Raw genomic sequence first — 72,089 nt, 5'->3', positions numbered from 1 at the left:
AATCGGCCACCTCTGGTCCGACACCACCGAAAGATTCTCCGACAAGGACGTCTCTGAGGCCATACAGGGGCTGGTCTCGAAGTTGGATCAGGCGCTGGAACAGCAGAGTTGGGATCTGCAGAGATTGGCGTTGGCAAATAAAGATTTGGAGAAGAAGATTAAAGTGAAGAAGACTACAGCGACGAATCAAGGTTTTGAGGAGAAGACAATGGCGGTGGCGGCGGGGACTGTGCATAAAGTGGGTAAGTTTAGTGGGAGTGAGATTCAATTGGGGTTGAGGCAGATTTTTGTGGGGTTGACGGGCTTTTGTGGGGACGCCATTACAGTTTACGAGGAGCTCTGTTGTTCAGCCATAGCCGGGGAGAACCAAGAACACAGTCAGAGCCAGCCAGGTCCTCCATAGCTGCTGCTACTTTTTTTTTTCTTTTTTTCTTTTCTTTTCTTTGTTATCACAGATTTTTTGTTTTTTCTTTTTTTGGGGATTCATTCAATTAATTCTTTATTTTTTTGAATTTGATTCAATCTGGTTTTGTGGTTAATTGGTATTAATTGATTGATTATAAATTTGGGTGAGTGGTGAATGGAGTAAGTAGTACGAGGAAATGGGGAGGATGGTGTTCATCGTTGGGTTGCTTGAATTTTGAACCAAACGGCTCTCTTTGTCTAAGCCATATGTTAGAAAGGCTAAGGTTGTTGTTGGTGGTTGTTCGTTAGTGATTAAAAGGCTCTGCCCCGGCTTTTCATTGGCTCCTCCCAACCAAATGGCTATTTTTTTTTATATCCTATGGATTCCGAAGATGAAGATGAGCCGATCGATTTAGCATCATTTATGAAGAGTCAGAACAATTTCTAGTCATATGTGTGGATCTAACTTCTGAATTGGACACAATATAAAAGATCTTTTAGGGACATTATGCCAAGGACGATTGGGGCACATAAAAGTCTTTTATGATACAATCAATAATTCCCTTCATTTTCAATTAGGCTTTGCTTTAGGAGTTATTACTTCCTTGATAGCTTAATATACGTACTCTTTTGCTTATGCGTTTATAGCACAAGATCTTACTATTTAAACTGCGTTATATACTCGTTATCAATACATTCCATTTTAACACAATACCCACACCCAAGTTTGATAGCTTTGAGTTTGCTATCTCAATCATGATTTTCCTACTTTAGAGGGAAAAGCCCTTCACCCTTTTGCTCGGTTGTGGACGAGGAGGGATTTGAACACCAACATTGTGGTTCATAGCCACATACTTTAATTCTCTAAACTACATGTCTCACCCCATCTCTACTGGATCTCTTCCGGATGTATTTTAAAAAAGGAACATTTTCTCTCCCCAACCATTTTTATTTCGAGTTAAAAAGATGTGAATGTGTCTCTCTCTATATATAAGAATATTGCGTTTAGAGGTGTGAAGTGAGAGAGAAAAGGGGGAGATAAGGGGTTTTGAATAAGACAACATTTTCATTTTACATTTTTTTTCATCTTGATATTAAATATAGAAAAATAATAAGAATTAGAGGTGTGTTAAGTTTTTTATCATCTTGGCGTCGAGTGATTTTTATGCAAACCTTCCCCTATGATATCATAACCTCAGTAAAGTTTATCCACCCAAGTTCAAGATGTATTGATGTGGTTCATCTACGCCTAAGACACCAAACTATCGAACTATAATAGAGAAAGGTATGAGAGAAAAACATATTAACTAGTGATTGTGAGGTTACAATTCTTAATTGTAGGGGTTAGACCACTCTTAAAAAATGAAAAGAAAGCAAACTCTCATAATTTGAAAAATAGAGAATTTCAAGGAAGATAGATTATTATTTATTCTTTTTAGATACATATTTGATAGTAAAGTTAGAATGGGATTCCAATTTAGAGAATTGTTCCAAATGTATTTTTTTTTCTTAGGGCAATGCTTAAAATGTATTTGATAATGTATTTAAAAAGTATTAAATATTAAGGATAGGTTTACCAATCTGTAATGAAAATTGGTGTAGTCATAATAAAATTTCATTGATAGATCAATTATAATAAGCTTGAGTCGCAAATGTAATTGGATCAATTTTGATCGCATTTACTTTAAATTATGAATTTTATCAAATTTATTGTTACCATTACCTCTACCTCTACATCTACCTCTAGGGATCAAGCAATAACAGTAACAGTAATAGTAAAGATGTCAAAATTGATAATTTTTCAGTTGTAACAATAATAATTATGGTAGCTTGTATTCGGGAGGATAGAACGCATTTGTTGAGAGATAATGTCTTCAACAACTTAGATGTCATTGATAGGAATAACATAGTTGCTTCTTTAGTAGTACGTAAATATGATGATGACTCAATGGTTAAGCTTGCCAACTTGTCTATCTTGGAATGTTTTCTTAACTGCAAACAAAAGTATAATAAGGTGGAATGGAAGAACGTAGAGATGATTGAGGATGATGACATTTTAAACACCTTTCCTTGGGGTAATTTAGCTTTTACTTTGACAGTAGAATTCTTTAGAATGGCTGCTCAAACCAAAAGTACAAATTGCACCTTACAAGGATTCCCTCAAGTCTTATTATGTTGGGCCTATGAAATAATCCAAAAAATTTCTGAGCAAGGTGATGGAGTTGTAACATAAGTGAATGAAGAATGCCCGAGAATGCTAAGATAGAGATCGACAAAGAAGTCTGATTGGAACCATCTCCAAGAGCGCATCTTCAAAGTGAGCGATGTAAGTTTATCAACCATTGTGATTTCATTATTATCTACTTTAATTTACTCTTTGTCTCATTCATTTGTTTTCATTTTATACAGTTTAAAGTTGTCCCTTTGAATTCATCTGAAGATGAATTACATTCAAACTATTTCCATTATTTTACAAATGAGCCACCGGAAGTAATTGAAGAAAGATGAAAATATAAGAGGTCAAACTGCTTGGATGATGAAGAAGTTTGGAATGAACAAGAGGTTCAAAGCTTAGATATAAATGGTTCTATTAGAGGGGACATTAGAAAAATAAAAGAGGAATTGGAATCTTTGAAGGAGGAAATTGTTAAGATTTCAAAAAATACAGCTACATTGTTTGAATTGTTCAACTCCATGAATGAAAATTAGCTACATAAAACATGGAGAAGCAAATCTCAAGACTCCTTCCATCCTAATAGACCTCTGACAGTAAGTCTTCAAAGAATTGAAGATGAGATGAATATCCAATGATTAGAAGATAAAGAGGTAAAATATTTATTATATTTGCTTACTAATACAATTTGATGTATATTAACTTACTGATAATGTTTCTTTGCTTACTGGGTAAGAAGAAGAAAAAGATGGGGAAAATGAAGGACAAAAGGAAGAAGATAATCGTGAAGAGATACAAGAAGACCAAGAAGATGAAGGAGAAGAAACGGAACGAGAAAAAGATGATGAGCAACAACAAGAAGTGCCTAAAAATGATGGAAAAGAACAACAAGAACGGGAAGAGTTGGAAGATCTTTTGGAATCAATTGATGAAATAGTCAACATCAACCAGGTGATTTCATTAAGTAGTTTCTGATTTTCATCTAATTGATATCTGATTTCCATCTTATTACATTTTGATTTCTATTCGATTACATCTCTATTTTTCAGTAGATAGTTAGCAGTTGATTTCCATCTAATTATCGTTTAGAAATCCATCTGATTGTTAATGTTAAAACAATCTCAGTTTTCTGATTTTGCATATAAAAGCTTGTCAAAGATATTGAAAAAGATTAAAAAAGAGAAGAAGAATAAAAACTAAGAGAAGAAGAAGAGAGAGAGAGATAAGAACAAAGAAAAAGAATGACAAAGGGAAAAAACAGGTAATAACATTCTCTTAATACTAAGTAGTCATCTGATACACTTTGATTAATACACTTGGAAATGTGTGTTCTGATAACAGGTTGAAGAAGATAAATCCAAAGAAGAACATGAAGATAAAAGGACAAAGAAGAAAAAACATGACAAAGAAAAGGAACCATTATTTTCTGATTACCATGTGATTGTTATCTGATTGCCCTTTGATTTCCATGTAATTGCTTTTCAATTACCTTCTTATTACTATCTTATACTTATTTCTAATTCATTCTCTATTTGTTTTAGATCGTTCAGAATAGAATGCAGACAAGAAAGTCTTCACAAGATAAGCCTACACCCAAGACTGTTGATTTGGAAATGGCGAAAAAACACAAATCTCCAAAGAAGATACGAAATACAACACTATTATTGAACCACCTTCTTTTGATTTGAACATTTCACAAACAAAATGAAAATGAATTTCTTTTGGTAACTTTTGTAAACTTTGGTGTTGATGTGAACTTCCTAGACTAGTTTTGTGTTAGTTTTTTGTTGATAATTTCTTCAACAATATTTTGTCACATAATGTTAAACAGTTAGAATATTTTGTTGATAATGACTTTGATATTAGCACATATGTTGATAGTGAAACAGATGTACTTATTATTTGGGAATGAAAAGTTCTTAATTACCTAAATTGTGTGTATTATATATATAGCATTGTTTTTCATTGTCAGATAGTGATATTGCTATTAAATTATTTTTTTATTTCTATCTGATTAACTTCTAATAGAAATATATTCAAGAGCAACATAACAATGTGGATTATGAATTTAAAGCTTGGAAAACAAGTTTAGGAATGGAGATTTCTGTGAAAGAAAACTTCCTATAAAGAAAAGGCAAAACGTTCTAATTGTCATATGATTGCGTTTTGATTGTATTATGATAGTTATTGATTATATTATGATTGCGTTTTGATTGCATTTTTTTTTTATTAATTCATCTCTATTCTAAATTGTAATAGTCCTTTGTCATATTGTCATCTAATTACCTTTTAATATGAATGCATTCAAGATTACCTGACTTGCATACATATAACTTTAATGTGGTGCAGAGAATTTAAGTTTCACTCAAAGGATAATAGCAACATCATTCATATACTAAAAAAAGATGCAAAGTAAATCCATTAATATAGTAAAAAACCACTAAAACAATACAATGTTATACAGTACCTATTAAAACAACAAATTATTCTTACTCAAGTGAGAAAAAATAAACTCAAATGAAAACAAATAATAAAGCTATCTTTGACGGCCACAATATGATCATTCAAATAGGTTGACTTGTACATGTTCTTTTATTATGACCACTACGCTTATAACACTTCTTGCGCTTTCCCAATTCACCAATTGAAAGGATTCTTTTCTTCTAGGGTCTTCCTACTGGATGTTTAACAATCGAAGGCAATATAGTGTCATTCACTACTACAATACTCCATTCATTTTGGTTACCGACAGGGCGAACAACACCATTATAAGTTGATGCCAATGTTCTAGCAATAATATTTTGAGACAAAAGACTAAGGATTTAAATTAAGAGTGTGAATAACAACAAAAGCATGATTGCATGGTATTTCTTCCAAATCCCAAACACGACAAGTCAACTATTATAATTCAACTTTACCAAAAATGTTTTACCTCCATCAAGTACTTGATATTCATAATCACCAATAGGATTAGCCTAAAAAAATTGTAAAATCAAAATAAGTATTATAAGTATGGCATATACAAGATAGTAACTCCTAAACTAATTCATAAAATTTAATATAATCAATATAATATGACAATCATATAACAATATGACAACAATCAATATAAGATAACGATGCAGCAATCAAACAAAATCAAATAGCAATTACATACAGTGGAACTCTGTGATTCATCGACTAGATTTTTCATCACTCCTTCAACCTAAGTAGTCAAAATACTCTTCAAAAAGTAAGTTGATTTACTTCTATCATAAAACTATTGTTGAAGTAACTCTCGGATTGCATCAAGTCTTGAAACGACAAGTAAATTTCTATCATTTTTCAACACTGAATTCAAACTCTTGAAACTATTAGTTTTCATCATTTAGTATCTTCTTTGCTTAGAGTAGACACATGCTCATCTCTTAAATCCAACATTCCTAAGATGTTCTTTAATAGATGGGTATATTGACTCCATCCATCTCATATACAACTCAAAATCATCTATTCTGTATGATTTTGCACACTAGAGAAAAACTTTTTCTATTGTAGAATCTTTGAATGAAAGCTTCAAGTTGTTCAAGAGATGTTCCATACAAACACAAAATTGAGTCAATGGAAATACATGAAATTAATAATACCATGCGAACATGCGTACAAAATCTCATAGTTCACAAAAGATAAAATCGTTTTTTCTGGATGCAGAAAATTTATTTATGTGATCACAAGATATCACCGCGAAAAAATTCCCGATGCCAATATTGGAAGTGAAAAACTGTAAAGTCTGAAGCGAAGCAGGATCGGTCCCAATTTTAGTTTTTCACATAATGTAAAATACAAAAAAATATATAATACATTTTAAAAGAAATTTAATTTTATAGTATGCTTTTCAAAATAATACAGTGAAAAGAATAATAGGGTTTTGAAAAACTAACCTCTTGAAGACGAGATTCTTCACAAATTCCTCCTGAAATAGCACGAACTCTTCGAATTCCTTGGACCTCGAATCCCAAAAGCAGTAATTTCCAAAAGCCAAACAAATATACACAACTACAAGAATTGCCAAAGTATTCTCCTTTAGGGGTGAGAATTCACAAGAGTGAGTGGGACTTTCTGTTAATTTTTAGGAAGAAGGATAGGATTATCTTTTTTAGAGGAGATTTTACCCAAGCAAATCGTTTTTTTCTTTTTGGAACTCACAATTCAGCGTGCAGGATGAGGAAGAAGACAATTTTTTTTCCAACTCCCCACAATCCACGATCAAAAAGAGAGATTTAGGGGAACAATTAACTCCCTCTCACTTTTACTTTAAATAAAATATAAAATTATATATTATGTATCAAAATATATATATATATATATATATATATATATATAATTAACTTTATGTTACATTAGATATAACATAAAGTTATTAATCTCTCATAAAATATATAGTGTTTAATATAAATCTAATTCATATTAAATTTTAACCTATAGTTTTTATATGAATCAAATTCATATAAATTTATATTTGAATCATATTCAAATATTTATTTCCTCTCAAAATAGACTAAATATTATAATGTATCAAATACATTATATTAATTATATCACATATAATTATTTTGAATTAATTATATAATTCCCTCAATTAATTTGAACAATTTAAATTAACCCAAAAATGATTTGATTCTCAATTATCTCAGTTGAACTACCAAGGGACTTTATAAACCTATAGATTGATGTTTCAATGGTACTTGAATAATTAATTAAACTCTTTTAATTAAATTACTCAACTTTCATTAACTATCGGTCATTTCACTAAAGACCGACAACTATACTCTTCGCACTATAGATATATTTAAGTGTCTATTGAATTAATCAATAGTATGATGACCTTTCACAAATTGTTCGTAAGTACAGCTGGACCAAAAATATTGTTTTTCCATTGTAGCTACATCTAACTCCTTAAGTACCACTGATTCCTCTAATGAACAATAAGTCATAGTCTAACTATGACCAAACCCTTCTCGAGTCAAGAGAGGGTGTGGCACCACATCGTTCATGTCCCGGAATCAGTCCTTAAAGAGAACAATTTATCTACTTATCCCGACAGTTGGGAAAGAGTGCATTTTTTCTTGTGTAGCTGTGTTTTCAGCTCCTTAATTAGACGAAACCCCAAAATTGTAAGCATATTGAGTCGACGAACTGACCACTCTCACTCATGCAAATTAAAGGACCACCTTCATAGGCAGGAGTTCACAACTCACTCAGGATTCAGGTCATATCACCTATAGTCATCTTGGTGAAATGTAAGTCTTTACTATTAATGATGTTATATAATGAGACTATTCATTTTGTGCTCTGGTCTTATACAAACACTTTTCATATTGAACACCTTTGATCACACGTCTCTACATGAATAATCAAGATCAGATCATTTATAGAGCTTTACTACAATTGTAATATCCACAAAATAGGTCGTATTCGTAGTGTCATCAGGATAAGGTACCCAGCCTTATCTATCAACTACAAACCATTTAGGTTATCACTTAAACACGATCCACATATATGTCTCCACATACATGTTTAAGCTACATAAGATAACCTTGAATGTTTGTTTATTAGTTTTGTGGGTTAATGCTACTAAATATCAAATAAAATACCTCAGGTTTTATAAATAAACTCTTTGTACCATACAATTACAAACTACAAGATCCACAGATTTAGGGTATCAACCTCAACACGATTTGCATAGATGGAAATGCATAGCCTGATGCAATAGAATGTGACATGACACATGGGTGATGTGTAAATGATAGAGAGAAGCGAAGACTAAACGATCGTTGTCAAAAGACTAAACAATCGTTGTCAAATATCTAAATGACAGAGGCAAGCGTCTACATGATAGAGGTGAGAGTGTAGACGATAGGCTAAGAGACTACACTATTGGGTTGAGCGTGTAAACGATAAAGGGAAGACGTTACACGATAGGGTCGAGAGTGTAAACGATGGAGAGTATACGATAGGATGTAAACGATAGAGACAATTGGCTACATGATAAGTAGAGAGAATAAATGATAGAAGAAATGTACTAAACGATCGGCCTTCAACGATTTTTATGGCCCGTCGTGTAGAGCTATTTATTAACATATAATTTGCCACATGGCTTAGTATCAATGGTCTAACATAACAACCATGAAAGAGAAAACACAAAATAACAACCAAATAGTGGAACCTGAAATGCTAAAGAAAAGAGCAGAAAAACGAAGGAAAAATTTGTTATAATTTCAACAGACGTGACACTCGTTTAACATCCCCCTGCAAGCGAATGAGGAGTTGCCGCGACTGTAAACTTGGTCTTCAAACTGAGAAATCGAGGACTTGGTAAGGCTTTTGTCATGTTGTCGGCCAGTTGATCCTCAGAGAGGAGGAATCTAACTGAAAGCTATTTGGAAGCAACCTTTTCTCTGAGGAAGTGAAGATCAATCTCAAGACGTTTTGTCCGGTTGTGAAGCACAGGATTGGCGGCTATGTATGTGGCACTGAGGTTGTCACAGAGCAGTAGAGGGGGTGGAGATGCGATTGACATCAATTTCAGTGAGAACTGATTGGATCCATAGTACCTCAGCGGCAACATTGGACAGACCACAATATTCGGATTCTGCACTGGATCGAGAGACTACCTTTTGCTTGGAGAAGCTCCATGAGATAAGGATGGAACCAAGAAAGACACAGAATCCATTCGTGCTTCGTCTGTCATTCTGGCAGCTGGCCCAATCGGCATCTGTGTAGTAAGTTAAGGCCAAAACAGGGGACTTGGTTAGAAGAATACCATGATTATTCGTGCCTTTGAGGTGTCGAATGAGACGTTTGGCTGCTTGAAGATGTGAAGTTGTTGGGGCGTGCATGAACTGACAAAGCTTATTGACACTGAAACTGATGTTTGGTCTGGTCAGCGTACAATATTGGAGGGCACCGACTAAGCTTCTGTATTCAGAGGGGTTGTCTAGTGATTGTCCATCGGTGAGGGACAACGAGGCGCCAACGGCCTTTGGAGAGTGAATTGGCTTGCAGTCATTGAGTTGTGCACGTTCAAGTAGGCTATGAATATACTTGGACTGAAACAAGTGTAAGTGATTTGATGAGCGAGCCACCTGAATGCCAAAGAAAAAGGATAGATCGCCTAGATCTTTAAGTGCAAAGTGAATGTTTAAGCAGATAATGAAGTGTTGAATGATTGCAGAACTATTTCCAGTTACAATAATGTCATCAACATAAATGAAAAAGGTAATTAAAGTATGTGAGTTGTGGAAAATGAACATAGATGTATCATATTTCGCATTAGAGAAGCCCCATGCATCAGACAGGTACTGAGCTTTGAAAACCATGCGCGAGGACTCTACTTGAGGCCATACAATGCCTTGTGCAGAAGTAACACATGATCAGGGTGTTTTGATCACTTATGAAACCAGGTGATTGCTTGATGTATACTTCCTCAGATAAGTCGCCATTGAGGAAGGCATTGTGTACGTCAAGTTGCCGAATGATCCAGTTATGAGACAGAGCAATGGATAGTACGAGTCGAATGGTTATAGGCTTGACAACTGGACTAAAGATCTCAAAATAATCGATGTTATAGTCTTGGTTGAAACTTTGAGCAACCAAACGAACCTTGAAACAAGAAATCTCACCTGATGGAGTTTGTTTGAGTCTGAACACCCATTTGCTGCCAATTACCTTGCGATCCTAGGGCAGAGGTGTGAGAGACCATGTATTATTTCTTATGAGGGCTTCATATTCCTCAAGCATTGCTTGCTTCCATATTGGATGAAGGATGGCTTCCTTGTAAGATCGTGGTTCTGTATCGTCCAAGTTAGTAACCTCAAACAGCCAAGCCTTTGGTTTAAAAATGCCCATTTTTTACCGTGTAATCAAGGGGTGGTTATTGGTTGTGAGAGGTAGGGATGGTGGTGGTTCTGAGGTGATGGGAAGGTTGGGGTGTGGGGAAGCAACAGGAGTCGGGAGAGCAGAGGTGGGTGGTGGTGAGGGAGAGGGAATAATGGAAGCTAGTGGATTGGTTGATGATTCAGGTGATTGAGGAAGATGAGGAGTGGGTTGATTGAGTGGTGTAGGGTCAAGTGTGGGTTGGAGGGATGGAAATGGGATGGAAGAAGGTAGGTAGGGGGGATCATGGTGATGAACACAGTTGCTTTGGGAATTGGCAGTGACCTGATATAAAAAGGAAGGACTGATGGGAATGGGAATGGGAATGGAAAGGATAGGAGAAGAAGAGTGTGAAGGAAAAGAGATTGATGGAGAGTTATCAAGGAAAGGGAACGCAGTTTCATTGAAAATGACATGCCTGGAGACATAAATGCAACCTGTTGTGCGATGGAGACAAAGATATCCTTTGTGCAAGGAAGAGTAGCCTAAAAATACGCACTGATGAGACCTGTATTAGAGTTTATTGTCATTGAACGGTTGAAGGAATGGAAAGCAGGTGCAACCGAATACTTTAAGAAGTTGGTAATCAGAAGGTTTAGAGTATAAGATTTCATAGCGGGATTTGTTTGCAAGGAGAGGTGTGGGTAGCCGGTTGATAAGGTAGAGAGCGGTGTGGAAGGCAAAAGGCCAGAAGGTATGTGGAACAGAGAAATGGGCAAGCATGGCTAAACCAACTTCAACGACATGCCTGTTCTTTCGTTTGACAGTGTCATTTTGTTGAGGTGTATAAGGACAAGATAAACGGTGGATTATGTCAAGTTTGTCTAGTATAGGTGAGAGAGCTTTGAACTCCCTTCCTCCATCAGTTTAGATTGATTTATTGGTGGTGGAAAACTGGTTTGAAATCATTGCTTGAAACTTAAGAAAACAGGGGAGAACTTCAGATTTTGCTTTCATTGTGTACATCCAAGTAAAACGCGAGAAAGCATTGATAAATAACAAGAAATATCTATCTCCATTTATTGAATTGATAAGGGAAGGACCCCATACATTGTCATATACTATATCAAAGGGAGAGGATGGATGAGAATTGGAAGATTGAAAAGGTAAACGATGGCTCTTGGCCATTTGACAGTGTTCACAAACTGGTACATTAGTATTATTTTTGTACTTCAATTTGCATTTTTACAAAACAGATTGAACTACTGGAGAGGAGGGGTGTCCTAAACGATGATGGCACAAAGAGAAGTCTGTGAGTGCTGAGATGAAGGCAGTTGGATGAGAGGAGGAATTGAATGATCATGTAGTAGATGGAGTGATAGAGAGCTTGTATAGGTCACGATCAAATGTGCCCCGAAGGAGTGGACTCTTAGTTTAAAGATCCTTCACAACAAAGAAGTCATGGAAAAACTCAACATAAGCATTATTATCATAACATAAACGACTGATGCTAATTAGATTTCGAGATATTGAGTGTGTGAAGAACAGAGCGAAGATAAATCGAAGTATTAGATGTAGATGAAAGAAAGGAGGAGGAACCAATGTGAGAGATGGGAAGGGACTTACCGTTTCCTATGACAACTTGTTCACCACCATAATAAGGGATAGGCTGTTGGATGTTGGACAGGTCAGGAGTCATGTGATGAGTATCTTCGGAATCCATATACCAGCCTTCATCGGGATGATTTGATTTTGGAGTAGGGGGATAGTGATATAGGATAATGGCTGAGTTGGGGTTGGTGTTGCTTGAGCAAAATAGGCTTGGGGATGTTAAATTGTTTTGTATTTAGGATTATCAATGTTGTAGCAGGATAATGTTGTATGGCCAAACTTATTGCAAATTTGACATTGTGGTCGATTGGAAGAGTGTGATGGTTGTTGGGTGGGTGGTCGTTGAGCACGGATAGGTGATCTATGAGATGTATAATCAGTGGCATTCACGGCAAAGAAAGCAGGGTTAGAAAGAATACCTGAAAGAGATAGAGGAGGTCGGAAGGATGACCTGGTAGTTTGAGGCTAGTAAGAACGTCAACATTGTAGGGATAGATGGGTGACATTGGCTTGTATTTGTTGGAGTTTCTCCATAGCAGACTGGGATTCTAGCCGAGAGTCATATGCGATGAGGAGGCTGCGGACATCAGCGATGGATGGGCGATCAGTTATGTTCTGAATGGAAGTCACAAAAGGATTGTATTCATTGCCGAGGCCTTCGAGAATGTATGCAAGATGATCACGGTAAGACAGGGATTCCTCAATAGCAGCAAACTTGTCGGCAATATCTTTGATCTTAGCAAGGTATTGAGAGACACTGATGCCATCCTTTCGTATCTTTTAAAGCTGAGAGTGCAAACCCATAATCCGAGCTATTGAAGAGGATACATAGACTGTTCGTAGTGCTTCCCAGATTTCCAATGCAGATTCGTATCCGACGATTTCTCCCATTTTATCTTCATTGAGAGATGAGTAAAACCAGCTCATAATAATGCGATTGCACTTCTTCCAATAAGAGAAATGAGGATTGAGTTGAGTTTGCTGAGGGTCGAGGTATTTTGGTGGCTAAGGATAGGTACCGTCAATAAAGCTTTCAAGGCCATAGCCCATGAGGTTGAGAAGCTGATTCTTCCAGAGAAGGTAGTTCGAATCATTTAGTTTGACAGTGAGGGATTGGGACATATGAAAGAAGTTTGCTACGGGGGATTATGGGGATGGGAGTGTGGAGAAGGGATTAATCGGTACCTGATTTGGAAAAGAAGGATGGGTGGGAAAACCGGTATAGTGAGAGTGAAGGGGTGATGGTGGAGGGCCATATTGCGGAGGGTAGAATGGATTTCGAGTAGGGGGAGGGGCACGTTGAGTAGCAGGTGGGGTAAACGACGGAGAAGATATAGATGTGGTGGTCAAAGGTAGAACAGTTGAATGGATACCTGGGTTTGATATCACTGGTAAGGTGGAGTTTTCTTCAGATGTTCTTGAGCTCGATGCTATGAAGAAGGGCAGGATGCTTTAGAGCTCTGATACCATGTAAACGATAGAGAGAAGCGAAGGCTAAACGATCGTTGTCAAATATCTAAACGACAGAAGTAAGTGTCTACATGATAGAGGTGAGAGTGTAGACGATAGGCTAGAAGACTGCACGACTGGGTTGAGCGTGTAAGCAATAAAGGGAAAATGCTACACGATAGGGTCGAGAGTGTCAACGATGGAGAGTATACGATAGGATGTAAACAATAGAGACAATTGGCTACACGATAAGTAGAGAGAATAAACGATAGAAGAAATGTACTAAACGATTGACCTTCAGCGATTGTTATGGCCCGTCGTGTAGCACTATTTATTAACATATAATTTGCCACATGGTGTAGTATCAATAGTCTAACATAACAACCATGAAAGAGAAAACACAAAATAACAGCCAAATAGTGGAACCTGAAATGCTGAAGAAAAGAGCAGAAAAACAAAGGAAAATTTTGTTATAATTTCAGTAGACGTGACACTCGTTTATCATGATGGAGGTCAAATCAAAGACCAAGTTGGTAGTTAACAAGAAAGCTTCGATAGAGCCAATTAACTTCTGACACAAAGCAGGCGACACAACAGGATGGAAATTAATGCATCCTGTCATTACGATCATTAGTGAGAGATGAAGAAATTGTTATTTGACGCCTATAAATACTCAACAAAATTTCCATACAAAAAGGGAAGAGAGCCAAGACATTGGAGAAAACTCTGTAAAAATCCTCACTTAAAAATATTCCCTTCGAGCCCTCATGAAATCTTGAGTGAAAGCTCAAGATTTCTTCCTCAAACAAAAGGAAAACTTCACCTTCAGCACAATCTTTGTAAAGCAGTCATCTGCATGGCTAGAAGAAGCAAGGAATTGCACCCCCCCGACTTGATTTTCTATCTTTATCTCTTTTTTTCTACTATTGTTGTGGTTTATATTGTATAAAACGTTGAAAAACTTATTTTTATCAATATAAATGCATCCATAGTTTATTGTTTATCCATCTCTCCATCTTCATTCATGAGCAACTAATTTCTAAATGGGTTGAGAAAATTTTAACCAACATGAACTAAGTAAAGCATAATTGTGCATTCAACTTGTTTTATGTATGCTTCATGACTTATTTTGATCAAGTCGAGAGATTACTCTAAATAGAATGAATCAATGTTTCAAAAAGCAAAAGATTTAGACCTCATAAAACAAGAAGAGATTACCTTTAGAAATAAAGAGACATATTTTGCATCAAAGACTCATCGCATGCATCTCATAAATAGGACATTGTGGCTAAACGCAATGAGAAGTGTAGCTTATGATTTTGAGTGATTTGCTCGAACACATGGTTTATGTATTTGCTTAGAAAGTATTAGTGAATATTTCTTTCAACACTATTTTATTCATTAGAAATCTACATCTCTCCGCTTAGGTTGTTTTACTTACAATTGTGACTTTCATCTCATCCACCGTTATTTACCTGCATTAGTGATAAAATAGGTATATTAACTCATTGCATATTTAACAACAATTTGCATCAAGATCAAACACAATCCTTGTCATCGCATCAATAGAACGCAATCCCTGAGTTCGACCTTGGACTTACTAGGATTCTAGTTAGATTTATACTTGGGTTAAATTAGATAAAATAATGTGTTTATAAGGTATCACATAGCATTCATTACATGGCATAGTAAAACGCATCACATGTTATCAGTGATACTATGATATCATGCTATCAATGAAAACTTTTATGCACAATCAAACAATCTCAAGAAGTCATTTCATCTCAAATACTACATTACATAATACAAGAATACTATCAGTGACAGATATCATTGACAGTAGTTATCAATGATATCACTTATGACTATCAATGTAGAAGGATATCATTCTACACCTATATGCATCAATAACGACATATAAATATACTACATGTATTAAAAAATTAATCAAAAGACCCCGATTATTTACAAACAAGTATAACGTAATATCAAATTCAAACAACAAAAAAGCATCAGAACATTACCATTGATAGAAACATATTAGTAATAGCAATTATTTGGCTGTCATTAATAGAAACATACCAGTGATAGCAACTGGTAGCCAATTTCTCAAATTGAAAGGTATAACTAACAACATCATCACTAATAACAACTATCGATGATAGCAACTGATAGCACATTTCTCGAATTGAAAGCTATCATTGATAGTAGTTATCAATCGTTATCACTAATAGTAACTATCGGTGATATTCACCGATAGCAACACCACTGATAGCAACTGATAATAGCTATTAGTCATAGCAACTGATAGCACATTTCTTAAATTGAAAGTTATTATTGATAACAATATCACTGATTGCAACTACCAACGATAGCAACTAATAGCACACTTCTCAAATTGAAAGCTATCACCAATAACAGCTATCAGTGATAACAACTGATAGCACACTTCTCAAATCGGAAAGCTACCACTGATAGCACACTTCTTAAATTAAAAGCTATCAATAATAGTAGCTATCAGTGATAATTTTCAATTTGAGAAAACCGAGAAGCAACATACAAAATGGTGGCTAGGCATGGGTTCTTGGGTCTTTTACCATTTTTTATTCTATATATGCAATTATTTTATCCTTGTACTACATATTCTATTATTTTGGACTTGAATTCCATTTTGTGCAACTAGCCCTTCAACTTAATCCAAATAACTCAATTTCAAATCTTTTGGATACCCTAACCCCGCATATTATTTTTAAAGTTTCAAAAAGAAAACTGAAAATAAGATCAATCAAAGGTAATACTTGGGTGCATCCCGGTAGAACTCATCTTTTATACATCCCACCCTCGTCAGTCATATAAAAAAATCACTAAAATATTTCAAAAAATAAATAAGAAAATTTTGTCACTAAAATATTTCAAAAAATAAATAAGAAAATTTTGCCACGTATCAAATTATGATTGAAAATTTTGATGAGATATATAACGATAAGTGCTATTCGAAATGCACTTAAGTATTTTTTTTTAATTAATTAAAGGTGAACTTTAAAAAAGAATTTCAAGTGTCAATTGGGAATATGATATTGATAAACACAAAGTAGCACACGTTTGAAGGCGACGCTCATAAAGGCCAATTTTGCTACTATCAACTTTTTCAACTAAACAAACAAAAATTTAATTTTTTTTAAAAAAAAAAAAAACTGTTCATAGTTTCTCTGGCACGTGGCAGATCCGAGTCTGACCACGTCATCCAATGAAGACCATGGGTACTTGGGTAGGTGATGGCTAATCTTATCTTAATCACACTTTTTCTTTTTAAAAAAAGTTAATTACAAAATAAAATAAAATTTTAAACTCAAAGAAAGGGAAAGACCTAATTATAAATTTCATAAAATGATATTCCAAATCAAATAAAAAAAATCACAAACGGCGCCATCCGTAAGTCAATTCCTTGTCAACTTACCAAATATCATAAATATAAAGATATAAATGTCAAGACTAGGGGTCTTTCATAGTCTAATTTCAAGTAAACAGGGCTAATAGGACTTTGACATTTTCAATTTAGGTACATTTAATTTACTTGATAAGTATGTCTTGTCATTTATAGATAGGTTTAATAAACTATTACAATTACATTCATTAATCTATACTCTACCGTATATATGGTCAACTTACTTAAAATTAATCTATCTATCGTATTTTAGTTGTCATATTGTACCGCATAACTTTTGATTAATATAGTTAGAATCTACTTTAAATGATAAAGATCCAAGGTTTTTTTTTTTTTTTTTTTTGACCATATAAGAATTTAACTATGTATGTTGATAAGTGCTTGTACATTTATATCTACTTTTGTTTTATTATTATTTTTTAGGGATATGATCTAGCTTAACCTAATTAGGCAATGAGGATGATCTTTTAATATGTTAATTTTAATTAAGGTTAAAATCCTATTTTGGTCCATCAAACTTTTAAATTTATTTTACTTTTGTCTCTCAACTTTTAAAAGGTCTATTTTGATCTTTGAATTTTTAATAAATAATAATTTTGATCATATTATGTATATATATAATTACACTTTTGGTCCTCTTAAGGGCCGTTTGGTTGGCAAAGTTTCTACGTGGGAATTGGTATAGGTATTCAATTCTTATGTTTGTCACCGTTTTCAACTTTTTGCCTAGGAATAAACTATTCTCAAGCATTTTATTTTCCACATATAAGGGTTTTCTATTCCCTTCCAAAATTATGAGTTTTCTCCTATCTATTTGTTTTCATTTTACATATAATTTCATTTTTTAATATAGTTAACTAATTAATTAATTAATATTAATTTAATAAAAAATAATATAAATATTTATTTTAATAAATCAATAATGATCTATTAAAATATTTACTTAACTTATTTTATAATAAAAAATTATTAAATGAATAGAATTATTTTTTACATAAATTATTAATTTATTAACTAATAATTGAAGGAAATCTAAATAGAGATCCTTTGAACAACGGAAATGGATCATTCCAAATCTCATTCAGAATGAATGCAACAATTACAGTCTAAACGAAAACAAACAAATTATGCATAATTATAAATTACAACATGCTATAAGAAGATAGAAGGGATAGAGTATGTGAACCTTTGAAGAAGATCCCTCAATCAATTTCCAATGTGTCCAAAGAAGCACACAAATGCAACGAACAGAACATGATCTCAACGAACGTCTGAATGAGCCGCGATCCCAATCGAATCCAATTCAATCCTCGAACTGAACAGGAACACTACCACAAGTGTTACCTTGGTATTCTCAGTGTGAGAATCCAACAGTTGTGGGCTCTGTATGATTTTGGATTGAAGAAAGCAGGAGGTATACGACCAAGTAAGTGGGAGATAAAGGTGTACTCGATCGTTTAGAAGATGAAGCCTATCGTATAGCTTTGCTACTCGATCGTGTAGCGATGATTAAGCGAGTAACTATCATATAGTAAACTCGTAGCTTGATCGTGTATGCTCTCTATGCTATTGCTTAGTAAAACATTTTTACTTGATAGCCTTTTCGTGTGATTAATCCGAATGAATCATCAATCTAATTTTGGAAAACCATTTTCCTTTTTATCTCACAGTTACCATAAAACCTCCAATAACCTCTCACTCAACTTGGTTATTAGAGAAAAAAAGTAATTAATTATCATATAATTAATATGTTATAAATAGATATAATAACCAACTTATCATATTATATTTACAACCTATAGTTTTAATATTTCATCATATGAAACATATAAACCATAGTTCTTTTTCTATTTTATGGTATTTAATATAAATCATATTTATATCAATTCCTCCATTCAATGTATCTAATACATCATATCAATTATATCACATATAATTGAATTTTCTCTTGTTAATTTGTCAAATTAACTCAAAATCTGATTCTCAACTTGAACCCATTGAGCTACCAAGGGGACCTCATGGACCTGTAGCTTGAAGCTCCAACAGTACGTGAATAATTTATTAAACTTTTTAATCATGAGATCCACCATCCGTTAACTGTTGGTCACTCTACTAAAGACCGACAACTGCATTCTTCGCAGTACAGATATATTTCTGTGTCCATATAACCAATCAACAGTGCGATGACCCTTCACAAATCGCTCATAAGTACAACTAGGCCAATTCATTGTTTTGCCCCGTGTATTTACATCTAACTCCTTAAGTACCACTGATTCCTCTAATGAACAATAAGTCATAGTCCTACTATGACTAAGTCATCTCTTCTAAAGAGAGGGTGTGACCATTATGTTCAAGATCTGGAATCAGCCCTTAAGAGAGCAATTTATCTATTTATTCCTGCTTCGGGGAAGGAGTGAATTCCATTTTGTGCAGCTGAGTTCCCAGCTCCCCAATCAAACGAATCCCTAAAATAATAGGCTTGTTGAGTCAGCAATCTAGCCACTCTCACCCATACAAATCAAAGGACCGCCCTCATAGGCAAGAGTTCCTAACTCAAGATTAAGATCATGTCACCTATGGTCATTTTAGTGAAATGTAAGTCTCAGTTATCAACGACGTTATATAAAGAGACTAATCATCTCGTGGTCTGGTCTTATACAAACTCTTTGTATAGGACACCCCCGCTCGCATGTCTCCATATGAATGGTCAGTTTCAAACTATTTGTAGCACTTTACAACTCTTGTAAACATCTACAAAGTGGGTCGTATCCATAGTGTCAACAGGATAAGGTATCCCTCCTTTATCCATCTATTATAGACCATTTAGGTTATTACTTAAGGCATGATCCACTAGTATGTCTCACATACATGTTTAAGATACATGAAATAACCACAGATACTAGTTTATTAGATTTGAGTAAATGCTTATAAAATAACATTTATTTTATTAATAACAATATGTGTGCAAGATGTTTACAAACTAGAGACAACCGAGAGAATTAGGACACCAATCTTAAGAATAATATCTTAAATATATTTAATTGAATTATTTATTACTTTACTTTTTTAATAATCAATTAATTTATGGAGATTAATTTTAATTTGATCATTCATTATGAACATATAATCATCACTGATTATTTATAAGAAGTTAATTATTTATTGTAATTAATTTTTATTACTCCACTCATTATTAACATATCATATTTATAAAACACTTTTTAGTATTCTTTATTAATATATCATATTTTTATCTCATTTTCTTCACATTTTATATAATATATTGTCCATTAAAATATATTTTCTTATATTATTTAATTAAAAGTAAAATTACTAATGTTGAACTTAATTAATAATAAAAATGATTAAGTGTTAGATTATAATTAGTATGACGTTCATTAAATGTATTAATCGCTTAATTTTAATCATAAATTACTCAATCGTCAAATATTTATAATTAAAATTATTATTGATTCATAATTAATTAACTTTTTATTGATATACTGAATATTATTTATTCTTTAAATTATTAATCTATTGTAATTATAATAAGATTTTCATGCTTAATTTCATAAATTAAATACAAACACAATTATTTTTTATTCCCAGATATCCTATTCTCAAATATTTTATTCTCAGGCATCATTTATTCCCAAACATCTAGAAAATCTTAAACCAAATGTCCTTTAAGGTTTGAATTTGGTAGTATTTTTGTTCATGAGCCAAGCATTGAATTTGGGAGAATTTTGGTTCTTGTTCTTAGTCTTTTTTTTTTTTTTTTTTGTTAAATGTAATAATTCAAGCTGACGTAATAATATTTTTTGAGCACAATAAATATATTAGTTTTTTAAAATATATTTTGTTCTTTCTCCAAATTATTTTTACCTCCTTGCATCCTTCCTTAAATTCAAGTTTCTCCTCCATCCATGGTCGCTGCCACGCTATCTTCTTCTTTCTCCTTTCTCCTTTTTTTTTTTTTTTTTTTCTCCTTTTTCTCCTCTTTTTTCCTTTCCCCAATTTATTAAGGAAATAAAAACTTGTTCTAGCCCTTTTTTTATGTATAAATTGTGACCATAAAATGAAGAAAATGAAGAAAAAGAAGAAGCGACATATAGGTTATAGACGAACATTGGACAGTGAAAAAATTAGATAGAAAACAATATAGCAAGGACTCAAAATGATGTGGATTTTTTGTAGAGACAAAATGGTTGTTTTTAGAAAAGTTTAAAGAATAAATTAGATATTATGAAATTTCAGGACAAAAGTGAAACAAAAATATGGAATTTCATTAACTAAAATCAGCCATTTCAATGTTTAAGAACTAAAAGAGAATAAATTTGAAAGTTTAAGGACCAAAATAAGATTTAGTCGTTATTTTAATTATTATGTAGATTATTTCAAGGGAAAATCACTTTATACATATACCGTATCCCTGAACATTAGGTTGTATCAGCTAAAACCCTAAATCTAAACTTTCATATGTGAATCAATTTAGACGGTTACTTATTATGTAAAACTCTCTTATATGAAAGTATTGTTCTTCCAAAAATAATTTTTAAAAATAGCATAATTAGTAAATGATCATATGTAACTTTTTTCTAAATAAGAAAAGAAAAAGAGAGGAAGGCGAGTAGATTAATGTACTACAAGAAAATCAACTTTTAGTAACGAATAAAACGTATTGGTAAAGCTCCAAACGCGCCACTATCGCATCGCTAAGAATGTTGATGTATCTACATAGCTAAAGGGTTTAGCGATGCATTTATAGTGCGCCGCTAAAAGGCTACTTTTATTGACATGTATGCATCGCTAAATGCACACTTTTAGAAGCATGTTTATTACTATTTGTTATATACAGCGACCTCAAAAATGTGCCACTAAAAGTTAAGTTTTAGGAACATATAAAACGATTGCTAAATGTTTATTTGTGGTCTTTTCAAGTATTTTTTTACAACATATTTAAGCGGCGGTAAAATTAATATTTTGTGTCATTATAAAAGCTACTATTTTTAAAACTAAGATTTACTGACGTTATAGAAAATATCGGTAAAAGTATTTTAGTAATTAAAAGAATAATATATGATTTAATAAATAAACTTGTTATAAAATTTTAAAATATAATAATCTTTTGAACAAATTATGAATCAACTAATCAATTTATATTTAAACCAAAAATTACAAGTAAAGATGCACATTTCCAATACTATCATTGAAACAAAATGAAGCATTACCAACTTAGCACAAGTTTACATGACAAGTTATATCAACAAACTTCGTTAATTTTCTAATGAGTTCAAGTAATATCAACCTAAGTTATAATTGTCAAGTTACATCAACTAAAAGATGAATAAAATTAGTACCGACACTAGCTATCACAAATTTGCATAACAAAAGTTCAACAAAAGGTCATTGAAGCTAACATCATTCTGAAACAAAAGTATAAAGTACCAACCCCAAAACTCTTTCCATTTCCATCAAAATTCAACTTCAAATTTTGTCTTGAAGACCATCGAGACATCAAATCTGACAAATAAAGAAGTGAAATATATAAGCATATGAGAATAAAGAATTGAACAAAACCCATCAAAATAACTCAAACATAATAAAACCTTAAGCAATGACTAATCAAAAGCACAACCATGTTCTAAAACAAACACCAAACCATTCTAATACCTTTCAAATTCAAGAAAATTTAATAACATAGAAGGAAAACACATATTCTACCCATGACCGTGAACACATTGTCATGAAAACAAATTATGGAAGCTCCTTCCAAAAGGGTATAAGAATAAGAATCATCAAAGTAACTCAAACAAACCAAAAGCTTAAGCAATGACTTCTTAAATCATAATAAACTAATCTATGACTACCATAACCGCAGGATAGTCATAGCAATTCAGTTATACCAAGTTTGCATATACTAATCTAATCCAACATTTCTTATCAAAATTAGAATTTTAAGCAAAACACCTACTTGACTTGTAAAAAATACATGTTCATTGTCGTTAAATTGTTCTGAACTTCTTTTCATGTTAGATGTAACTTCTTAACTTGGCAACTTTCTTAAGATTTCTTCAATTATGGCTTGTTGGGATGTAACTATACTTCACAAATGTACAATTTGTGCATTTGTTTCTTTTTCATTTTGGTAACTTGCTTCATTTCTAGCATTTTTTGGTCTGGGTCCACAACCCTATCTTTTTACATGCCCCCAACTTATGCAACCCCCTTCTTGTGATAGAAACCGTTTTTAATGCCGCCATTCATCCTATAACATAATTATGTAATAGCATTAATATGTTGTAGAATAAGATAATTAATAATGATAAAAATAAAAGTTTACTTACATATTTCGTTTTTACCTCATTCACCTACCTTTTTTTGCATTACAATGAGTGTGCGAAAATAAATTAATCTCATTTAACTCTGTATCTGAAATAAGTCATGTTAGATTATTGACACTAAGATACCATGTTTTCAATTTCTCTGCGGTCAAAGTCTCACCATGCTAAAACCATACTTTATAACTTTGATCAATTCCATTGGTGTACTGGTAATACCTAATTATTGCAACATCATTAAACACACGATTCTCACATTTCAAACATGGACATCTAACTGAGTTGAAGCCATTGCCATGATGTAAACTAAATTCAATGAATGTTTCCACTCCTACCTCATATTCTCTAGACATCTTATTTTCCATCACCCATGATTTGTCCATTGTACAATATTAGAAAACTTAATTCTCGGTAATTAGCCCCTAAACAAACCTAGTTACAAAAAAAATAATGATAAATAGTTTGGTTAAAGAAAATTGGGACCGTGTGAGAAGAGAATTAAATTATCATTCATACACTAAAGATCTAATTTAGAAGAAGTACCCATAGATTCTCCAAGATGGTTATTATGTGGATCTAAGTGACATTCTACTTATACTATGGAGGTCATAATGGACATCTAAGTTAAACATACAAGTAAAAAGTTGAAGAGAAACAAAACACCACATTAAACTCAAAGCATCAAAGCACAAAACTACATTTGATAATAATTTTGAGAACCAATAGATTGCTATTTTCTTAATTTTTCTACTGTGCAGTTGTGTAAATGTATATGTTTTTCAACTGAATGTAGCATAAACAAATCTAAGATTTATTAAAAATAATATAATGTAGAGATTTTTAGTTAGATTTTTTATTAAATTTGAGTAAACATGGTGGATGAAGGTAGAACTTTATTATTAAAATAGTTTTAAGTAATTAGTTTTTTTCTATTAAATTTTGTTATCAGTTAGTAAATTTATTAAAAATAATATAACGTAGAGATTTTTTTTTTTTTTTTTTGTTGAGTACAATATTATGTAAAGATTAATGTAGAGATCAAAGTTAAAAAAGAAGATCAAGTTCCAAATCCAGTTATTTTCTCACCCACCCTTGAATTAGTACTAAATTTCCCAGCAAAATCAACTTCTTCCATGAAAAATTTCATGCTTTTTTTTAACTCACCTCCAAAGTCCCAAAAAAAGAAAGAAAAGAAAGAAAAAGAAATTTCAACCAAAAACTTCCAAACCCATAAAAGTGTCCAAATTAGAAAAAATAGTTCACCCCAAGTTACTTCCAAAGCCCAAAAAATTTTTAACTCTCCTGAAACGGCACCAACAACCATGTAAAAATGGGAGATTCATTCCATTAAAATGATAACAAAAGGTCTATTACTAATCAAGGAGGAATCTTACCAAAAATAAAAACAACGAACGATCCTCGGCGGTGAAGACCACCGGAGCACGAACAATGAGCCAGCAACGGAACGATCCTCGGTGGTGATGGGACAGACGGCGGGAGGGGAGAACATCTTCGAGATAGGGAAGATCTTTTTCGAGGCATAGTGAAACTTATTGGTACAAAGTATAAATATTTTAAAATATTTTTATATTTAAAAAAATCCCTTTATTTAACTTATATTTTTGAATTAAAATAATTATTATTATAGTTTAATGAAAAAAATGTTATAACTTTGTCACATAGAAAAACTGTCATGGAAAATATGATATCCGAAATTTGCATTTTTTTTTCCTGTCAAAAATGGGTTTTTTTATGACATTTTTTCCCCTCCAAACCCAATTTGGTTTCACTCTAATGTCATTGAAACCCACTATTTTGTAGTAAAAAGAAATTACTCGATGACTTTTTAAACTTATTTAAAAATATTTAGAGATTAAGAGGGTATTCAAACCCCAATTTTAAGTGTGTGGAGTGAGCTATTGTTTGGGTATCCAATTATAATAGTTGATATTCCCAACTATTATAACATAGAATTAACTGCAAAATTACAATTTCAAGACTATCTTTATTACTATACTAATTTCTACCCAAACTAAAATAGCATATATCTCAAATATATACTATTATAACTCATCCTAAAATAGTATCTATTTCTAATGGACTAAAATGCGCGTTTACAAAATTCTTTTAAAGAAAAATCTCTAGTCTAATGCAAGTGAACACTACCGATAAATAGTAAAATTTGGAATAAATCCAAACAGTCTCCAGGGGAATAATTTTTCAACAAAATTTTTAAACAACAAAAATCTTCCTCAAAATTGTAATTGTAGTAACCAAGTAATAAAAAAAATGTAATGATGAGTTTTGGAATTGATAAAACAAGAAGTAAAAGATGGAATTAACTAAAACTCAATTATGGGGGAAGAGAGATTTAAATACGATCATGCCTAGTTTAAAGAGTTATAGTTTAATATGCAAATATAAATTAGAATCAACCACACAATGGACAAGATAAATAAGATTGTATACCTATTCGATCTTTTATGAAGCATCTTTAGAAGGTTAAGTCTTCAAATCTATATTTATATGGCTAATATAACTTGAGTGATTTAAAACAAACTTTTTTATTTTATAAGTTCAGCTCTATGTCTAGATTGAAAGTAAGGTCTTATGTCTAAGCTTCTCTCCTATATTGCTTTTATTTATTTCAAACCTAATCTAACCCTTTCAGTATTAGTCAAGATTTTGAGTACATTAATTAGGGGATCAACCTAAGCCAATACTTAAACTTCAAATCAATAAAAGCAAACCTAGCATTGAAAAAATAAGTTCTAATTTCCCTTTACATGTTAGGCTTCTACTTCTATATTTTTGGCAATCACATATTTAATTCCCCACAATTAAATTAGTTCATAATTAAGACAATAAAATACAAAATTAAATTAGAGAAGATGGACATAATGTTAAATAAAAAAATTACAACCCATAACATTAATAAAGAAACTTTAAATGGAAACTTAAATGACAGAAATAATTCGATGACAGTCAAACTTAGAGAAGGAAAGTGCAATGCATAATTGGGGAATATTAGTAAGGAAAAGACACAAAATTTCAGCCAAAACAGCATATTAAGATGCTGAAAATTAGTGAAAAGTTAAGCAATAATGTGCAAAAAAAAAAATTAACTAATTCAAAAACTTGAAAAAGATCCCTGTAAACCCATCTCAATCGATATTGGATTTCAATTTTTCAAGTGAAAATCCAGCCTTAACATTCCAACTTTCATATGAAATGGATTAAGAAAAGGAGATAGGGAAAGACGAATGCGAAAATAAAAACAAAAACTTGAACTTACAAGATTAATCTTAAAGACAAACTAAACATAATGTAAACAAAAAAATTACTACTGCCAAAACTAAAGAATTAAAGGGGTAGTAAATAAATTTGAAATGGAGAACAATTTCAACTAAGTTGTTGAAAAACGGGATGAGATAGATACATGAATTAAATTGAAACTATACCAATACAAAGAAGAACAAAATAAAGAAACTAAGAGATTGATGAATACAGGATTCACACTAGCTTTGAAGGTGAGGAATGTTGGGCTGCCCTAATTTTGCAAGATTGGTGAGAAAATTAAGTCCAAAAATCAAATTTGGAAATTTAATTCTGTCGCGGCCAATTAATAGCAATTTGGTTAAATGTTGTGCATTTTCTGCAAAAATATATCAAAACTAGAAAATTTCTTGCCAACTTCAACTTTTTTTCGTAACTAAGACTAAAAATGTCATCTATGAATTATTTTCTATTTTAAACTTGATTTTTTTTGTGAAAAAGACTAAATGAATGTATTTTATATCAAAGTATTTAGAATTAATTGCTAGATAATTCTAAAAAATGAGAATTATCAATTCCAAACCAAGACTATTATAATATCATTATAATCATGCACTAGAATAACTAACTTATTTCTCCAAATACCCTAAAAAAAGATAGGTTTTTGAAATCTTATAAAGCAATGGATGTCAAAACTCATAACTAAAAAGTAATGTACCCTAAACAATAAACCGGTGGGAACCATAATTTAAAATTTCGGTTGAAATCTCGATATTTTGAGATTTCGATAGTTTCAAAATTTCAATATCAAAATTTGAATAGGGGGGTTTTCGATTTCCTCCTATTTCTCAAAATTTCCATCGAAATTTCAATTTTTAATTTTTTTAACAATTGGTTGTGCTAGCTCAATGGAAATTTTTTTCTCTTTTACCATACAATATTTTTATTTTCAAGAAACCACATATTTTCATTCAAATCTTTTTAATTGAATTTTCACATCATTTTACCTCAAACTTGAATTGATATGAGTTATCTAATATTCCTCTCATCTTTTCTCAACTCTATCCATTTCTAGAGTTTTCTTTTTCTTCTTTACTTTCATTATGTTGTATTATGTTTAATTTTATGCTTTTTACATCCCTCTTATGTTTAATGTTATGATTTTTCTATCCTTATTATGCCAAGTAGGTCAAGCTGATCCAAATGAAGAGGATTAATGCTGCAACAAGTGGATACAAAGATGCCATGTGGAAGACTGATGTTGTAACACGTAAGTATTATGCTTTTTCTCTTTATTCAATTTGATTCAATTAGATCAAAAATCATTTTGCATAAAAGAACTTCTCTCATATTTCTCCTTTTCCTTTAGTAAAAGAAGAGGAAGAACAAAGCTGAAGAAAAATCTATGAGAAGTTAAAGATGAATTATGCATGCAAGGACCGAAAGATGAAGAAGAACACAAGGATTTTACTTGGTTCGGGAAAGGTGGCTACGTCCACAAGATGAGCTGAAATTCCAAGTTCTTAGAGGAATTACAAAGAAGATTTCAAATAAGAATTCCACTCTCTTAACTTTTCTCACTTTGATTATCCTTTATATATAGGATTTATAAGTTTGTCACGAGAGATAAAAGTTAAAATGTTGGGTTCACTGTGAATTAGCTTTAGACTTCATAAATCTCCACCTTGAAATCAACATTTCATTGATTGGTGATCAACTCCTCTTCTGTAATCACTATTTTTCTAACATTTTTCAAGTAGCTCAAATCCAATGATGTCAAGACATTTTTGGAGTTTAGTTGAGTGACTATTTTAGTTAACATATCTGAGGCGTTGTCTGAGGTTTGTACTTTGAGAATATCCATCTTTCCTTCTTCTATCTATTCTCCGATGAAGTGGTACTTTATATCTATATGTTTTGTATGATTGTGATATTGTGGATTTTTAGATAGATGTATGGTACTTTAGTTATCACAATAAATCTTCATTGTTGTTTGTGTGATACCATAGTCTTGTAGTAAATCTCTTAGCCATAGGCCTTCCTTGACTGCCTCAGATAGAGCAATGAACTCTGCTTTAGTGGTAGAAAGGGCTACCACTTATAGAAAGCAAGCTTTCCAAATTAGTACACAACTTCCAAATAGGAAAATATATCCTAATAGAGACCTTCTCTTATCGAGCTCCCCTGCATAATCTGAGTCAATAAAGCCAAATAGTTCAGGGCCTGAGTCAATGTTTTGTTGGTATAGGAGCCTTGCTTCTTTTGTACTCTTTAGATACCTTAAGATTCATTTGGTGGCCTCCTAGTGCCTCTTGCCAAAGTTGGTCATGTATCTACTAACCAAGCTAGTTGCATAAGCTATGTTAAATCTTATAGAGATCATCAAATACATGAGGCTTCCCACTGCTTGAGAGTAAGGCAATGTGGACATTTGTCTTTTATGTTCGATCTTTGTTTTCTTGAGTGAATTCTCTACCGATAGTTTGAAATGTTGTGCAATGGGTATGTTGACTGTTTTTTCTTCTTTCATATGGAACTTCTGAATTAATTTCTCACAATACTTGACTTGACTGATATATAATTTGTGCTATTTTCTATTTCTTTCTATGTCAATGTCAAGTATTCTTTTTGCACAACTCATATCTTTTATTTCAAATTCTCATTTTAGGAGGTTTTTTACTTGTTTCAACTTCTTTTTAGAGCTTCCTGATAGAAGCATGTCATCCACATATGGTAGAAGATAGATAGGATCCTTAAGTGACTTAAGATTGATGTAGATACAGTTGTCATATGGGCTCTTTAGGAAATTAATCTTCAGGATAAATTCATCAAACCTTCTATTCCAACACCTTAGGGATTGCTTGGTTCGTAGATGGACCTTTTAAGTAGGTAGTAGCGGTCTTCTTTTCCTTTAGCTTGGTAACCTTTAGGTTGACACATATATATGATTTTTTTCTAAGTAACAATGAAGAAAGACTGTTTTAACATCAAGTTGGTGTAGCTCTAGGTTCTTTTGTCTTACTAAGGATAGGAACAATCTGATTGAGATTTGTATTATGAGAAAATTTCATTGTAATCCACCCTATGTCTCTGAGTGAATCCCTTAGCTACCAATCTAGTCTTAAATCTAGGTTATTGTACATCAAGGATGCCTTCTATGTACTTGTAGACCCATTTAGATGCAATTGGCTTACATCCTTTAGGTAGAGGTACTAAATCCTAAGTTTCATTCTTCATTGCAGACTCAATCTCTTTATTTATAGCTTCTATCCATCTTCTTGTATTCGTATAACTTATTGTTTTTTCAATGATTCTAGGTCACTCACTTCTTCTAATGCATTCAATGCTAGATTGATATAATTGGCTTCACACCTTGTAGGTAGTCCTATAGTTCTCATTTGCCTATCTCTAGCCAAAGAGTAGTTTCTAAGGTCTGGTTCCTCTTGCTCATTGTCAGTGGCTATCTCTTCTTATTCTTCTTCATGCTGAGACATTATATCATTGTTATTTCTAGAATTTGAGCTTGAAAAAGCTGAATTGGGATTAAGTGAATGCTCTACCTCATTTTTATCAGTCAACTTTTGAGATAATTATTCAGGGACATTACTCTTCTACATAAACATTTCATTTTTTCCTGAAAATAACATCTCTGTTGGTCACATACTTTCTTTTTATAGGATGCCATAGTTTGTAACCTTTTACACCTTCAGTGAACTCCACAAACATGCATTTGATAGCTCGGGCATTCAGCTTACCTTTATTCTGACGAACAGACCTGCACCTAGGTTGCTTAGGTTTGGAGAGGTGTTTAATCCACTTTTCTTTAGGAGTAAGATAAGAGATGTATGAGGGCATCTACTATGTGTATACTGTATAGGAGGATGCTGAAGGAAATTGGATGTGAGGATTTCCATGAGCAACAGAATGATCGTTCAAAATTCCAATCGTATTTGAACATAAAAAATTAAAATCAACAAACAGAAACATACTGACTATGCACAAAACAAAATTACAGCATGCTTTTCTATAAGATCAGGGATAAAATTAACATACCTTTAAAGATTCATCTTCAAACACCCTCGATCACGAACGCTCGTGCAATCAGCAAGATAGCAACCCCCAGTGCTCGAACACTGTGACCGCAACACAACACGATCACAGAGACCGTGAATACGAACACCCGAACTCAACGAACGGCCTCCAAAAAACCTCAAACTATGTTGAGTAAAGTACGACACCACCAGAATGGCTACCTTGGTATTCTTGGTGTGAGAATCCAGAAGTGTGGGCTCTGTGTGGACTTAGTTAGAGGATGAGACCAAGGAATAATAATCGTGTAAATGATTGAGCAAGTGGGAGATGACAAAGTCTATCGTATTGATGATGCCTAATCATTTAACAAATGTTATGCGATCGTTTAGTAAAAGCTCTGCGATCATTTAACTAAAGGCCAACTGAGTGAACTATCGTGTAGTGTCATTCCACGATCGTACAATCTCTCTTCAACTATCTTTTAGTGAATCTAATCCACTTGACAATCAATCTGTGAGAAATTTCCAAGAATAGCAACTCTCACAAAATCAGACTAAAATTAGGAAAATATTTTTCCTTTTATCTCACGGTTACCATGAAACCACCAATAATCTCTCACTCAATTGGTTATTAAAGAAAAAGAGATAATTATCCAATCATTAATATTATTATAAATATATATGATAACCAACTTTCCATACTATATTTATAATCTATAGTTTTAATATTTCATCCCATGAAACATATACACCATAACTCTTTTTCTATTTCATGGTACTTAAAGTAAATCTCATTTACATTAATCCTCCACTTGATGTATCGCATACATCACCCCGATCATATCATATATAATCAAATTTTCTCTTGTAAATTTGAACATTTTAAATCAACACTAAGAACTGATTCTCAACTTGAATCCATTGAGCTACCAAAGGACCTTATGAACCTGTAGCTCGAAGCTCCAACGACATGTGAATAACTAACTAAACTCTTTAATCATGAGATGCATCATCCATTAACTGCCAGACACTCCACTAAAGATCGACAGCTAAATTCTCCTTACCATAGATATATTATGTGTCCATATCAACCAATCAACATTGCGATAACCTTTCACAGATCGCTCGTAAGTACAGCTGGGCCAATAATCGTTATGCCCCTATAGTTACATCTAACTCCTTAAGTACCACTGATCCCTCTAATGAACATAAGTCATAGTCCTACTATGACTGAGTCCTCTCTTCCAAGGAGAAGCTGTGGCCACTATGTTCAAGCTCTGGAATCAGCCCTTAAAGGAGCAATCTATCTACTTACCTCTACTTCAGGGAAGGAGTAAATTCCATCTTATATAACTGAGTTCCCAGCTCCCAAAATCAGAAAAGTTCCTAAAAAGGTAGGCATGTTGAGTTGGCAATCTGGCCACTTTCACCCATACTAATCAAAGGACCGCCCTCAAAGGCAGAAGTTCCCAAAATACTCAGGATTGAGGTCATGTCACCTATGTGTTGGGGTTGATGCCCTAAAGTCTCGTGTCCTGTAGTTTGTAAACAGTATATATAAACACTTGTGTTGTTAATATATGATATTTACTTCACATCTTGTTGTTTTGCTCGGTTATTTGTTTTATTTACTTTACCACAAACCAATAAACATAAAATCCTCGGTTATTTGTATGTGACTCAAGTATGTATGGGTGACATACAAGTGGATCATTCTTAAGAGATAACCAAAATGGTCTGTAGTATGTAGTATATAAATAAATGAGAGAAACCTTATCCTGGTAACGCTACGGATACGTCCCACTTTGTGGAATGATCACAAGTGTTGTAACTTGTCACAGATGGTCTGATCCTGATCATTCATATTGGAGACATGCAAACGGGGGCGTCCTATACAAAGAGTTTGTATAAGACCTGACCACGAAGTATTAATGTCTCGTTATATAACACTGTTCATAACAGAGACTTCACTTTACTAGGATGACCATAGGTAACATGATCTCAATCCTGAGTGAGTTGGGAACTCCTGCCATTGAGGGCAGACCTTTGATTTGTATGAGTACGACTGGCCAAGTCGCCGATTCAAACCTATCATTTTAGGGATTTGTCTGATTTGGGAGTTGGGAACTCAGCTACACAAGATGGAATTCACTCCTTCCCCGAGGCAGGGGTAAGTAGATAGATGACTCCCTTAAGGGCTGATTCCGGGGCTTGAATGATGTGGCACCACACACCTTCTCTTGGCCTGAGAGGTATTCACACATAGTTGGACTATGTTGTATTGTTCATTAGAGGAATCAGTGGTACTTAAGAAGTGAGATGTAACTACAGGGGCAAAATGGTAAATTGGACCAACTGTACTTACGAGCATCTATGAAGGGTTATCGTACTCATGATTGATTATATCTGATGGACACAGAAATATATCTGTGGTAAGAAGAGTTCAGTTGTTGGTCTTTAGTGGAATCACTGACAGTTAACGAATGGTGGATCTCGTGGCTAAAGAGTTTAGTCAACTATTCACGTACCATTGGAGCTTTGAGCCACATGTCCATTAGGTCACCTGGGTAGCTTGGATAAAGTCGAGAAGTAGTGTTTGGGTTAATTTGAAGTGTTCAAATTGACTAGAGGAAGTTCAATTATATATGATTTAATTGGACTGGTTAATTATATATGATATAATTGGCTAAATGTATGAGATACATTATTTTGGAGGAAATTAGATATAAATATGATTTATATGAAGTAGAGAAGAAAATACTATAGTAAATATATGATATCAAACTATAGGATATAAGTATAATATGATTATATTTATTAATTAAATTAATTGATTAATTATTTGATAATTAACGGATTTATCCACGTTCGGACATGGAAAGTGGGGTTGCGATGGTTATGGTAACCAGCGGATTAAAACAGTGAAAATCATTTTCATTTTAATTCAATCGTGCATTTGTGTTATCGCGTGCCCAAAAGAATCCGTGAAAGTGATCGCGAGAGCCTATACGATAGAAGCTCGTTCGTCTAAATGATCGTTTGCCTCACACTTTCTTTAAATGATCGCACATATTTTTTCTAAACGATCGTTTAGTTTTTCCTACACGATCGTGTACTGTACTATACAATAATCATTTTCGCTATACGATAGCGGAGTTTCATCTCCCACTAGCTTATCGTCTACACAACATGTTCTCCTCCGTCCTCTACCAAACTCACCAGAGCCCACTCTTTGGGTTTTTAACACCGAGGATACCCGAGTTTCTCTTGTGGTGGTGTCGTTCCCACTGTATTATTTGTGTACGTTCGGATCGTTCTGTTGCAGTCGACATACTCGTCAGGTTCTGGTAGATCGGTGGGAGGTTTTCCGCTGCTTAAGGTTCAGACATACGAAAAGAGTCTTTATCTGGTATGAACCTTTTTCCTTGTTAATTATTGTATTCTGAGCATGTCGATAATGAGTTTTAGATGTATAACTATATGTGTTGAATGTATGTCATTTGTGTTTCGGTCACTGTGAAATCGGAGCGATCTAAACCCGCTCATGGAACTCTTGGTATGAGATCCATCACTATGGTCGTTTAGGTGAGATGTAAGTCTCCAGTATCAACGGTGTTATATACAGAGAGTAGTCATCTCGTGGTCCGGTCTTATACAAACTCTTTGTATAGGACGCCCCCGCTCGCATGTCTCCACATGAATTGTCAGGATCTTCCATCTGTAGTAGTTCATAACACTTACAAACATCTACAAAGTGGGCCATATCCATAGTGTCACAAGGATCAGGTATCCCTCCTTAATCCTTATACTACAGACCTTTTTAGGTTATCACTTAAGGTATGATCTACTTGTATATTTTATATACATGCTTAAGTTTACATACAATAACCATGGAGCTTTGTTTATTGGATATGAGTAAATACCAGATAAAATAACTTTTATTTTATTTATAACAATGTGCATATATTACAAACTACGAGACTCCGGGAGAATTAGGACACCAATCCCAACAGTTGCTTCAGTCTAAAATTTCTTTGATATGATGGAATTTCATAAGAGACTTTTCACTTTTTCAAGTATAGTTCTATTCAACCTCTATGCTACCCCATTTTGGGGTGTATACCTGACTGTTCTGTGTTTGAGAATGTCTCACTGTTTGCAAAAATTGTTAAACTCTTCTGCATAAAACTCAAGCACATTATCTGTTCTAAGGCATTTAATTTAAAGATTTGTTTATTTTTCCACCATAATTTTCCATTCTTTAAATTTCTCAAAGATTAGTTTAAAGAAAATATATCTAGCTCTTCCTAGAAAAATCATCAATGAAGGATAGAAAGTACATGGAACCACTTAGTGATGGAATTGGTGAGGAACCCCAAAGGTCTAGCTATACATAGTCAAGGATTACTTTGGTTGTGTGCTGAGCTTTAACAAAGCTCTGTCTTGTAGCCTTCCCAATTACACAATGCTCATAGAAGGAAAGGTCTTGATGAACCCCTTTAGGTAGGATTCCTTGATTAGCTAGAACTTGAAGAGCTTTAGCACTAATGTGTGCAAGTCTTTTGTGCCATAGGTCTCCGTCAGTAGGCTCCTTGTGAGTTACAACCAAAGCTGATTATACTTTTTGAACACCTTGACCATATACACCCCATTGATCTTTACTCCTTTTGACATCAGCTAGGAATCTTTTCAAACTTCACAATAGCCTCCTTTCCCTCTATATTCACAGCTATGCCCAAAGATATCAAGTTTCTTTTTAGTTTGAGAATATGCCTAACATTCCTTAGAAGTTTAATAGGTTCATCTTCTAGTTTAAGAGGGATTAAACCAATGCCAATCACTGGACATGAGTTATCATTACTCATGTAGATAGAACCTCCATCCATTTCCTTGTAGGAGTTAAACTAGTCCTTTAGGTGTCAGTGAAAAGAACACCGTGAATCTAACACCCAATCAAGGCTCTTTGCTGGATTTCTAGGTTCTGACCTTTGATTTGAAGTGGCTAAGGCATTGAATAGAAAAATGAGTCTTCCTCTACTGAAACTTCACTTGACTGTATGGATTAAGCTTTTTGATTCTTATTCTTTTGCTCTTTTGTTCACTTTTGGGTTATGAAGTTCTTGATTAGATGTCCTACTTTCTTACAATATTTGCATCTAATCTTGGGCTTATCCTTACTCTCATATGTGGATGGTTGTTTGCCTTTTTCCTTATTGTGATGGTTGTTTTTGTCTTTCACAAACAAACCTTCAGCACTTGATCTTTCATCTTTATTAGACAGCAGGTCCATTTCTTTTACTTTAAGAGCAGAAATGATAATGTCAGTGGTAACTGAGGCTCTATTTTAGAGAAGGAATCGATGAAGGTCCTTGAACGGAAGCAGGGATCAGACCTAAATCCCAAGTTTTACAGAATTCTCATTTTTACAGAATATATACAGAACCATTATGCATTCGAAAATAAATTTTACCACATGCTATAATCAATTGAGAAAAGAGAAAAGAGAATAGGGAGATGGAAAACTAATCCTTGAAGATCAATCTTCTTCACGTAATTCCTTTTCTCTGGAATTTCAACAAATTCAAAATCCTAAATGGCCATCACCACTCGGTTTCCTTTATATTCTCTTGGATGAGAATCCAGGAGTTTTATGGGCTCTGTGATTTTGGAGAGGAAATGAGAATTAAAGATGAAAGAAGAGGAGATTGGGGAAAACTAGGATCTTAAAACCTTTTTGTAATACTCCCTTCGCCAAAACGAAGAAGAAGATCTCCCTCATCCAACGACCCACACAATATATAGGTTGAGAGAATAGGGGAAAGAAATTATTTTCCTCCCTTAATTTTAAATATTAAATAAATTTAAATTAAATTAAAAATAATTTAATTTTAATTTTATATATATACATACATACATACATACATACACACACACACACACACATATATATATAATAGCTAATTTATTATACATACATACATAACAATGTGTTATATCACATATAACATATAACCTGTAGTTTCTATATTGTACCAAATACAATATAACTTATAGTTTCAATTCTCTCACCAATGACATTTAATATAAATCCCGTTTATATTAAATTTAATTATATGAATCCAATTCATATAATTAATATTTGAATCATATTCAAATATTTATTTTCTCTCAAATAAACTTTATAATATATCAAATACATTATAGTAATTATATCATATATAATTAAATTAGATTAATTATATCACATATAATTAATTCCCTCAATTAATTTGAACAATTCAAATTAATCCAAAAATGGATTCTCATTTAATCCTCGTTGAGCTACAGAGGGGGACCTTATGGATCTGTAGATTGAAGCTTCAATGGTACTTGAATAATTAATTAAACTCCTTTAATTAAATTACTCAACATCCATTAACCCATTAACTGTCGTGCACTCCACTAAAGACCGATAGTTGCACTCTTCACACTATAGATATATTTTTGTGTCCATTGGATATAACCAGTCAACAGTGCGATGACACTTCACAAATTGCTCGTAAGTACATTTTGGTCAAAATTACCATTTTGTCCCTGTAATTACATCTAACTTCTTAAGTACCACCGATCTTTCTAATGAACAATAAATTATAGTCCCAATATGACTAAACCCTTCTTAAGCGAGGAGAGGGTGTGGCGCCACATTGTTCAAGCCTCGGAATCAGCCCTTAGAAGAGCAATTTATCTATTTACCTCAATCTTAGGGAAGGAGTAAATTCTGTCTTATGTAGCTGTGTTCACAGCTCTCCATTCAGACTAATCCCTAAAATGGTAGGCTTGTTGAGTCGGCGTTTTGACCACTCTCACCCATACAAATCAAAGGATCATTCTCATAGACAAGAGTCCACAACTCACTCAGGATTCAGATCATGTCATCTATATTCATCCTAGTAAAATGTAAGTCTTTATTATGAACGGTGTTATATAATGAGACTAGTCATTTCATGGTCCGATCTTATACAAACTCCTTTGTATATAATATCCATGCTCACACGTCTTTACATGGATGATCAGGATCAGATCATTTGTAGCACTTTACAACAATTGTAATATCTACAAAGTGGGTTGTACTCGTAATGTTACAAGGATAAGGTATCCAGTCTTATCCATCTACTACAGACCATTTAGGTTTTCACTTAAACATGATCCACCTGTATGTATCTACATACTGTTTAAGCTACAGAAGATAACCTTGGATGTTAATTTATTTGTTTGTAGGTTTAATGCTACTAAATGTAAAATAAAACATCTTATATTTTATTAAATAAATAAAATGTTGTACAATACAATTACAAACTACAGGATCCTATGAGATTTAGGGCATCAACCCCAACAATCTTTACATTCTTATACACCTCCGGAAGAAAATTAAGAAGTACAAATATTTCTTTATCTGCCCCTATTGTGTCACTTTGAGTTTTAAATTCTACTGTGATTTTTTTAAAATCATCAAGATTTTCTATTAGGGTTTTGGATGAATTCATCTTGAATGTAAAAAAATATATTCCTCAAGAATATTTTATTAGGAAGATCTTTTGATTCATACAATTCATTTAACTTTGACCACATTTTAAAGGCAGGGCCTTGATCAATTACCTGTCAAAGAACATTGTCTAATAGATTCAAAATGAGAGTCCCATATGGAATTAACTCCATGTTCTCTTTATTATCTGTTGTCACAGTATTAGACAACTTTGAAGGATCATATAAAACTATGTTGCCCAAAACAACCCTGATTTTAGCATTCCATAGGTTGATATCTCCTTTCCCATAAAAAATTTCAATGTTGTACCTCGTAACTGTCATATCCTTGCTTCTTTCTTACTTTAATGTCTTTAAGATTTACTTTCTTTGAAGTTCTTGAATTTCTTTTGATAGTTCTTGCAGGCTCTAATACCAATTTGTTGGGTTTTTCCTTATTCCACTGAGGCTCAAGTAGGTCAAGTTGATCTAAATGAAAAGAATTAATGCTGCAGCAAGTGGATACAAAGATGCCACGTAGAAGACTGATGCTGTAACACGTAAGTATTCTGCTTTTCCTCTATATTCAATTTGATTCAATCAGATCAAAAATCATTTTGCATAAAAGAACTTCTTTCAGATTTCTCCTTTTCCTTTCGCCATTTTAGCAAAAGAAGAGGAAGAACAAAGATGAAGAAAAATCTATGAGAAGATGAAGATGAATTATGCATGCAAGGACAAAAAGATGAAGAAGACCACAATGATTTTACGTAGTTTGGCAAAGCTACCTACATCCACGAGAGGAGCTAGAATTTCAAGTTCTTGGAGGAATTACAAAGAAGAGTTCTCACACTGATTTCACTCTCTTAACTTTTCTCACTTCAGACTTCACAGTTATATTAGTTTAATACTATAATTTTTTTTTATCCACTTCATTTTTCAATAAATAGTTTACAATTATTTTATATGTAAATATTTCCTATTGTTTAATTTTGAAATTAATTTTCAATATTTGATATTATTTTGTACTTATTTTTGTTGGGATTTATGCCCTAAAGCCTCGTAGTTAATTAACTATTTGATATACCTGTATCATGTTTCAAGTAATAACATAAAGGGTCTATAGTATATAGATTAAGTTTAGGTACCTCATCCTGGTAATAATATGGATACAACCCACTTTGTAACTGTTACAAATATTCTAAGTATTACAAATGATTGGATCCACATCGTTTATATAAAAACATGTGAGTGAGGTATCCTATATAATAAGTTTGTATAAGATTAGACTGCAATATATTTAATCTCTCCTTGTAACACTGTTGACTGAAGAGATTAATATTTCATAGGATAATCATGTAACTCGATCTTAATCTTGAGTGAGTTATGGACTCTTGTCTATGAAGACAATTCTTTGATTTGTGTGGGTGAGAATAGCCTCAGTTTCCGGCTTAATAAGCCTATCATTTTGGGGGTTTGTCCTAGTAGAGAGCTGGAAACATGACTACACAAGATGGAACTCACTCCTTCCCACCTTTAGGGTACGTAGATGAGTAGTTCCATTAAGTACTGATTCCGAGTCTTGAACAAATGGTACCCACCTTCTCACTGGCTTGAGAGGGACTTAATTTATAGTTGGATCATAAATAGATTGTTCATTAAAGGGATCAGTGGTACTTAAGGGAGTAAGAGGTAAATTACAGAGATAAAACGGTAATTTTATCAGCTGTAATTACAAACTACTCGTGAAGGGTCAATTTAATATAATGGTTAATCCATGGATACAGAGCGAAAAGTTCAGTTATGAGTCTTTTGTGGAGTGACCAACAGTTAATGAATGTTTATTAATATAATTAGTTTAATTAGTTAATATTGAATCATTGATGCTTATAATCTATAGGCCCATTAGGTCCCCCTACTAGCTCACAACGGGTAAATAAGAACCAAGAGTTTTGAAAGAATTTGAGTTGTTCAAATTAAATAAGAAAATAGGCCCATTAGGTCCCCCTACTAGCTCACAATGGGTAAATAAGGACTAAGAGTTTTGAAAGAATTTGAGTTGTTCAAATTAAATAAGGAAATAATGTTAATTGTATATGGTAAAATTAATATAATGTATATAAGTACATTATAATATAAAGTTAATTTTTAATGAGTTTTAAAGTATTAAAAGGAGATTTATTATTTGAATATGATTCAAATAATTAATATAAATTAGATTCATATAAAATGAATTAGTTTCATATTAAAACTATAAATTAAAAGTTAAGTTAATATGAATGAAATTTATATTAAACACTATAGGTTATAAGAGAGATATAATCAATTAATTAATTTAAGTTAGTTATTAATTAATGTAATTAATAATTAATTTAATTTAATTTAATTAAGTTTGTTTGATTTAACTAGCGTATGAAGTGGGTGGTTTTTCTCTAAATCCCACTTCACATTAAAACATGGAAAGTTTTCTCGTGGGGGAAGAGTTTTTTTTTTTTGGAGAAGAAAAAAACTTATTCTTCCTCATTGATATCTCTCAAGTTGAATTTAGAGAAAGAGTTCTCTGTAGAAAAATTCTCCTCCACAACAAGATTTTCTCTCTCTTTCAAAAGTCGGTTCCCACAAATGGGTCCTTACTAAGAGAACAGCAAGGAAGACTCTTTTGGTGACATCTCCAATGATGTATGTGGTGATTTGTTTGTTGAGAGAAAGGAAATCTTGGAAAAGGAACTGCTAGAAATTGAAGATGGTCTTCAAAGGTAAGTTTCTTCTTCCCTATAGAAATTTTTTCATGCTTAACCTAATATATATTGATGTATGTTGCTTTTTTTTGTATTGTAATTTACAACAAAATCGAAGCACAACGATCACTCTCTTCCGATATGGGAATCGATCCTTTAAATTAGTATCAGAGACAGGTCATGCATTTATTTTTGTTTTGAATTTTACATAGAATTGAATGGTGGGTGCGTTTTAACGTGCATATGAGTTGTATGGTTTATTTTGCATAATAGATGTTTATAAGTATTAACACTTTAGATTTACAACTTTTTTACTTTGATTTGATCAATGTAAGGGTCCAACATTTTGAGCACTTGTTCTGTAAATCGAGTCAGTAAATCAGGTCATTCGTGGTGAAATGATTGCTGTGAAAAGGAAAAAACAGAGATGAAAGACGAATTCAAAGTGTACATGCAGATTTTTTTTCGTCGGTCATCTTTTGTTCAACATTAAAAGCTTCTAACGATTGTTCGTTATTGTTTGTACGCATGGAAAGATAGTGGCAGTTTTCTTCCAACTTTTCAAGACATTTTATTGCGTTTTAATTTAAATTAATGAAATTTAATTTTTATTTTTATTAGGGTGTCAATATTTGATTAATTATTGCTATAATATAGTTTAATATGCATGAGATATATGTTTAATTATATTAATTATATATTACATAAAATATGCCATATAAATTAAAATCTAACCATAGGTTAAGCATGTCATGCATCATATTAAAATATAAATGTCAATGATAGCATATGTTATATTTTTCATTATTTTAATATATTATAGTTATATTAATTAATGAAAAGGTATGACCATGCAACATTCTTAAATATAAATGTTATAGTTAAAGTTAGCTTATTTTTTAAAGTATATATATGCATGATTATACTATATAGTTTGCATGTTTATAATATAAGAGTTATATTATATGATTTTAATGTATGATTAAAAGTATGGCTACTATGTAGTTTTTTTTTTTTTTTTATTAATGTTTGATATGCATAAGATATGATTGTTATTAGAGAAATTATTTTAAATGAAAAAACTGCTGAAAATATTTATAAATAATAGCAAAATATCATAGTCTATCGCAGATAGACAGTGAAATTTATTATGTTTGCAAATATTTTGGTTCATATTCTTATTTAGAATATAATAGCTATATTTAGTTAACAATCATGTAATGCATATAATAATTTTTAATTCATTAATATAAATATAAAAATTATATTGTACGTTTAATAAATGAAAAACTTTGAATAAAGTTGCATACTAACCTAATGAGATTAGGATAAAATTAATTAATTTGTTTTAAATAGTTTAAAATTCAGTTAACTAATCTTAAATTTTATTTCTAATGAGATTAGATTTAAAATAAATATTTTATTTTGTTTTAATAGGATTAAAATGGGAAAATAAAATATCAACAAAATATTGTCTATAAGAGAATCCTATCTAGGAAGGTTATGTCTGGATTGAGGTATTTAAGTAGACTGTAAGGGAGCATCCCTACCTAGAACCAACCTAAGGATTGAATTAGTTAATATTTATTAAACATGCAATAATGTTTTAATTTATTAAAATGTTTAATGAATCAAAATATAATAGTAAAACTATCCAAGATATGTGATATATTGGGAAGACAATATTCACTTTGATAAATGTTTTAGCCTAATATACCTAAGTATTGAACCCCCAATTTAAAAATATTTAGTAGGAGAAAAAGATATATATGATATGTCATTTTCTCTTATGCTTCTGTACGTTCACACTGTGAGATTCATGCTCGGCCTTGTGTTGCCTGAGCACGACCTCCCTTTGGAATATGTTTGCATGGGTCAATATCAAGATGAATGGAGAAAGTATTTAGAGTATGTGGGAGATAGACATATGTCAAGATATCCTATGGTCTCCTTCATTGGTGGACAATGTAAGACTTTAGGCTTGGCCTCGTATCGCTCTGGGCACGACCTCCCTTCGAAAGATGTTTACATGGAATCAATATCAGTGTAAACTCCATAAATGGATAGGGTCGCTATAGTTTTTGCACCATTATTGTCTTGCCCTTTGGCAGACTTATTGGGGCAAAACTATAAGATCTAAAATGAAGAGTCACACTTACAAGAAATTATTAAGCAAGTTAAAGATTTTTTGATTGAATAAATGGTAACTAATCTTTATAGGAATAAAAGTTATTCTGGTGTAATGATTGGTTGAGAATGTTTCAACCTAGTGAAGGAATAATTGACCATTCTTCAGTAGCGGGTCAGAGCGGATTTCATCGCCCAAATTCGGACCAAATAATTTAAGCGTATCTACCACAACAAATTTCTAGTCTTAGTGCCAAGATCAGGTCAACACACAGGGATCTCTAAAATTTATCAATTAAACGATTTAAAGCCTGAGACTAAAAGGAAGGTTTTTTTTTTTTTTTTTTTAAAAAAATGTTTTGTAGCAAAAGAAATTTAAATGAATAAAATAAAATAAAGTGTTGAAATTCAATCAAAGAAAACCTAGCTTGGATTATTATGGGATTCTCCTATTCAATGCATTCAATCATAGAATTCTCATTACTAGAGTGAAACAATTGTCTACCCTAACCAAATTAATAAGAACAACCAATTAATTGGTCTTAATTAACTAATTAGTCCAATTTAAATCGATGAATAACATGCAAATTCAAGTTGGTCTAATTGCATTAAAATCTAGGGCAAAGTTAGGTTGAAAATCTAATAGGAATAATCTCAATTAAATATTTGGTTGATTCGATTCTAAGTTGGTGAGAACAATATATCTAAATGATTTGTAAGCTAACCTCACCTATTGCTTCTAGTTGATTAACACAAGATTAAATGTCACATATCAAATGTCAATCAAAAGTGATAATTATAAAATTCTCAAGTGTCCAATAATATAATCATAAACATTCAAGAATATAATTGAATCCGACAATTGCAATAAACTAGTTCGAAAACTCACAAATACATCAGATAGTTAGAAAAATCCTAAACACAAGCTAGAAACGAATAGCTTAGCCCATAATAATCATGATAAATGCCAAAGAATCATTTTGATACATCCTACTGACCAAAAAGAGGAGAAAAGATGAGAGGAATCGTGTGGAAGTCAGTTGGTTGACAAAATTTTGACCTAATTCGGCAAAAACCATATTTATAAAAGTGGTAGAGCGTTGCAACGCTGGACACAATAAGCCTACATTTTGGGGACTTTTCAAGTAGGTAGATGGGAACACAACTACACAAGATGAAACTTACTCCTTTCCCGACCTTAAGGAAAGTAGATAAATTGCTTCCTTAATAGCTAATTTTGGGACTTGAACATTGAGGCCTCAACCTCTCATTGGCCCAAGAGGTGTTAGTTTATAGTTGGACTATAAACTCTTTGTTCATTAGAGAGATCAGTGGTATTTAAGGAATTAGATGTAACTACAGGAGTAAAACAGTATTTTAACCCAGCTATAGTTATGAGCAATTTGTGAATGGTCGACTTGCTGTTGATTGGTTATATCTATGGACACAAAAATAAATCTACAATGCGAAGAGTACAACTATCGGTCTTTAGTGGAATGATCAGTAGTTAATGAAAATTGATTAATTTAATTAAAGAGTTTAATTAATTAATCTTATATCATTGGAACTTCTAATTTGTAGGTTCATAAGGTCCCTTGTTAGCTCACTAAAGAATATATAAGAGGAATGGTTTGAATTATTCAAATCAATTGCATATTAATGAGATTAATATAATATGGTTAATTATAGATGTGATCTATAATTAAGAGAGAAAAATATTTGAATAAGATTTAAATATTAAAGAGATGTATAGATATAAATATGTGATAATTATATGTTGATTAATCATATATTAAATATGATTTAATATAGTAGTTTAATTGGTTAATTAATGGTTAGTTAATTAATTAATTAATTTTTTAGAAGTAGAGATAAATAAATATGTTATGTTTATTTATTATTTAATTATATATATATTAAATTGTACTTAATATATATAGTTATTTAATTATTAAACTAATTAATTAAATAAAAATTATTTAATTAAATTAGAACTAGAGAAGAAATAGGAAAGACAACGAGAAAAGGGTCATCCCTCCTCTCTATAAATAGGTCTTCATGACCCATGTTTGTGACATAGTTGAATTGGGAATTTTGAATCCTAGTCTCTTACTACTTCTCTCAAAATCTCTCTTTTCTCTACTACTTCTTCTTCCTCTTCCAAATCTTGGAGACCAGATATTTAATTCTTGGGATCCTAGAGAATAATAAGGTTTCACTTATGATGGTGTTCCTTGATCATTGAAGAGACGTTCCAAAGAAGATGCAATGGGAATCTACAAAGGTAAGGTTTAGCTCTTCCCTCTTTTCGTCTCTTAAATGCATACTAATCTTGATTGTTTATCCATTATGTTATTATTTTTATACCATATTTTGTTTATGTAAAATCAAAAACAAAATTGCAAGGCGATCACATACTTTTGCTTGAGATTTGATCCCTTCACTTGTCATATTATATGACAAGAATTGAAGGGTGCTGACAAGAAAACAATATGTCAAAGTCATGAATCATAAGATAAAGTTTGTGTACTTTGTTTCAGTATGGATTTCCAGGTTTTCTTGATGGGATAAAACCCATAGGATATGGATTGATCAACAAAAAGGACTTAAAAGTGTAGAATATGAATATAGAGATCTTCAAAATAAGATTCTTGGCAAAGAGTGAAAACCGTCGCCGCAACTAGTGAGAGAAATTAGACTCTGAGTCAATTTTCTCACTTGTTGCTTTAGTAGAGTCTTTATACATTATATGATTCATTATTGCATATGAGATATGTAAAAATATATTAATTCTTTTATGAAAAGAAGTTCAATGCATTTACAAAAATTTTCAAAGAATGAATTGCAAAAAGTTTACAGAATTATATGTGTTCATTTAAAAAATGAATTACACAATTGGAATCTTAGAATATTAAGGGTTTGATAAAAACATCATAACCTATGATTTTGAATAAATAATAATGTACTTGTATTAACAAGAAAATTATTATTAAATACTAAATGGGCAATTTTTCATATTTAATATTGATGTTTTATTACTCATGTGAATGAAGTAAAATTTCGATATAAAGGTTGACTACCTAACCAATTTCAAATAAATGATTTGAAATGGTATTGTATATTAGATATCCAAATAGAGTTTTTAAGGACATAATGTTAAACTTGTCTCAAGTATCTTACATTTACAAAAAATGTTTGTGAAATATTCGATGCAATCACTTAATCCAACTGCTTCAAAGTTATAGGTTTTTTTCGTTCAAATTCTTTTTATTTTTTATTTTTGGAATAAAAATTATTTCATATTATTGATTGTTCAATACCTTAACATCTAAGATTTGTTTATATTTTCATATTTAGAATATTAATATGTCTACTAGGAAATATGAATATGGACATGAAAAGCTCAAGAAGAAAAGAAGAGTAGAAAAATTGATCGAATCTAAAAAAGGTGCTCTTGATAAATTTATTATTGGAAGTAAAAGTAATAAAACTGATGAAATAATAGAAAAATGATAGGCATAGACAAATTGAAAGATCAAACAAAAAATGTAGATAATTATAGCATGTAATCAAATAAACTTGAATGAAAAAAATTAGAGAGTGAGGAGTAAAATGAAAAGAGAGAAAACAATGATATTATTAGTAATGCTAGTGAGACATACATGGTGCATTATGAATAAAATATATAAGATCTAGGAAGATGGAAAAATATTGATTCTAAATTAATTGACTTATTGGTTGAAAAAGGCCCCACTAGAGAAAGTCATTTAATTTTTCCAAAAGATGAAAATTCTAAGCATTTTTCTAATATTCATTATACTAAAAAATTATCTAATGGCGAAAAATACGACAGAAATTGATGAGTATTGTGTTTTTGTTGGTATGTTTGGTACTAAATCTAATACATTTCAATTGACTAACAAAAGAGTTAATGATTAGAAAAATCTTAGTTCTCGACTTAAAAGTCATAAAACTAGAACGAACATATATCTAATATGAATGTTTGGATTGATTTACAAATTAGTTTGTTAAAAAATAAAACAATTGACAAAGATGTTCAATAATTAATTAATAAAGAAAAAGAACATATGAATAAAATACTAACCTGAATTATTGCTATTGTTAAAAATCTTGCTAAAAATAATTTAGTATTTCAAGAAAGTAATGAAAAAATTTATCAAAAAAATAATGGAAAATTTTTAAGCTTAATTGAAATGATTGCCATTTTTTTAAAGCTTATTGGAAAAGGTTTATTTGATATGTTAACACAATTAAATATTTTAAACTTTTGCTATAAAACGTATTTATTCTTTATTTTCTTCATCTATAAAACGGTGGAAACTTTTGCTAGATCACATAACCAACTTGACTATCAAACCATTGTCACAAACACAATGGGAAAGTTAAATTAAAAGTGTTAAAGCAATAAGATTTCAAACGCCTCAAATAAGGGACACTTTATTTAAGTAGGAGAAACTAGAGAAGATCCTAAAGTGAAAAGTAAAGCTAATCGTTTAGCTACTTATAAATTTGAAAATTTTGAATTCTTGTTAGACATGACTATATGGTATGATATTTTATTTGCTGCAAATTCTGTGAGTAGAATCTTACAACATAAAAATATGCATATTGATGTTGCTTTAGATCACTTGAAAGGTTTAATTTCATTTTTAGAAAAATATAGAAAAAAAAAATGAATTCATAAATGCCATATTTCATCTAAAGCAATTGCAAATGATATAGAAATACTGCCAATATTTCGTGAAAAAAAGAATGATTCAAAGAAGAAAATAATTTGATGAAAATGTTGACATTGAAGAAACACAATCACTTGAAGATTCTTTTAAAATTGGTTACGTTCATTGTATTATACATCAAACAATTTCTTCACTAAAACTATATTTGAAAATTTTCAACCATACGAAAATACTTGAACTTCTTATTTGATATTTTAAAAGTCATTAGATGATGATAATTTGAAAAGATAATGTATTAAACTTGAAAATACATTAAAACATGATCTCTTCTAACATTAACGATTTAGATTTATTTTTTAAATTAAAAATATTAAGAGAAGTCTTGCAAAATGAAATTGATTGTCCTATTAAATTATATAAAAAGGTAAATATTTTTCCAAATGCATATATTGCTTATAAAATATTATTGACAATACACGGTTGTTTCTGCTGAAAGAAGCTTTTCAAAATTAAAATTAATTAAATCTTATTTAAGATTAATTATGTCGCAAGAAAAATTAAATCGATTGACTATTATCCTTTGAAAATGATATATTAATGAAGTTAGATTATCAAAATTTAATACATAATTTTGCATCTAAAAAATAAGAACAATAAATTTTATATAATATTTTTTATATGAAAGCCTATCTACTAAAGTTTTGTCTAAGGCTCATATGATCTCGAATTGTACTTGAGATTCATTTTAAAATGAATAAGTTTTATATTAAAACTATGGATTAAAAGTTCATAGGAATGAGATTCATATTAAAAACTATACATTTGAATATTTAATTAAATATTTAATTAAATATTAAATATTTAATTTTGTAAATTAATTAATTTAAGTTAGTTATTATTTAGGAAGTTTCACACTCTTTTGGTGGTATCTCCATTATGTACATTTCTTTGTTGGGGAATGGAAATCTTGAAAAAAGAATTGTGGGAAATTGAGGCTCTTCAAAGGAAAGTTTTTTCTTTCCCATAGAAAATATTTCATGCTTAACTTAATACATATTGATCTTTTATGTGTTGTAATTTTAAAACAAAATCGAAGTAAAGCGATCACTTGCTTCTGTTGTGGGATTCGATCTCTTCAATTTTATCATTTTATTTTACATTTATGCTCTTGCATCAACATTTGCACAAATATTTTACAAAATCCATCTAAAATGTTGTCTTACTCTACTGAAATGATGATTAAAAATGATCAACTATGTTATAATCAAAGTTTTATTAACTAATTATAATAATTTCTATAAAATTTTCAAAATTTACGATGTCGAAACTTTCATCAATATTTCTATAAAATCGACACCTCAATATTTACATGGAGATGAATATTTCGAACTTTAGTAAGAATAGAAACACAACGCAACTTCATAGCGTTATGAATGGGCTGAAATGAAGGCGGAAGCATAATTATTCCACCATCATCATAATTATTTATATATTATTTTATTGAAAAAATAATAATTTATAATCTATAATAACAATTATTTTTGGAATAAAAGAGAATACATAGTTTTGTGGAAAATATAATATAATAAGAAAAGAAAATATAAAATGACAGAGAGGAAGAGAAAAATCAAAGGACGTGACAGTACAGCGCGAGAAACAAAAAAGAGACGTTATAATGAAATGACGAAATTACCCCTTCACTCTTCAAAAAGGACAACTCAATGCGAGGAGGAAGCAGAGAGAAAGACAGAGGTCTTGTCAGTACCCAGCTCTGGAAAATAAACCCAAGAAAAATAATAATTATAATATAATAAAAAAAATCAAGAGAGAGAGAGAGAGAGCAAGGGGAGCTAGCTAGCTAGCTCTAAGCTAAGCTCCATGAGATGAAGAAAGAGTAAGAAGATCCCTTCTTCTTCTCAAGATCTCTCTCTGTTTTTAGCTCTCTATTTTAGACTGAGCCTCTGTAAATTGAAGCTTCTGGGGTTCTGTATGAGTTTTCTTCAGTAAAAGGCAGAGCTAGTGGAGGAGTTATGGGCTGCTGTGGATCGTCTTTACAGAGGCCTCACAGTCTAGGACTAGGAACTGCCAAAAGCAACCATATCCCTTACTCCCAAAACAATTTCCAATCTCATCCTTCTAATGGCCCTTCTGATCCCGCCGCCGTCACCGGTGGCGTCCCTGCTTTCTCCGAGTTCTCCTTCGCCGACCTTAAGGCTGCTACCAACAACTTCAGCTCTGATTACATCGTCTCCGAGAGCGGCGAGAAAGCCCCCAATGTCGTTTACAAAGGCCGCCTTCAGAACCAGAATAATCGCCGTTGGATCGCCGTCAAGAAGTTTACTAAGTTGGCTTGGCCTGACCCCAAGCAGTTCGTTGTACTTCCCCTTTAAACCCATTTCTCGTTTTCGCCTAATCTTTTATGTTTCCACATTGGGGTCAGGGGTTGTAGGGTTTGAATTCCGATATGGGTTTAATTTCGTTGCTGATTATTTCTATGATTCTGGTTGGCTTCTTCAGGAGGAAGCATCTGGGGTCGGTAAATTGAGGCATCAAAGACTGGCGAATCTCATTGGGTATTGCTGTGAAGGCGATGAGAGGCTTCTTATTGCGGAGTATATGCCCAATGACACCCTCGCCAAGCATCTCTTCCACTGTAAGTTGTAATTTCTTCTAATTGATTATTGATTAATGTCCAGATAAGGAGTTTTTGTAAGCTCGATCTTTCTTCTTCATTATTAGCTCATTGTGTGATGATATCTATTTTGGGTTTGTCTCTTTTGGAGTCTTGGCCTTTCAGAGCACTGTGAAGTAGTAACATAGTGATGTCTTATCCTATTATTAGTGTTTATTTATTACGTTCGTGTCTATGTTAATTAAAGGCATTGATGATGTATGCAATCACAACTGCTTTATGCAGTCAACATCAGTTTTTTTGGATTTTAAAGTTTTGGTAATTTTTCTTGGAAGTCTCTGCCAATCTTCTATCTATCTTTTTTTTTTTTTTTTTTTTGCCATTTTTTGGACAATTTTCTTTAATATGGCAAGAAAATTTTTGTTTTCTTGACAGGGGAGAATCAGACCATTGAGTGGGCTATGAGATTAAGAGTTGCTTTATATATTGCTGAAGCATTAGACTATTGTAGCTCTCAGGAACGTCCATTGTACCATGACTTGAATGCGTATAGAGTTCTATTTGATGAGGTGCTGTCACAATTTCTTTTCCAGAGATATAGGAACTTATATATCTACTTAATTTTCTATTGGCTTTTTTAATATGTTATTTTGGTAATTTTGTTTAGATACTCCATATGGGAATCGCTTGTCTGTATGAGAGCCATGTGGTAATTTGTGGATGGTTTTTTTTTGACAGAATGGTGACCCTCGACTTTCTTGTTTTGGATTGATGAAAAACAGCAGGGATGGGAAAAGTTATAGCACCAATCTTGCGTATACTCCACCTGAATATCTAAGAAATGGTGTTTGTTCTTCTTCATGCAACAATGTATTTATGTTTTGACTTCATAAGTCTCTCAATTTAGTAAATGAATAAATATTCTCTTTTTCAACATTCGGAAGTCAGTAATTTTTGTCACAATTTTTTTTCTTATTTTCAATTTGAAAATAGAAGAATTTGAATAATCTAGCTGAGGCAATTTTAGCTGGGAGTGGGGCTTGGCTAGAGATGATGAAAACTTGAATTTGAATACATACATAACTGCAAATAATCAGTCTACTTGAACCTCGATAATAAATTGACTAATTGATAAAGTATCTTGATGTTCTTGTTTGAGATAATGATAGTGTTATCCTAGGACAAAATTTGTAGTTATACTATTCTTTGCTTGGTTGCTTGGTTGTAGCATTAACCAAACTATAACAAGTATGACAATTTTGTAATATTCATAAATATACATCTTTATAAAATAATTACAAACAAATACTTTTAATAATAATTGCACATGTAACATAGCTTATAATAATAAAACAAAGTTACATGTATTCCATTTTTAATTTATGAAAACTTATTATTTCTAAGCAAGGTGCTCATAGGAAAAATTATTCAATGAGGCTACCTTTTGATAAACGTTGGATGTGGATTAAAAATTTATGACCCTAATAACTGCTAGATACAAATTCGAAGTATTTTTGCAGTTTTCCTTTTGTATATTCAATGGTGAAACATTGTCAGCCACATTGTGGATGTCTTCTCGAATAATTTCTCATTCATAGGGAAAATAATATTAGTTTTATTGTTCTTGGCTTGCTTGAGTTGTACCGTTAACAGAAAATTAACATTTGTTATTTTGTTTGTTATAGGAAGAGTGACTGCAGAAAGTGTCATCTTTAGTTTTGGAACTGTCCTCTTAGATCTACTGAGTGGCAAGCACATCCCTCCCAGTCATGTAAGTGTTTGTTTCTTATTACCTATGCATAGCTTTAATTGGTAAAAGGGCAATGGAACCTTTTGAAGCTAAGCAATCATTTTCTATAACAAGAATTTACATTTTTGGTAAATAACATCTCTCTCCAAAACACTCTTCATAATTAGTCAAATCATTGGTCATATATATGTTAGGACAAGAGACTATTAGGAATATGATGATAAATGTTTGAGTCATGGGGACAATTTTGTAGTTGTTGCATTTGGATTTAGGACTTAACCTTCATATTAATATGTATAATGGCATGCGCAGGCACTTGATATGATTCGAGGCAAAAACATTCTTCTCTTAATGGATTCGCATTTGGAGGGTAACTTTTCAACTGGGGAGGCAACTGTGGTTTTTGATCTTGCTTCACGTTGCTTACAATATGAACCTCGAGATCGACCAAATACTAAGGACCTTGTTGCAACCCTTGCCCCCTTACAGAATAAACCTGATGTAAGCAACCATGTTGTTAGCTTGTATTGATATACATTTCCCATTTGCTTGCTCAGAATTTCAAATATTCTATGCGTGTTCTAAACAAGAAGATTTTGCATTCTTGCTGCAGTATCATTTGTATATGCATATTTTGATTTAAATTATTCCTAGATGTGTAATTTATGCGTGTTGTTATCTGATTTGAATACCAAATAATTTATGCTAACCACCATATATTGACTCATTACTTGAAAAGACAACTAAATATACAAATGTCTTGTAGTGAGTTCTAGCTAAGATGGTCATTTTGGATATTTAAAATATTTAATACTTCTCATTTATTATGGGTTGAAGCATTTGTCTGGTATGACTAATCTTGGCGATTAATGAACAGACTATATGTTTCTATATGTTATGCTTATGAGAATTTGAGGGCTTTATTTTCAAATATATTTATCTTGTCAACTTTATTGATATGATCTTAGCTAGAGGTTTAATGAGCGTTCATTTATGCCTCCATATCTTTGTTCCTCCTAGGTTTTAGGGCTTTGTTTTCCCTTCAAGCTGTACATTGACTAATGGCCTAACCAGAAAAACCTTGTCTTGAGAATGCAGGTTCCATCTTATGTGATGCTAGGAATTCAAAAGCATGAGGAAGCACCTCCAACTCCACAACATCCACTCACTCCAATGGGTGATGCTTGTGCAAGGATGGATCTCACTGCCATCCATCAGATTTTGGTAATGACACACTACAAAGACGACGAAGGAACAAACGAGGTGAAATAATCATGCTTCTTAATAAATGATCTTATTTTCATTTTTCTGTATGATGTATTAAATTCCTAGATTTCTTTTCCAGCTGTCGTTCCAAGAATGGACTCAACAAATGAGAGACATGTTGGAGGCAAGGAAGCGTGGGGACTTAGCATTTCGTGACAAAGATTTTAAAACAGCAATTGACTGTTATTCCCAGGTATGCATTTTATACATATCACCTTTTTTATAGGGTAGATTGGATGTTTGCAATGAGTTGGTTCGAATCCTAGAAAACCCATTTTAATGATTTCAAAACACGTCCAAGTAGTTGGTCTGTGTGGTGTAGTGCATGATACTGGACTATCTTGCTACCACCGTCTCGCTTTGTTATCTTGCTAAATTTGTTTGATCCATTTTTTTATTATGCCTGCCAAAATTTCCCCCCATAATAGTATCATGAGAAGTGATCTTTGTTTCTTGATATGAGTGGAATGGAACAATTGTTGATCATGTTGAAGTCTGAAAAAAGAAGTAAATATGATGCACCATGCTCTTTCATCTGCAGTTCATAGATGTGGGCACCATGGTTTCTCCCACTGTTTATGCACGAAGGAGTCTATGTTATCTTCTTTGCGACCAACCGGACGCTGCTCTTCGAGATGCCATGCAAGCCCAATGTGTTTACCCCGATTGGTCAACATCTTTTTACATGCAGGCCGTTGCGCTTGCCAAGCTAGATATGCACAAGGATGCAGCTGACATGCTGAACGAGGCTGCTGCATTGGAAGAGAAACGGCAAAAAGGCGGACGGGGATCTTGAAAATCAACCCCTGTAAGTGTGCCCTTCCTGTGTTGTTCCTGATCCGTCAGTCTGCTGTTGATAGTTTTGAAACAGGAACATAATGTTGAGTTGCACTTAAAATGGGAAGTTACTAAATCTGGTCATGAAATCAAATTGTAACATAGAGAGGAGCTTGTGTCTTCTCAATAATTGTGTTTTTTTTCCCCTTTAGAATTGGGAAATAATTTCTTGGTTTTATTTATGTATAAGCTTAATACAACATATTTATATTCTTGAGTGTGCATAATTGTGCCACGAAGAAAATCAGCTTTTATTATCATACCATTCATGATACTGGATGGAGGAGAGCAGGGCAACTTTATTTTAAGATCAATAGGAAAATATTCATTTTGAAAACAATATATTAATAATATTGTAATCAATGTCCCTATATGGCATTTGGTATCTTTTTATGTTTTCTTTTGGCACTCTAGTGATTTATCCATCCTCCGTTGTAATAGGGATTTTCTGCCGAAGATACTTTGGTAATTTGATTAATTGTGCTATGTAAGCTTGAACCAATTCATTAGCTTTAAAACTGTAGCCTTTTTTAATTTGATTAAGGGCAAGTTTAGGCAATTTAATCTTCTTGTTGGACAAATTGCTTGATGAGGCCACTACAACGTGATTGTCTTATAAAAAAGGAGAAAAAAATTTTTGGTTGAGAATCTCACATTGATTACTTTTGAAAGAGGAGTCTCCTTATACTTCTATGTTGGACTTTGGGTTTGGGTCCCAAGGGGGTACCCATACTTTAGAGGGAGTGAGAAGATAGACAATTGTGGGTACGGTGGATATCTCTTGCATCGTCATTTGGTTGGGTAAAGCATGTGTGATTATATTTTTAAAAAAGAACTAATTAACTTTCTTTTAACTTCTTTTCCTTCAACAGAACCAACATGTGTTGCGAGTTGGTCATGTCTTCTTTGCACTTTGCGCGAGCACCTGCACGTTCAGCGGCTAACTGTTCTTTTCAGTTATTTTCATTCATCTCAATTCATCCACATCTACTCAGTATCCCCTCTTGACCCCCTCTATTTTTTCGTTTTAAGTTTTTCGAGCAAGTTAGTCTGAAGTGTGTGAGTTTTTCAGTCTGGTACTATGCATTTTCAATCGAGACAGTTTTCTAGGTTGTTTTATCATGGAGACGATGTGGCACTACTGAAGAACTGCTTGCACACTTGGGTAGAGCTATGAAACGTCTTAAAGAGAGCGAGATCTGTGACTTAGCCTGTAACAAGTTTCTATTTTGTAGGTCCATTTTTCTGATGATTATTGTTCGTTATTGTTCGCCGCTATCAAATTTGACCATTGGAGGGTAGTCGGAACCAACAATTTTAAGACATTTTTCATCTGCCACTACTGCGATAGCCCTTACAAGTCATAACGACATCATATCATCAGACCTCAACTATCCATTCTGGTTCGAAGAAGCAAACTTCAAACGGTGGAAATGGGAGATGTTTTTCCTTACGGTCAAGAAAGTTGCTGACGTTTGTACCATGGATAAGCCAACCATTTCGAAAAAAGATTCGACTGAACAACAAATAAAAGAAGCTACTGATTGGGAAGAAAAAAAATTTATGTTAAAATTTCATTTTAAATGGTTTGACTGATGATCTTTATGATTACTACAACACAGTGAAGACAACAAAGAAGTTTGGGACGCCCTGTAGAAGAAATGTGATATCGAGGAGGCCAGATCGAAAAAATATGTCGTTAACCGTTATCTCAAGTTTCAAATAACGGATGACAAATCTGTGGAGACCTAGCCTCATGAACCGCAGAAGATAAACCATGAAATGATAACTGAAGGTATGTCCCTAGACGAGCAATTCCAAGTTATCGTCATTATTGACAAATTGCTCCCCTTGTGGAAGGATTTTAAGAACACATTGAAGAAACTCTTAACGAAGAGCATCCATGAGGGCTTCGGATCTTTTCGATTTCATCGGGACCGAAATACAACACATACATTCAAACAGACAGTTATGCAATACCCACTAATTAAAGGCATGCTTCAAACAAAAAATATAAGGGAAAGAGTTCTCATACCAGTTGAAGACTCTCTTCAAGCTTTTAACTTAGACGCAGCGGAAGAACCTCCACTCGTACTCTATCGCCTAGCAAACAAGTCCGCTGCAGTAACACGATCGTCTACACGAACGGTAGCAACACGATCAGTCACGAACAAGTGAACACAACGGGGACGACACCACCAAATGGAGCCCTTGGTATTTTCGGAGTGAGAATCAAAAGTGTGGTCTTTGGTGAATTTAGTAGAGGTAGGAGAAAGAACAAATCGTGTAGACGATAAGCTCATGTTTTTTGGCCAAGAAAGACTTGCCAAGATGTAGGCTTGGATCTTCTCATTCGCCCTTGTCCAACGCTCATATGCCTCCCGAACATTTTGAGCGGCATTTTGAGCTGGAATAGGAGAACAAGCCTCCATGAGAGCGAACATGAGATCCTCGATGATTAGGATCGTCGTGATCATCTGTTTCCATGTCGCGAAATTGTCGCCAGTTAATTTTTTAGCGCTTAACAAAGCTAATGTGGCTGTTGCCATTTTGAAAAAGTTGTTGCTCAAAATACGAACAAAACCTTATTAGATTTTGCTAAACCACTTTTAAACCAATCAGTTTTGCAAAACAGTTTCAAGTACCCTAAGTGATACACTTCTATTTTGCAATGATGCCCCAGTGAGGCAGGACAAACGTCACCAGTGGGGTGATCAGATGCCCCTTCGCTAGGATGAGACATTCTCAACCATTAGGCAGAACCAACTCTTGTAACTGAACCTAACAGCTACCATTTTTTGGTCCAAAATTGTTAATCTTTAACAATTCAGCGTAAGTGTCACCCCTCGCTTTCAGTGCCAGAGTCTCGCCTTAATGAGCCCACCGTAGGGAAGAAACAAATTAGGACAAGAGATTAAGTTACCTTATCTTGTTATAGAAGATCAAATAAAGAAACATGCAAAACTGCCATCCTTTAGGGGGGACACTCCTAGGGTACCTTGAGGCGATGCGCAGTAATTTTATTCAACCCAACGAGGGAGATCGTGGGATATGCTGTCGCACTTCCCGCTCCCACTTACTATGAACACTCTTTCCATCCACCTTGATATTGACCTACCCAAACACTATCCGTTAGGGGGACACGCCAAAGGTGCCTTGAGGCCGATGGTAGATCTCACGGTGTGGACTATTTAGGAGAAACGTGAAAGGTTTAAGTGAAGCATCTTATGCCCTAAATACCTCCCACTGAATGTTCTACCTAAGGGTTCATTAACCTAGACAATCCGGCTACTGATTTTAGTCTAAGTCGTCTTTTTAAACTCTGCTTATAAACAATGTTTGTCTATGAAATATGAACAAGTTCAAGTAGTCACATTTAAACACTTTAATGGACTGTCCTTAACTTGCATGCATGCAGAAAATCTATCTAATTCACCTTTCCAGGTAAGATCCTAGGTAGGGGTATTACGTTTGCGTCAACTTAAATACCCCAGCCTAGACAGAATCCGCCATAGACAAAAGGTCCCTTATAGAAAGATTTGCTACACTTTAACCTTTTATTAGTCAATTTAATCCTATTAAACTGATGAAAAAAGATTAAAGCCTTAGGGTTGCTAATCATATTAGAACCATGATTTTAGGTCTATGTGATCCAAGTTTTAAACATTTTAAAACCATGAATTAAACCTAAGTGAGTATGCATATCTTTCTTATTTCTCTTTAACTTTTAAAAAGAAACAACTAAAAATCCATTGCCCACAACATGGTATTTATAACATTTATAAAGTAATCTATGTGTCATGCTTCATTCAATGTCCGGTCATATCTATACATAACTTTTATATATATAGCGTAATAACCAAGCAAACATGCTATCATTCACCCTTATACTATAACAATTATAATATAAAGATGAAGCATATCAATGCTTTTTATGCATGCGTAAATATAACTCTTATATTATATGATGCATGAGCATGCACTTAGATAATTAAATCATATTTCTCTAAATTATAACATTTACAATAAAGAGATGATGCATGACCAATGCATAACCTAAGGTAGGATTTACTATATGTGTATACCATATGACATATAAAAAATATACATCGCACGTAATAAATTAAGGATTAATGGACCGGGATGAGCCTTTAAAAAAACGGGAATGAAATAACTCTATCTATTACATTTTTCATCGAGCACACTGGTTCACAGGCGAACAATGGTCTTGAACCGCCAGAAGGACTCCATCGTATAGTAAACGCCGAAGGTAGACGATCGCCCAGCGTGCACTAGACGATAGATGCAAAAACTAAACGATCGCGTAGACGACAACGAGGCTGCGAAGCCGGATCATCTAGGCGATCGCTTAACGCGGCGACAGGCAAACAATTTACCTTGCATTACTAAGCAATCGTTTAGTCAATTACTAAGTGATGAAGCTTGCTGAGCTAAACAATCGTCTAGTGCGCGCACGAGTTAAACGATACGTGAGCATCACATCATCTACACGACTCGATACTCAGCGATCGCTTACCCATCGTCTACACGACGCGATCAACCCTTGATCGTCGCCTTCCTCGAAATACTGCAACTCTTGCTTCGATCTTCTTTACAAACGACTCAAGACTCAAAAAGACTTTGAATTATAGACTCGATAATGATTATTAATGCCCAAAAACGCAGGAGCCTTTACAAACAACCACAAATGTAAAAGAATTAAATCAAAACGAGGCTACCATCCACAAAAACATCCATTAGTCCGTACAACCATAATAATTTAACGATTAAACAGAGCATATATGCACCCAACAAGAATGTATATGTAATTTGTTGCAACAATAAAATTGGAATATCAGAACCTAGCTGTTATACCAATTGAAGGAACTCTTAACGAAGAGCATCCATGAGCGCATTCGGATCTTTCCGATTTCATCGTGACCGAAATACAACACATACATTCTAACAGATAGTTATGCAATACACACTAATTAAAGGCATGCTTCGAACAAAAAATATAAGGGAAAGAGTTCTCATACCAGTTGAAGACCCTCTTCAAGCTTTGAACTCAGACGCAATGGAAGAACCTCCACCCGCATTCTATCGCCTAGCAAACAAGTCAGCTGCAGTAGCACGATCGTCTACATGAACGACAACAATACGAATAGTCACGAACAAGTGAACGCAGCGGGGACGACACCACCAAATGGAGCCCTTGGTATTCTCGGAGTGAGAATCCAAAGTGTGGTCTTTGGTAAATTTGGTAGAGGTAGGAGAAACAAAAAATCGTGACGATAAGTAAGTGAGAGAGAAAAGAAGCTATCGTATAGCTATGTGCTTATCTTTTAGAAGAAGCTACACGATCGTGTAGATTTTACTAAGCGGTCGTTTAGTAAATGGTGGATGATCGTTTAGAAAACGCGACACACTATGTGATCGTTTAGGAGAGCTAAGCGATCATTTAGGGACGAGCGTACGATCGTTTAAGCGATGAGTGACTATTGTATAAGCTCTTAAACTATGCGATCGTAATGTTTTCACACCAATTTCCAATTTTTCAAAATTTTGCAAAATGAAACAAATTTTCATTTTATTCTTCGGTTACAATAATCGACTTCAGATTCTCCCACTAACGCACGTCCAAGAGAAGTTTTAGGCCAATTATCATATAATTAACCAATTTAATAATTAATGAATATAATCATATTATATTCTTACCTTATAGTTTGTACATGATATAAATCATATTTATATCTAATTTATTCCAAAGTAATGTATCTCATACATTTAGTTAATTATATCATATATAATCAACCAGTTCAATTATATCATATATATAATCGAACTCCCTCTTGTCAACACTGATTCTCGACTTTATCCAAGCTACCCAAGGGACCTAATGGACCTGTGGCTCGAAGCTCCAACGATCCATGAATAACTGACTAAACTCTTTAGCCACGAGATCCACCATCCGTTAACTGTCAGTCATTCCACTAAAGACCAACAGCTGAACTCTTCTTACCACAGATATATTTTTGTGTCCATCAGATATAACCAATCATGAGTACGATGACGCTTCACAGATGCTCGTAAGTACAACTGGGCCAAATTACCATTTTGCCTCTATAGTTACATCTCACTCCTTAAGTACCATTGATTTCTCTAATGAACAATACAACATAGTCCAACTATGTGTGAACACCTCTCGAGTCAAGAGAAGGTGTGTGGCGCCACATTGTTCAAGCCCTGGAATCAACCCTTAAGGGAGATATCTATCTACTTCTCCCTACCTCGGGGAAGGAGTGAATTCCATCTTGTGTAGCTGAGTTCCCAGCTCCCAAATCAGACGAATCCCCAAAATGGTAGGTTTGAATCGACGACTTGGCCACTCGCACCCATACAAATCAAAGGACCACCCTCAATGGCAGGAGTTCCCAACTCACTCAGGATTGAGGTCGTGTTATCTATGGTCATCCTAGTGAAGTGAAGTCTTTGTCATGAACGGTGTTATATAAGGAGAAGTTAAAACTTCATGGTCAGGTCTTATACAAACTCTTTGTATAGGACACCCCTGCTCGCATGTCCTTACATGAATGATCAGGATCAGACCAACTGTGACAAGTCACAACACTTGTGACCATTCCACAAAGCGAGCCGCATCTGTAGCGTTACTAGGATAAGGTTTCCCTCCTATATCCATATACTACTGACCATTTTGGTTATCACTCAAGACATGATCCACTTGTATGTCACCACATACATGCTTAAGTTACATACAGATAACCAGGGATTTTATGTTTATTGGTTTGTGGTAAAGAAAATAACACACATAACTGAGCAAAAAATAAGAAGTGAAGTAAATATCATATATTATACAACACAAGGGTTCGTACAAACTGTTTACAAACTACAGAACACGAGACATTAGGGCATCAACCCCAACAATCTCCCATTTGTCCTAAAGTGAAGTGGGGTGTACATAAAACTAGTACAAAACAATAAACTAGGGCATAAAAGCCCAGTACAAGAAAATCTCCCACTTGCACTAATCCAACCGCGGGCGATCTTGTAGACTCATACTCCGTAGGTGACCCTCAAACACTGTAGCTGTGAAACCTGAATTTCTATTATTCCTACTTAAGCAGGTGGCTAGGGAAATTTCTAAGTGTTGAATAGATTTTCCTTGAGTAGTTTTGAGTTAAGCTTTAATTGATGAAAAATTGGCTAAGGTTAGATTAGGCATTGCTATGCGTTGGCCATAAGGTCTCAAAGAGATTACTTGGGCAAAGGGAGAAGAAAAAGTGTAAATTTGGAAGCTTGACTTTTGGGGAAAAACTTGGAAAATTGGCTAAGTATAAACCTATATGTTGGAAGCGTTGGATGCATTGGATGTTGGATGTGTTGGATGCGTTGGATGATGGATGCATTAGATGCATTGGATGCGATGGATGCATTGGAAGGGTGGTATGCGTCCATACGGCTGAAAGAAGAAAGTTGAAAGTGATGCGTTGGAAGGTTGGGATGGCATGAGGGTCGACTGTGCAGAAGGCATATAGGTGCAAGGGTAGGTGAGGACGCGGGCAAGGCATGCGCTGGAGGGTGGCATGCATCGATGCCAGCGCCCATGCGTTGAATGGCGAATGAGCCCTGCGAGCGATGCTAAGCGCCCATTTCGAGCAAGCCCATGCATCGATGCCAGCGCCCATGCATCGAGTGGCTGAGCGAGCCTTGCGAGCGATGCTAAGCATCAATGCCGAGCGAGCCCATGCGTCGATGCCAGCACCCATGCGTCGAGCAGCCGAGCGAGCCCTGTGAGCAATGGCAAGCTGCCGTGCCAAGCGATGCGTCGATGCTAAGCTGCCATGCCAAACGATGCGTCGATGCCAAGTTTCCGGCCAAGTGCCCATGCAAGGCAACTCATATGAGCCATGCGTTGATGCTAAGCAATGCGTTGGAGCCGTGCGACCTTGCGATGTCTTGGAGGTTTGTGATGGATTGCATGAGGGATGCATTGAACATAGGACATGCGATAGACTAGGTTGGACGCATGGTGTTGGCTCTTACGATGGTTAAGGGTTGCGATGGTGCTACGTTGGAAATCAAGGGAAACCAAGGGTTGCTATGTGTTGGAGTCATACTATGTGTTGAGGACCTACTATACGTTAACATCCGAGGCTAGTTGTATGCATTAAGAATCACCCTAGTGAACGCATATTGATGGCATAAGAAGGCTGAGCTCATATGGAAGACGTCATCCTAACATGTGGCTTGTTGAGAAGAATTCTTCAACCTTAAGGATTTGAGGTGAAGGCTTGAGGAGACATGCAAAAATTAGTCTCATGCATTAGCAATGTAGAAGAAAGAAACCCAACATTTGCATTGATCAAACCTTGCGTTGGTAGACACTTTAAGCAAGAGGTGGAGGGGGTTGGAGGTTAGCAATCTTTAAGAGTAACACTTGGAGGAGGAGGTGTCGACCTTGGAGAGCCTTTGGACGCCTATAAATAGAGCTAAGGACTTCAGATGAGAACTCAATTCTCTTCATAGGACATAAAGAAGAGTGTATTGGGAGGAGGCTATGCGTTGATGGTAAGACCATGCGTTGGTCAAGAGATTCCAAGAGGGGAGATGTTGTTGGACAGAAAGGTCAAAAAGTAGCATCAACTTGGGAAGAGAAGTTCTCCCAGAATATTCGTGTGTTTGATGTGATTCCAAAGCCATCAGAAAGCTAAAAGAGTTTAGTTTTCATGGTGTGGCTGTCAGAGAAGAAGATCTAAGGAATCGGGCTGGAGAAGGAGGAAAATACCGAGGGGTCGAGCTGTTGGGTAAGCTGGGCCAGTCTTGATGTTTTGATGTTTCCGGCCAAACCACGAGGAGTTATGAGCTTAGATTTTGAGGTAAGATTTCGGAGACAGTTTAGAGCATATTTGTAGAAGGAAGTAACTCGAGATAAAGTCTAGAACGATGAGTAGTTTGAGCTTTAATTTGAATCTGGAATTTAGGGTTCAAAAGAGGAGCCCGAGAAGACTAAGGAACTTCTAGAGAGAAAAGTTCCTAAATGACCAAGGTGAGTGATACTTTCCTTTAAGTCTTAAAGAATATCTTTTAGGGTAAATTTTATATGCTTAGGTAATGAATGAGTATCTAGCGTGAGAATGAGATTATGTGATTGGGATGGTCAGGGGGTTAATAGACCTAGTGCCTGAGCCCGTAAGAAAAACCTCATGGGATGGTCAGGGGACATGAGAAGTCTAGTTCCTGAGCCTGTGGGAGGATCCTCGTATGAGATGGTCAGAGGGCCAACGGGCCTAGCTTCTGAGCCCATGAGTGGGGAGCTATGTGCAATAGAAGACAGAGGGTACATACAGAGTAAGCGTTGTAGCTAGTAACATTTATCTATCTACCATGTGTGTAGATAGACAGTAAGCTCATTCTAGTTAGTTATCAGTTTAGCTATCTACCGTACATGTAGATAGAAGTTAAGACCAGATTCGTTCAAAGTTGAGGTTTGAATGTAAACTTGTATTTGTGATATGTTTGTTATTTATGAGTTGAAATAGACTCTAGAAGTTGTTTACCACTCACCGAGCTTTGTGAAACTCATTCTATTATTTCATGTTTTTCTTCCTAGGTAGTGAAAAGTGAGGAGTTTCAAGGTGCTGCTAAGGTCAAGGTCTGCCACATGCCACAATTACACTTCCAGGGCTTTACAGTTATTGTTGTAACTTTGTTGTTAAGTCTTGGAGTTGTATAAACATTACATTGTTGTAATAAAATGGGCCTACTTAATCAATTGTTGTTTGCCTCCTTGACTTAATCAGTTGGTTGTGGAATTTTTTGATTGGTATCATAGTTATATTCTGCAAGAGTTATTAGGCAGTAAGTGTCAACCAAAGGGTTGATAATTGCTGCAGTCATGCCCTTTCCTAGGCTCAGAGGGTGGTCTGGGGCGGGGTGTGACAGCTTGGTATCAGAGCATAAGTTTCTGGGGAGGTTAAAGAGTTAATTGATACTAGCTTAGTATCAGAGCTTATGTTTCTGAGACAATTGAGGAATTAGTTATACCAGCTTAGTATCAAAGCACAAGTTCTGGGAAAGGTTGAGATTAAGTTGATACTAGTTTAGTATCAAAGTATATGTTTTTGGAAACCAGAGGGTTGAATTAGAAAAATCTGAGGTTTGATCTTAGTAAAACCAGAGGGAAGTGTGGTAGAGTAAAGGTTTAAAGAGAAACCTAAGAATTAGTCAATGTGAGACTAAGAGGAATGGCAGATGTGGCATGACCTAGCAGGCAACCGAAGCTGGAACTCATAACGCTACCTGAAGATCTATCGAGAAAGGTAAGTGTGAATTTAAGTTATTCTCATTTAGTATTTGAGATAGAAATGTTTATATTGTAGTTAGTTTGGTTCAACATCTAGCTTAGAGATGACTAGGTGAGGTATTGTTGGATAAACTAAGAAAGTTGATATCAGAGTAGTGCAGTGGAAGCATAGTAATAGATAAGGTTATAAGAGGTTACAACAATGGTTGTTGTGGAACTTTAAACCGGAGTTAGTTTTGTTGGGAAACCTTAAACCGGAGTTAGTTTGAGTAAATTTCGAGGATGAAATTTTCTTAAGGGGGAAGTAAATGTGAAACCCGGATTTTCATTATTCCTACTTAAGCAGGTGGCTAAGGAAATTTCTAAATGTTGAATAGATTTTCCTTTAGTAGTTTTGAATTAAGCTTTAATTGATGAAAAATTGGCTAAGTGTTAGACTAGGCATTGCTATGCGTTGGCCATAAGATCTCGGAGAGATTACTTGGACAAAGGGAGAAGAAAAAGTGTGAATTTGGAAGCTTGACTTTTGGGGAAAACTTGGAAAATTGGCTAAGTATAAACCTATATGTTGGATGCGTTGGATGATTGATACATTGGATGCGTTGGATGTGTTGGAAGGGTGGTATGCGTCCATACGGTTATAGGAAGAAAGTTGAAAGTGATGCGTTGGAAGGTTGGGATGGCACGAGGTTCGGCTATGCAGAAGGCATATAGACGCAAGGGTAGGCGAGGACGCGGGTAAGGCATGCGCTGAAGGGTGGCATGCGTTGATGCCAGTGCCCATGTGTCGAGCGGTCGGGCGAGCCCTGCGAGTGATGCTAAGCACCCATGCCGAGCGAGCCCATGCGTCGATGCCAGCACCCATGCGTCAAGTGGCCGAGCGAGCCCATGCTCGATGCCAGCGCCCATGCGTCGAGTGACCGAGCGATGCCAAGCTGCCATGCCAAGCGATGCGTCGATGCCAAGCTGCCGGCCAAGCGCCCATGCCAAGCGACTCATGTGAGCCATGCATTGATGCTAAGCCATGCGTTGGAGCCGTGCGACCTTGCGATGCGTTGGAGGTTGGTGATGGCTTGCACGAGGGATTCATTGGACATAGGCCATGCGATAGACTAGGTTGGACGCATGGTCTTGGCTCTTGCGATGGTTAAGGGTTGCGATGGTGCTATGTTGGAAATCAAGGGAAACCAAGGGTTGCTATGCGTTGGAGTCATACTATATGTTTATGACCTACTATGCATTCTTAAGTGCACTATGCCTTAACATCTGAGGCTAGTTGTATGCATTGAGAAGCACCCTAATGAACGCATATTGAAGGCATAAGAAGGCTGAGCTCATATGGAAGACATCATCCTAACATGTGGCTTGTTGAGAAGAATTCTTCAACCTTAAGGATTTGAGGTGGAGGCTTGAGGAGACATGCAAAAATTAGTCTCATGTGTTGGCGATGTAGAAGAAAGACACCCAACATTTGCATTGATCAAACCTTGCGTTGGTAGACACCTCAAGCAAGAGGTGGAAGGGGCTGGAGATTGGCAATCTTTAAGAGTAACACTTGGAGGAGGAGGTGTCGACCTTGGAGAGCCTTTGGACGCCTAAAAATAGGGCTAAAGACTTCAGATGAGAACTCAATTCTCTTCAAAGAACATAAAGAAGAGTGTATTGGGAGGAGACTATGCATTGATGGTAAGACCATACGTTGGTCAAGAGATTCCAATAGGGGAGATGCTGTCGGACAAAAAGGTCAAAAAGTAGCATCAACTTGGGAAGAGAAGTTCTCCCAAAATATTCGTGTGTTTGATGTGATTCCAAAGCCATCAGAAAGCTAAAAGAGTTTAGTTTTCATGATGTGGCTGCCGGAGAAGAAGATCCAAGGAATCGGGCTGGAGAAGGAGGAAAATATCGAGGGGTCGAGCTGTCGGGTAAGCTGGGCCAGTCTTGATGTTTTGATGTTTCCGGCCAAACCACGAGGAGTTATGAGCTAAGATTTTGAGGTAAGATTTCGGAGACAGTTTAGAGCATATTTGTAGAAGGAAGTAACTCGAGATAAAGTCTAGAACGATGAGTAGTTTGAGCTTTAATTTGAATCTGGAATTTAGGGTTCAAAAGAGGAGTCCGAGAAGACCAAGGAACTTCTAGGGAGAAAAGTTCCTAAACGTCCAAGGTGAGTGGTACTTTCCTTTAAGTCTTAAAGCATATCTTTTAGAGTAAATTGTATATGCTTAGGTTATGAACGAGTATCTAGCATGAGAATGAGATTATGTGATCGGGATGGTCAGGGAGTCAATAGACCTAGTGCCTAACCCTGTAAGCAAAACCTCACGGGATGGTCAGGGGACACGATAAGTCTAGTTCCTGAGCTTGTGGGAGGATCCTCGTATGGGATGGTCAGAGGGTCAACGGGCGTAGCTTCTGAGCCCATGAGCGGGGAGCTATGTGCACATAGGAGACAGAGGGTACATATAGAGTAAGCGTTGTAGCTAGTATCAGTCATCTATCTACCGTGTGTGTAGATAGACAATAAGCTCATTCTAGTTAGTTATCAGTTTAGCTATCTACCGTGCGCGTAGATAGAAGTTGAGACCAGACTCGTTCAACGTTGAGGTTTGAATGTAACCTCGTATTTGTGATATGCTTGTTATTTATGAGTTGAAATAGACTCTAGAAGTTGCTTACCATTCACTGAGCTTTGTGAAGCTCATTCTGTTATTTCATGTTTTTCTTCCCAGGTAGCGAAAGGTGAGGAGTTCTAGGGTGCTGCTAAGGTCAAGGTTTACCACATGCCACAGTTACACTTCCAGGGTTTTACAGTTGTTGTTATAACTTTGTTGTTAAGTCTTGCAGTTGTATAAACATTACATTGTTGTAATAAAATGGGCCTACTTAATTAGTTGTTGTTTACCTCCTTGACTTAATCAGTTGGTTGTGGAATTTGTTCATTGGTATCATAGTTATATTCCGTAAGAGTTATTAGGCAGTAGGTTTCAATCAAAGGGTTGATAACTGCTATAGTCACGCCCTTTCCTAGGCTCAGAGGGTGGTCTGGGGCGGGGTGTGACAGTAGCTGTGAGAGCGTTCGTAAACGGGTCAGCAACATTGTGCTCCGAAGCGATCTTCGTGATGATCACGTCCCCTCAATGCACTATCTCGCAGATCAGATGATACTTCCGCTCTATGTGTTTGCTGCGCTTGCGACTCCTTGGCTCCTTGGAGTTCGCCATTGCCTCAATATTATCACAATATAGGGTAATGGGCCTAGACATATCTAGAACAACTTCCAGTTTTGTCAAGAACTTCATGAGCCAGACGACCTCCTTAGCAGCTCCGTGCGCCATTACGTACTTCGCCTCCATAGTGGAGTCGACGATACACTCATGCTTTGTGCTTCACCACAATATAGCTCCTTCGTGAAGAGTAAAGACTGACCCTGATGTGGTTTTGCAAGAGTCCTTATCCGTCTGAAAGTCAGAATCCGTGTATCCAATAAGGAAAAAATCCCTAAAACCACACGAGCTTGTAGTCCCTCATTCTTCGAAGATACTTGAGGATGTTCTTCACTACAGTTCAGTGACCCTGGCCTGGGTTAGATTGATACCTACTGACTATACCCACAACGTAACAGATGTCTGAACGAGTACAGAGCATCGCGTACATCAAATTGCCAATGACAGACGCATATGGGACCCGTCTCATCTCCTCAACCCCTTGAGGCATCTTAGGACACATGCCCATAGACAAAGTGACTCAATGCTTGAACTAAAGTAGGCCCCTCTTGGAGTCCTGCATCGAGTACTTGAGCAACATCTTTCATTTGAGACAGTGCTAGCACCTTGTTCTTACGATCCCGAAAGATCTGTATACCTAAACCAAACTGGGCCTCTCCCAAATCTTTCATTTGAAATTGGGTCGCTAGCCAGTTCTTAACTATAGTCAGTAGACCTACATCATTCTCAATGAGTAGTATATCGTCTACATACAACAGTAAGAAGACTACTGAAGTGTTGATGATCTTCTTGTAGACACATGGTTCATCAACATTTTGGTCAAAGCCATAAGACTTGATCGCAGTATCAAACCATATGTTCTAAGATCGAGACGCCTGTTTCAGCTCATAAATGGACCGATTCAGCTTGCAAACCTTTAACTCTTGACCTTGGCTATGAATCTCTCGGGTTGCACCATGTAAATGGTCTACTCAAGATTTCCATTCAGAAAGGCCGTCTTGATGTACATTTGCCAGATCTCATAATTATAATAAGCTACAATAGACAGGAGGATGTGGATCGACTTTAACATGGAAACAGGCGAGAAAGTCTCCACATAGTCGACTCTCTCTACCTGGGTATAACCCTTTGCCACAAGTCGAGCCTTGAAGGTCTGTACCTTCCGATCAACACCCCATTTACGCTTGTAGATCTATTTACAACCTATAGATCTTACCCCATCAGGCTGATCTACAAGATCCCATATTGAGTTGTACATCGACTCCATCTCGAGATCTATGGGCTTGACCCATTCATCCCGGTTAAAATCCTCCATTGCCCTCTTGTAAGAACACGGATCCTCAACGTCGCCATCTGCTACTATAGCAAGGATTTTCATGAAACCCAGATAGCAAACAGGTGGGTTCGCAACCCTTCCATTACGTCGAGGTTCCCTCAACTCTTTTGGTAGAACCAACCTACTAGATGAACTCCCATCAACAACTCTTGCTGATATAGCAGACTCTTCAACAACTCTTGTTGAAGTTTCAGTAATTTCATTGGAAAGCTCACGTAACACGACTTTACTTCGTGGAATGTGCTCCCTTATATGATCCTCCTCCAGAAAAGTAGCGTTCGTTGAAACAAACACACTATTGTCCATCGGATCATAAAAATAATACTCATAAGTACAGCTAAGCCAATTTATCGTTTTGCCCCTATAGTTACATCTCACTCTTTAAGTACCACTGATTCCTTTAATGAACAATACAACATAGTCCAACTATGTGTGAACACCTCTCGGGCCAAGAGAAGGTGTGTGGTGCTACATCGTTCAAGCCCTGGAATCAGCCCTTTGGGGAGCTATATATCTACTTACCCCTGCTTTGAGGAAGGAGTGAATTCCATCTTGTGTAGCTGAGTTCCCAGCTCCCAAATCAGATGAATCCCCAAAATGGTAGGTTTGAATCGGTGACCTGGCCATTCGCACCCATAAAAATCGAAAGACCACTCTCAATGGCAGGAATTCCCAACTCACTCAGTATTGAGGTCATGTTACCTATGGTCATCCTAGTGAAGTGAAGTCTCCGTCATGAACGGTGTTATATAACGAGACGTTAACACTTCGTGGTCTGGTCTTATACAAACTCTTTGTATAGGACGCCCTCGCTCGCATGTCCCCTACACGAATGATTAGGATCAGACCATCTGTGATAAGTCACAACACTTGTGACCATTCCATAAAGCCGGCCGCATCCATAGCGTTACCAGGATAAAGTTTCCCTCCTATATCCATATACTACAGACCATTTTGTTATCACTCAATACATGATCCACTTATATGTCACGACATACATGCTTAAGTTACATACAGATAACTAGAGATTTTATGTTTATTGGTTTATGGTAAAGAAAATAAAACACATAATTGAGCAAAAAACAAGATGTGAAGTAAATATCATATATTATACAACACAAGCGTTCATACAAACTGTTTACAAACTACATAACACGAGACTTTAGGGCATCAACCCCAACACTGAGGCATAAGACTAAGGAGTTTTCCTTGGAGAGTTTTATCACTCAGCTGAGGTTTGAGAAGGAAGCTAGAAAGTAGGACTAGAGGGAGGACGTGAATATCATTCCTAGGAGATCCACCTCTGCCGCGATAAAGCCTGACCAAAAGTCCAATGGGACAAAGAGGGTTAAAATTGTGGTTCCAGCAACCAGAACCAACAGAAGAAGCAAAAACCCCATTCATGAGAAATGGTACAATTCCTTTGCTTTAACTGTGATAAACCTGGAAACATGGCTAGAAACTGTAGGAACAGACATCGTTCTGCTGGTCAGGCAAACTTGACAGAAGAATCGACGTTAGTTGCCATGATCATAGAAGTTAATGTGATTGGTGGTTCTGAAGGGTGGTGGATTAACACTGGGGCTACGGGCATGTTTGTCATGACTTTAGTTTCTTTAAATCTTATACTGAAACTAAGGATAAGAATATTCTGTTAGGGAATCATCACTCAACAAAAGTTGTTGGAATCGATGATGTGAAGCTGAAGTTTACTTCCAGAAAGACCCTCACATTGAAGGATGTCCGTCCTACACACTCTAGAGATAAGAAAGAATTTGGTCTCGGTCTATCTCCTCAATAAGGCCAGATTTACTCAAACCATAATGGCATATTTACATGCCCATACTAAGAAAAATGTAATAGCAGGGAAAGGTTATGCAACTGAGGGAATATTCAAATTAAATTTAGACATAAATAAAATGAAATCTTTTATTGTATGTTGTGTTCTTTAAATGTTTGGCATGCTAGACTTTGTCATGTTAATAAGAAATTAATTAGTAACATGATTAGGTTGGAAATGATACCTAAGTTATCCATAAATGAATTTGATAAATGCGAGTATTGTAGTTAGGCGAAAATAACTAAAACCCCATATAAATTTGCACCTAGGGTATCTAAGCCTCTAGATTTCATTCATTCTGACTTATGTGATTTTGATGACATCTTGACTAAGAATAATAAAAGATATTTTATTATTTTTATTGATGATTGCTCTGATTTTACTTTTGTATATTTGCTGGAAAACAAAAGTGATGCGTTTGATGCTTTTAAATTGTTTGTAACTGAAGTACAGAATCGATTTAACATAAAGGTTAAAAGACTTCGTAGTGATAAGGGAACTAAGTATGACTCAGACAACTTTAATTTAACTCACATGGAATAATACACTGTGATTGCACCTTACTCTCCTTAAATGAACGGAAAAGTCGAAAGGAAAAATAGAACTCTAGCTGAGCTAGTAGTTGTTATTTTACTTAGTTCAGGAGCCATGTCCTATTGGTGGGGTGAAATCATATTTACCATGTGTTATGTTCTAAATATAATACTAAAGTCTAGAAACACAACTTGACCTTACGAAGTCTTCAAGAATAAGAAACCAAACTTGTCGTACTTTAGAACATGGGGATGTCTAGCCTTTGTAAGGATTCCAGATTCCAAAAGAAGAAAGCTAACTAGTAGAGCTTATGAGTGTGTCTTTATAGGTTATGCCATAAATAGTAAAGCCTATAGGTTCTATGACCTAGTAAACCAAGTGATCATTCAGTCAAATGATGCTAACTTCTTTGAGGATAGATTTCCTTTTGAATCAAGAAATAGTGGGGGCTTGGGATCCAATAGTCTAACCCTAATTAGAAATCCTACCTCTACAGAGGAAGCCGAACCATAACCTAGAAGAAGCAAAAGAACTATAATCATTAAGGATTTTGGGTATGACTTCCATACCTATAATGTAGGAGAAGATCTTAAAAACCTAAAAGCTGCCCTGTCCTCTGTAGATGCCAACTTATGGCAAGAAGCCATAAATAATGAGATGGACTCTCTTGAGTCAAATAGAACTTGACACTTAGTATACCTA

The 72,089-nt window shown here is 34.4% G+C and overlaps 2 protein-coding genes and 1 long non-coding RNA gene across 3 annotated transcripts in view; 2 read left to right on the top strand and 1 right to left on the bottom strand.

Annotated features, from left to right (window-relative positions):
• The window catches only part of LOC120075318 (girdin (DUF630 and DUF632)), a 2,360-nt gene extending 1,787 nt beyond the window's left edge, over positions 1-573 (top strand). The window contains exon 4 of the mRNA XM_039028601.2: positions 1-573. This exon is cut by the window's left edge and continues 321 nt beyond it. Within this exon, the coding sequence (XP_038884529.1) occupies positions 1-403 (403 nt within the window). The 3' untranslated portion in view covers positions 404-573.
• Positions 574-22,143: 21,570 nt separating this feature from the next.
• On the bottom strand, positions 22,144-24,862 carry LOC120076347 (uncharacterized). Its single transcript, XR_005481499.2, has 2 exons — positions 24,670-24,862; positions 22,144-22,457 (listed from the first exon to the last, which is right to left on the bottom strand). It is a non-coding gene; the product is annotated as an uncharacterized LOC120076347 (long non-coding RNA).
• Positions 24,863-49,380: 24,518 nt separating this feature from the next.
• On the top strand, positions 49,381-54,514 carry LOC120076440 (serine/threonine-protein kinase BSK1-like). The gene is made up of 9 exons (XM_039030267.2): positions 49,381-50,019; positions 50,162-50,297; positions 50,712-50,845; positions 51,015-51,120; positions 51,962-52,047; positions 52,339-52,527; positions 53,125-53,289; positions 53,372-53,485; positions 53,834-54,514. Exons 1-9 carry the CDS (start codon positions 49,675-49,677, stop codon positions 54,086-54,088), a joined length of 1,530 nt encoding a protein of 509 aa, XP_038886195.1. The 5' UTR covers positions 49,381-49,674; the 3' UTR covers positions 54,089-54,514.
• Positions 54,515-72,089: the final 17,575 nt, after the last annotated feature.

Source organism: Benincasa hispida, chromosome 4 (assembly GCF_027475165.1).
Source record: "Benincasa hispida cultivar pf3 chromosome 4, pf3_genome.v1.1, whole genome shotgun sequence".
NCBI lineage: Eukaryota > Viridiplantae > Streptophyta > Magnoliopsida > Cucurbitales > Cucurbitaceae > Benincasa > Benincasa hispida.
The sequence above is the reverse complement of the archived record's forward strand: the minus strand, read 5'-3'. Positions and strand labels throughout refer to the sequence as shown.

Bases quoted from the DNA above. Each gene is read 5' to 3' on its own strand.
- LOC120076440 (XM_039030267.2), top strand. From the start codon at position 49,675: ATGGGCTGCTGTGGATCGTCTTTACAGAGGCCTCACAGTCTAGGACTA. The intron at 50,846-51,014 runs GTGCTGTCACAA...TTTTTTTGACAG, and splicing joins ATAGAGTTCTATTTGATGAG to AATGGTGACCCTCGACTTTC. The intron at 52,048-52,338 runs GTAAGTGTTTGT...TGGCATGCGCAG, and splicing joins AGCACATCCCTCCCAGTCAT to GCACTTGATATGATTCGAGG.